The sequence below is a fragment of the Pseudophryne corroboree genome, unplaced genomic scaffold (genome assembly GCF_028390025.1).
Source record: "Pseudophryne corroboree isolate aPseCor3 unplaced genomic scaffold, aPseCor3.hap2 scaffold_745, whole genome shotgun sequence".
NCBI lineage: Eukaryota > Metazoa > Chordata > Amphibia > Anura > Myobatrachidae > Pseudophryne > Pseudophryne corroboree.
The window spans coordinates 250,867-316,277 of NW_026970325.1; the positions used below are offsets into that span (position 1 = coordinate 250,867).

The 65,411-nt window shown below is 42.5% G+C and overlaps 16 non-coding genes and 2 pseudogenes across 16 annotated transcripts; 4 read left to right on the plus strand and 14 right to left on the minus strand.

The window, feature by feature from the left end:
* Nucleotides 1–8,747: 8,747 nt before the first annotated feature.
* On the plus strand, nt 8,748–8,821 carry TRNAN-AUU (transfer RNA asparagine (anticodon AUU)). Its single transcript has one exon. It is a non-coding gene; the product is annotated as a tRNA-Asn (tRNA).
* Nucleotides 8,822–9,915: 1,094 nt separating this feature from the next.
* TRNAN-AUU (transfer RNA asparagine (anticodon AUU)) lies at nt 9,916–9,989 on the plus strand. The gene has a single exon. It is a non-coding gene; the product is annotated as a tRNA-Asn (tRNA).
* Nucleotides 9,990–27,250: 17,261 nt separating this feature from the next.
* TRNAN-AUU (transfer RNA asparagine (anticodon AUU)) lies at nt 27,251–27,324 on the minus strand. The gene has a single exon. It is a non-coding gene; the product is annotated as a tRNA-Asn (tRNA).
* A 3,428-nt stretch (nt 27,325–30,752) lies between these two features.
* TRNAN-AUU (transfer RNA asparagine (anticodon AUU)) lies at nt 30,753–30,826 on the minus strand. Its single transcript has one exon. It is a non-coding gene; the product is annotated as a tRNA-Asn (tRNA).
* Nucleotides 30,827–36,087: 5,261 nt separating this feature from the next.
* On the plus strand, nt 36,088–36,251 carry LOC135040549 (U1 spliceosomal RNA). The gene has a single exon (XR_010234440.1). It is a non-coding gene; the product is annotated as a U1 spliceosomal RNA (small nuclear RNA).
* Nucleotides 36,252–36,403: 152 nt separating this feature from the next.
* LOC135040572 (U1 spliceosomal RNA) lies at nt 36,404–36,545 on the plus strand (annotated as a pseudogene).
* A 2,612-nt stretch (nt 36,546–39,157) lies between these two features.
* LOC135040569 (U1 spliceosomal RNA) lies at nt 39,158–39,299 on the minus strand (annotated as a pseudogene).
* A 152-nt stretch (nt 39,300–39,451) lies between these two features.
* On the minus strand, nt 39,452–39,615 carry LOC135040538 (U1 spliceosomal RNA). The gene has a single exon (XR_010234430.1). It is a non-coding gene; the product is annotated as a U1 spliceosomal RNA (small nuclear RNA).
* A 662-nt stretch (nt 39,616–40,277) lies between these two features.
* LOC135040558 (U1 spliceosomal RNA) lies at nt 40,278–40,440 on the minus strand. Its single transcript, XR_010234449.1, has one exon. It is a non-coding gene; the product is annotated as a U1 spliceosomal RNA (small nuclear RNA).
* A 152-nt stretch (nt 40,441–40,592) lies between these two features.
* Nucleotides 40,593–40,756, minus strand: LOC135040535 (U1 spliceosomal RNA). Its single transcript, XR_010234427.1, has one exon. It is a non-coding gene; the product is annotated as a U1 spliceosomal RNA (small nuclear RNA).
* A 671-nt stretch (nt 40,757–41,427) lies between these two features.
* LOC135040555 (U1 spliceosomal RNA) lies at nt 41,428–41,590 on the minus strand. The gene has a single exon (XR_010234446.1). It is a non-coding gene; the product is annotated as a U1 spliceosomal RNA (small nuclear RNA).
* Nucleotides 41,591–41,742: 152 nt separating this feature from the next.
* On the minus strand, nt 41,743–41,906 carry LOC135040546 (U1 spliceosomal RNA). The gene has a single exon (XR_010234437.1). It is a non-coding gene; the product is annotated as a U1 spliceosomal RNA (small nuclear RNA).
* Nucleotides 41,907–42,577: 671 nt separating this feature from the next.
* LOC135040566 (U1 spliceosomal RNA) lies at nt 42,578–42,740 on the minus strand. The gene has a single exon (XR_010234456.1). It is a non-coding gene; the product is annotated as a U1 spliceosomal RNA (small nuclear RNA).
* A 152-nt stretch (nt 42,741–42,892) lies between these two features.
* LOC135040533 (U1 spliceosomal RNA) lies at nt 42,893–43,056 on the minus strand. Its single transcript, XR_010234425.1, has one exon. It is a non-coding gene; the product is annotated as a U1 spliceosomal RNA (small nuclear RNA).
* A 671-nt stretch (nt 43,057–43,727) lies between these two features.
* On the minus strand, nt 43,728–43,890 carry LOC135040577 (U1 spliceosomal RNA). Its single transcript, XR_010234460.1, has one exon. It is a non-coding gene; the product is annotated as a U1 spliceosomal RNA (small nuclear RNA).
* Nucleotides 43,891–44,042: 152 nt separating this feature from the next.
* Nucleotides 44,043–44,206, minus strand: LOC135040542 (U1 spliceosomal RNA). Its single transcript, XR_010234434.1, has one exon. It is a non-coding gene; the product is annotated as a U1 spliceosomal RNA (small nuclear RNA).
* Nucleotides 44,207–44,878: 672 nt separating this feature from the next.
* Nucleotides 44,879–45,041, minus strand: LOC135040562 (U1 spliceosomal RNA). Its single transcript, XR_010234452.1, has one exon. It is a non-coding gene; the product is annotated as a U1 spliceosomal RNA (small nuclear RNA).
* Nucleotides 45,042–45,193: 152 nt separating this feature from the next.
* On the minus strand, nt 45,194–45,357 carry LOC135040574 (U1 spliceosomal RNA). Its single transcript, XR_010234458.1, has one exon. It is a non-coding gene; the product is annotated as a U1 spliceosomal RNA (small nuclear RNA).
* Nucleotides 45,358–65,411: the final 20,054 nt, after the last annotated feature.

Consider the following 65,411-nt stretch of genomic DNA (forward strand, 5'->3'; position numbering starts at 1 on the left):
TTACACGCAAGGATGCATCGGAGGAATCCCAGGCAGGAGAGGACTCGTCAGACTTGCCAGTGACATGGCCTGCAGGACTATTGGCATTCCTGGGGAAGGAGGAAATTGACACTGAGGGAGTTGGTGGGGTGGTTTGCGTGAGCTTGGTTACAAGAGGAAGGGATTTACTGGTCAGTGGACTGCTTCCGCTGTCACCCAAAGTTTTTGAACTTGTCACTGACTTATTATGAATGCGCTGCAGGTGACGTATAAGGGAGGATGTTCCGAGGTGGTTAACGTCCTTACCCCTACTTATTACAGCTTGACAAAGGGAACACACGGCTTGACACCTGTTGTCCGCATTTCTGGTGAAATACCTCCACACCGAAGAGCTGATTTTTTTGGTATTTTCACCTGGCATGTCAACGGCCATATTCCTCCCACGGACAACAGGTGTCTCCCCGGGTGCCTGACTTAAACAAACCACCTCACCATCAGAATCCTTCTGGTCAATTTCCTCCCCAGCGCCAGCAACACCCATATCCTCCTCATCCTGGTGTACTTCAACACTGACATCTTCAATCTGACTATCAGGAACTGGACTGCGGGTGCTCCTTCCAGCACTTGGGGGCATGCAAATAGTGGAAGGCGCATGCTCTTCACGTCCAGTGTTGGGAAGATCAGGCATCGCAAACGACACAATTGGACTCTCCTTGTGGATTTGGGATTTCAAAGAACGCACAGTTCTTTGCGGTGCTTTTGCCAGCTTGAGTCTTTTCAGTTTTCTAGCGAGAGGCTGAGTGCTTCCATCCTCATGTGAAGCTGAACCACTAGCCATGAACATAGGCCAGGGCCTCAGCCGTTCCTTGCCACTCCGTGTGGTAAATGGCATATTGGCAAGTTTACGCTTCTCCTCCGACAATTTTATTTTAGGTTTTGGAGTCCTTTTTTTTCTGATATTTGGTGTTTTGGATTTGACATGCTCTGTACTATGACATTGGGCATCGGCCTTGGCAGACGACGTTGCTGGCATTTCATCGTCTCGGCCATGACTAGTGGCAGCAGCTTCAGCACGAGGTGGAAGTGGATCTTGATCTTTCCCTAATTTTGGAACCTCAACTTTTTTGTTCTCCATATTTTATAGGCAGAACTAAAAGGCACCTCAGGTAAACAATGGAGATGGATGGATTGGATACTAGTATACAATTATGGACGGACTGCCACGGTTAGGTGGTATAAAAAAACCACGGTTAGGTGGTATATATTGTAATACAATTATGGATGGACGGACTGCCTGCCGTGTGCCGACACAGAGGTAGCCACAGCCGTGAACTACCGCACTGTACACTGGTTGATAAAGAGATAGTAGTATACTCGTAACAACTAGTATGACTGACTATGACGGTATAAAGAATGAAAAAAAAACCACGGTTAGGTGGTATATATTATAATACAATTATGGATGGACGGACTGCCTGCCGACTGCCGACACAGAGGTAGCCACAGCCGTGAACTACCGCACTGTACACTGGTTGATAAAGAGATAGTAGTATACTCGTAACAACTAGTATGACACTATGACGGTATAAAGAATGAAAAAAAAACCACGGTTAGGTGGTATATATTATAATAATACAATTATGGATGGACGGACTGCCTGCCGAGTTCCGACACAGAGGTAGCCACAGCCGTGAACTACCGCACTGTACACTGGTTGATAAAGAGATAGTAGTATACTCGTAACAACTAGTATGACTGACTATGACGGTATAAAGAATGAAAAAAAAACCACGGTTAGGTGGTATATATTGTAATACAATTATGGATGGATTGACTGCCTGCCGAGTTCCGACACAGAGGTAGCCACAGCCGTGAACTACCGCACTGTACACTGGTTGATAAAGAGATAGTAGTATACTCGTAACAACTAGTATGACTGACTATGACGGTATAAAGAATGAAAAAAAAACCACGGTTAGGTGGTTTATATTGTAATACAATTATGGATGGACGGACTGCCTGCCGAGTTCCGACACAGAGGTAGCCACAGCCGTGAACTACCGCACTGTACACTGGTTGATAAAGAGATAGTAGTATACTCGTAACAACTAGTATGACTGACTATGACGGTATAAAGAATGAAAAAAAAACCACGGTTAGGTGGTATATATTATAATACAATTATGGATGGACGGACTGCCTGCCGACTGCCGACACAGAGGTAGCCACAGCCGTGAACTACCGCACTGTACACTGGTTGATAAAGAGATAGTAGTATACTCGTAACAACTAGTATGACACTATGACGGTATAAAGAATGAAAAAAAAACCACGGTTAGGTGGTATATATTATAATACAATTATGGATGGACGGACTGCCTGCCGACTGCCGACACAGAGGTAGCCACAGCCGTGAACTACCGCACTGTACACTGGTTGATAAAGAGATAGTAGTATACTCGTAACAACTAGTATGACACTATGACGGTATAAAGAATGAAAAAAAAACCACGGTTAGGTGGTATATATTATAATACAATTATGGATGGACGGACTGCCTGCCGAGTGCCGACACAGAGGTAGCCACAGCCGTGAACTACCGCACTGTACACTGGTTGATAAAGAGATAGTAGTATACTCGTAACAACTAGTATGACTGACTATGACGGTATAAAGAATGAAAAAAAAACCACGGTTAGGTGGTATATATTATAATACAATTATGGATGGACGGACTGCCTGCCGACTGCCGACACAGAGGTAGCCACAGCCGTGAACTACCGCACTGTACACTGGTTGATAAAGAGATAGTAGTATACTCGTAACAACTAGTATGACACTATGACGGTATAAAGAATGAAAAAAAAACCACGGTTAGGTGGTATATATTATAATACAATTATGGATGGACGGACTGCCTGCCGACTGCCGACACAGAGGTAGCCACAGCCGTGAACTACCGCACTGTACACTGGTTGATAAAGAGATAGTAGTATACTCGTAACAACTAGTATGACACTATGACGGTATAAAGAATGAAAAAAAAACCACGGTTAGGTGGTATATATTATAATAATACAATTATGGATGGACGGACTGCCTGCCGACTGCCGACACAGAGGTAGCCACAGCCGTGAACTACCGCACTGTACACTGGTTGATAAAGAGATAGTAGTATACTCGTAACAACTAGTATGACTATGACGACGGTATAAAGAAAGAAAAAAAAATACCACGGTTAGGTGGTATATAATTATACAATTATGGATGGACGGACTGCCTGCCGAGTGCCGACTGCCGACACAGAGGTAGCCACAGCCGTGAACTACCGCACTGTACTGTGTCTGCTGCTAATATAGACTGGTTGATAAAGAGATAGTATACAACAATATACTACTATACTGGTGGTCAGGCACTGGTCACCACTAGTCACACTGGCAGTGGCACTCCTGCAGCAAAAGTGTGCACTGTTTAATTTTAAATTAATATAATATTATGTACTCCTGGCTCCTGCTATAACAACCTGCAGTGCTCCCCAGTCTCCCCCACAATTATTATAAGCTTTTATACATTGATGTGCAGCACACTGGGCTGAGCTGAGTGCACACAGACTGAGTCACACTGTGTGACTGCTGTGTATCGTTTTTTTCAGGCAGAGAACGGATATAGCAGAGAACGGATATATTAAATAAAAGTTAACTTAACAACAACTGCACTGGTCACTGTGGTAAACTCTGTCTGCACAATCTCTCTCTCTCTCTCTCTCTTCTAATCTATTCTAATGGAGAGGACGCCAGCCACGTCCTCTCCCTATCAATCTCAATGCACGTGTGAAAATGGCGGCGACGCGCGGCTCCTTATATAGAATCCGAGTCTCGCGAGAATCCGACAGCGTCATGATGACGTTCGGGCGCGCTCGGGTTAACCGAGCAAGGCGGGAAGATCCGAGTCGCTCGGACCCGTGAAAAAAAAGTGAAGTTCGTGCGGGTTCGGATTCAAAGAAACCGAACCCGCTCATCTCTACTTAGAACACTTCTTGAATTAAGACACAACCTGCAAGAAAAAGTATGCAATATGGGTGAAAAGGCAAATGTCAAAGGTCTGATACAAGTGACCAGCTCCACACCTTGCACCACATAGCGTTATGTTAAACTGGGATATGTTCTTTTTTGGTGTGTGTGTGTGTGTGTGTGTGTGTGTGTGTGTATGTGTGTGTGTGTGTGGGGGGGGGGGGGGGGTGCCAAAGGAAATTTTTGCCATTGGCTCCTTTGGTCTAGAACCAGCCCTGATCACAAAATATTTTTGTCTGAGCAGACTGGACACTGATCAGCGTTGGCTCATTCTCAGCCCCCCGCCCAGCCTCTGCTGCCAACAGACTGCTATTAGCTAGTTAACCTTCTGCCTTCCCTATCTATGACACAGACTGCTGCTAATGCTACCAGAATGTTCCCAGTGGCTTCACACCAACAGTGAATCCCAGCCGATGATGTAGGGCAGCGTGTGGGGGAGGGGGTCAGTTGCTGTGGCTCCAACATGGTAACCGCCAATGGACTGCAATGCTTTATCGAAAGGGGGGGCGCCAGTCCCTTACTTTGCCAGGGGCGCTTGGACCCCTAGCTACACCTCTGTTGACCCTAACCGATACCCCTAAACTAACCATAATTCCTGCAGTAAAAATCCATGTTTCTATGTATATAGGGGGTCATTCCGAGTTGATCGCTTGCTGCCGTTGTTCGCTGCGTAGCAATCAGTTGAAAAAAAATGGCTAATCTGTGCATGCGCATGCTCCGTAATGTGCATGCGCATCGTACGGGTACAAAGTCCATTGTGGTTTTGCACTAGTTCTAGCGATTATTCCAATCACAGAACAGGCCACAAGGAGATTGACAGAAAGAGGGCGTTTCTGGGTGTCAACTGACCGTTTTCAGGGAGTGCTTGGAAAAATGCAGGCGTGGCAGAAGAAATGCAGACGTGGCTGGGCATTCGCTGGATGGGTGTGTGACATCAAAAGCCGTCCCTCGGTTGTTAGAATCAACGCACACGAAGTGTAACTACAGTGCTGGTCTTATTTTGAAACGATTTTGCAGGCGCTCTGCTACTCAAGTATTCGCACTTCTCCAAAGTGAATATACACTCTCCAGTGGGCAGCGACAATGCGTTTGCATGGCTGCTAAAAACTGCTAGCGAGCAATCAACTCAGAATGACCCCCATAGTGTATTGCAAGAAAATATCTGTAAATCCAATGGTACCGTAAGTGCGGTATATACTCGCACTTCTTTGCGGGGTGAGAACATCTCCCCTAAGTGAAGTCAGCCCTATGAATAGAGTTTGTGTGATCCCTGTGCAGCAGTCACAGAAAGGGTTCATCTCTGCAGTTTATCACTCAAATTACATTGCTGCATTTTTTCTAGAAGTGGATCTGAGAGCTGTTACCCGCAGACCAGCTACAATAATTATCCTGGGTACTCACTAGACCAGTGGTTCTCAAACTGCACCCTGGGGTGCCTCAGGACACTTGCAGGGGTGCCTTGGATTGGTGGTCCAGGACCAATTCAAAATATTTATAGTTAGTGTTATAGGCAAAACCAGTGCTGTTGGCTGGCAATCATAACATATGTGCACAAGCAGAAGCAAATCCTGTCCCCTACCAAAGGGCCAGTGCTAGGGTATTTGGCGCCTCCCTGCAAACTATTAATTTGGGCCCTCTCTCCAATACTTAATAAAGGGACAGTGCGCTCCTTAAAAAAAGAAGGTGTGGTATCACAAGGAAGGGGCATGGCCACACAATAGCACCCCAAATCAAAATACGCCACACAGTAGCACTATCTTATTGTCATTACACCGCATGTAATAATAATAATAATAATAATACCCACAGTCGCAGTGCCCTTTATACACATAACCACCATATCAGTGCAGTTTACACACATAATGCCAACAGTAGCAGTGCCCCTTCTACACATGCCCACGGTGGCAATCCTTTACATGGCAAATATCAACCTGGTTTTGCCATGTAAAGGATTGCCACTTTAAAAACAAACAATCAAACAAACAAAAAAAAAAACAACAGGAAAAAACACAAAATCTCTCACTTTCTGATTCTCACACCCTATTACATTCCTCCCTATATATTTAAATGTTTCTATTACTGTATGTTCCCTCTTCCCTTCTCCAAACTATACACATCAACATTTTTTAGTATTTCCAGGTAAGTTTTGTGATGTAGGCCATGCACAATTTTAGTTGCCCTAATGTATTTACAGCCTTCTGGAGATATGGCTTCTGGAACTGAACACAGGATTCTAAATGTGGCTGTACCAAGGACCTATACAGTGGCATTACAGGTTGAGTATCCCTTATCCAAAATGCTTGGGACCAGAGGAATTTTGGATATCGGATTTTTCTGTATTTTGGAATAATTGCATACCATAACGAGATATTATGGTGATGGGACCTAAATCTAAGCACAGAAGGCATTTATGTTTCATATACACCTTATACACACAGCCTGAAGGTCATTTTAGCCAATATTTTTTATAACTTTGTGCATTAAACAAAGTGTGTGTACATTCACAGAATTCATTTATGTTTCATATACACCTTATACACACAGTCTGAAGTTCATTTAATACAATATTTTTAATAACTTTGAGTATTAAACAAAGTTTGTGTACACTGAGCCATCAAAACACAAAGGTTTCACTATCTCAGTCTCACTCAAAAAAGTCCGTATTTCGGAATATTCCATATTTCGGAATATTTGGATATGGGATACTCAACCTGTATTACTTTTTTCTGCTACTGGTTCTTTAACCTATGCAAACAAGCATCTGACTTGCCTTTCCTATTGCTTTGTTACATTGCTCACCTGAAATAGTAATACTTAGATAGCTTTCCTCTTGCCATTATAATGCCCTTAATATTATAGTTAGCCTTTGCATTTTTGAGACGTGTATGATTTTGCATTTTTTGGCATTAAATGTTGCCATGTTCTTGACCATTCCTCTAGTCCAGGGGCGGAACTGCTCTGGCAGTCAACGGAGTCAGTTGCCGCCGGGCTCCAGCCCTAAAGGGGCTTCCTCCATTGCCCCCCGGCTGTTACGTGCCCTTCCTACTAAATAGACAAAGGCGCTACCAGCAGGGTCTCGCAGTTTGTACATTCCATGCCGTAACACCCTTCTTTCCACCTTCACAATGAAGCTATTGGTACTTTGCAAAAAAAAAATTATTAGCATTGCAACTCAGCAGATCTATGCAGTGTGCAGCCACACACTCCATATATCTGCTCAGCCACAAAGCTGATTATTTCTTCACAAAGTACAAGGTGAGCTCCAAATAGAATTCTCTAGCTTAGATTATACCTTTCTATGCAAGGGTAAATAGTAGAGATGAGCGCCTGAAATTTTTCGGGTTTTGTGTTTTGGTTTTGGGTTCGGTTCCGCGGCCGTGTTTTGGGTTCGAACGCGTTTTGGCAAAACCTCACCGAATTTTTTTTGTCGGATTCGGGTGTGTTTTGGATTCGGGTGTTTTTTTCAAAAAACACTAAAAAACAGCTTAAATCATAGAATTTGGGGGTCATTTTGATCCCAAAGTATTATTAACCTCAAAAACCATAATTTACACTCATTTTCAGTCTATTCTGAATACCTCACACCTCACAATATTATTTTTAGTCCTAAAATTTGCACCGAGGTCGCTGTGTGAGTAAGATAAGCGACCCTAGTGGCCGACACAAACACCGGGCCCATCTAGGAGTGGCACTGCAGTGTCACGCAGGATGTCCCTTCCAAAAAACCCTCCCCAAACAGCACATGACGCAAAGAAAAAAAGAGGCGCAATGAGGTAGCTGTGTGAGTAAGATTAGCGACCCTAGTGGCCGACACAAACACCGGGCCCATCTAGGAGTGGCACTGCAGTGTCACGCAGGATGGCCCTTCCAAAAAACCCTCCCCAAACAGCACATGACGCAAAGAAAAAAAGAGGCGCAATGAGGTAGCTGTGTGAGTAAGATTAGCGACCCTAGTGGCCGACACAAACACCGGGCCCATCTAGGAGTGGCACTGCAGTGTCACGCAGGATGTCCCTTCCAAAAAACCCTCCCCAAACAGCACATGACGCAAAGAAAAAAAGAGGCGCAATGAGGTAGCTGACTGTGTGAGTAAGATTAGCGACCCTAGTGGCCGACACAAACACCGGGCCCATCTAGGAGTGGCACTGCAGTGTCACGCAGGATGTCCCTTCCAAAAAACCCTCCCCAATCAGCACATGATGCAAAGAAAAAGAAAAGAAAAAAGAGGTGCAAGATGGAATTGTCCTTGGGCCCTCCCACCCACCCTTATGTTGTATAAACAAAACAGGACATGCACACTTTAACCAACCCATCATTTCAGTGACAGGGTCTGCCACACGACTGTGACTGATATGACGGGTTGGTTTGGACCCCCCCCAAAAAAGAAGCAATTAATCTCTCCTTGCACAAACTGGCTCTACAGAGGCAAGATGTCCACCTCATCTTCACCCTCCGATATATCACCGTGTACATCCCCCTCCTCACAGATTATCAATTCGTCCCCACTGGCTGCACATGTAAGTGCAAGAGATCCTGAAGCACTCACTCATCATGGGAAAGTACCAATGTGTTTCTTCGTTGGTTGATGGAAGAAACATCTTACAAAAACTCTCCAGATTATTGACTTTTTAAAGTTTTTCTAGGAAACGTTTTAGATGAATGCTTATTAGCCTTTGTCAGTATGGACTTTTGCAAAGTGTCTCTGTGGCGCAATCGGTTAGTGTGTTTGGCTATTAACCAAAATGTTGGTGGTTCAATCCCACCCAGGGACGTAATTAACCTTGTGATCAGATTTTGGTGATATTTAAGGAGACAAGTCAAAATTTCAAACCTCCTCTTATGGTGTAGGGTACATGGCCTTCTCTGATGTAATCAGAGTTAGATTTGATTCAGTGATTTTATAAAAAACAGCTAGGAAGCACAATTTAGCAGTGGGTTGCAGAGAAAAAAAATATGCTGGCAGAAAAATCCAATCGAGTGATTAAACAGCTCTTCATTTTCTGGCTTTATTTTTATGCTAACAAATTTGTTCTCTGAAAAGTGTCCACAAAGCCAAGTCTCTGATTAACACCTTTGTAAGGATGGTTTTTCACCTATTACTAAATTAAACTTGCTTCATTGGAAAGGCAGCAAGATGCATCCTCATTTCAATGTCTACTGAAATAATACAAGTTGACACCAGGAAACATTAACGCCACTGCATCCTTGCTGCTTTCTCATGTGGAAGTCTGTTTAATGTGAAAACAAGGTGATATCTAATTAGCACACAGGTAAGGAATTAAGAAAATCTTTATTTAAGGGTGAAGATGTTTCTCACAAAAATGTTGACCCAATGCAACATTGAAATTCAAGCTGGAAAGATGATTTTAATATATCACTTGTACATTTTGTATTGCTCTTCTGGTGACAATGTAGTTTGTTTTTGTCAATTACCATTTTAATAATAGGGTAAAGAAAATGAAGTGGATTTTTGAAAGAAAACAATACTGTCAATATACTATTAAAACAAATTAAAATGGTAAAAGTTATTGTACTTTAAGTAAAAATAAAAGAGACAAAATATCAATCCCAGTTTTGGATTACTTTAATTAACAAAAAAAATGCATATAGCAGAGGATAGTTTCAATCTGCCTACCTCTGGGTTATGGGCCCAGCATGCTTCCATTGCAGTACTCTGCTGCACATGTAAGTGCAAGAGATCCTGAAGCACTCACTCATCATGGGAAAGTACCAATGTGTTTCTTCGTTGGTTGATGGAAGAAACATCTTACAAAAACTCTCCAGATTATTGACTTTTTAAAGTTTTTCTAGGAAACGTTTTAGATGAATGCTTATTAGCCTTTGTCAGTATGGACTTTTGCAAAGTGTCTCTGTGGCGCAATCGGTTAGTGTGTTTGGCTATTAACCAAAATGTTGGTGGTTCAATCCCACCCAGGGACGTAATTAACCTTGTGATCAGATTTTGGTGATATTTAAGGAGACAAGTCAAAATTTCAAACCTCCTCTTATGGTGTAGGGTACATGGCCTTCTCTGATGTAATCAGAGTTAGATTTGATTCAGTGATTTTATAAAAAACAGCTAGGAAGCACAATTTAGCAGTGGGTTGCAGAGAAAAAAAATATGCTGGCAGAAAAATCCAATCGAGTGATTAAACAGCTCTTCATTTTCTGGCTTTATTTTTATGCTAACAAATTTGTTCTCTGAAAAGTGTCCACAAAGCCAAGTCTCTGATTAACACCTTTGTAAGGATGGTTTTTCACCTATTACTAAATTAAACTTGCTTCATTGGAAAGGCAGCAAGATGCATCCTCATTTCAATGTCTACTGAAATAATACAAGTTGACACCAGGAAACATTAACGCCACTGCATCCTTGCTGCTTTCTCATGTGGAAGTCTGTTTAATGTGAAAACAAGGTGATATCTAATTAGCACACAGGTAAGGAATTAAGAAAATCTTTATTTAAGGGTGAAGATGTTTCTCACAAAAATGTTGACCCAATGCAACATTGAAATTCAAGCTGGAAAGATGATTTTAATATATCACTTGTACATTTTGTATTGCTCTTCTGGTGACAATGTAGTTTGTTTTTGTCAATTACCATTTTAATAATAGGGTAAAGAAAATGAAGTGGATTTTTGAAAGAAAACAATACTGTCAATATACTATTAAAACAAATTAAAATGGTAAAAGTTATTGTACTTTAAGTAAAAATAAAAGAGACAAAATATCAATCCCAGTTTTGGATTACTTTAATTAACAAAAAAAAAATGCATATAGCAGAGGATAGTTTCAATCTGCCTACCTCTCGGTTATGAGCCCAGCATGCTTCCATTGCAGTACTCTGCTGCACATGTAAGTTCAAGAGATCCTGAAGCACTCACTCATCATGGGAAAGTACCAATGTGTTTCTTCGTTGGTTGATGGAAGAAACATCTTACAAAAACTCTCCAGATTATTGACTTTTTAAAGTTTTTCTAGGAAACGTTTTAGATGAATGCTTATTAGCCTTTGTCAGTATGGACTTTTTGCAAAGTGTCTCTGTGGCGCAATCAGTTAGTGTGTACGGCTATTAACCAAAAGGTTGGTGGTTCAATCCCACCCAGGGACCTAATTGACCTTGTTATCAGATTTTGGTGATCTTTAAGTAGACAAGTCAAAATTTCAAACCCCCTGTTATGGTGTAGGGTACCTGGCCTTCTCTGATGTAATCAGAGTTAGATTTGATTCAGTGATTTTATAAAAACAGCTAGGAAGCACAATTTAGCAGTGGGTTGCAGAGAAAAAAAATATGCTGGCAGAAAAATCCAATTGAGTGATTAAACAGCTCTTTATTTTCTGGCTTTATTTTTATGCTAACAAATTTGTTCTCTGAAAAGTGTCCACAAAGCCAAGTCTCTGATTAACACCTTTGTAAGGATGGTTTTTCACCTATTACTAAATTAAACTTGCTTCATTGGAAAGGCAGCAAGATGCATCCTCATTTCAATGTCTACTGAAATAATACAGGTTGACACCAGGAAACATTAACGCCACTGCATCCTTGCTGCTTTCTCATGTGGAAGTCTGTTTAATGTGAAAACAAGGTGATATCTAATTAGCACACAGGTAAGGAATTAAGAAAATCTTTATTTAAGGGTGAAGATGTTTCTCACAAAATCGTTGCCCCAATGCATCATTGAAATTCAAGCTGGAAAGATGATTTTAATATATCACTTGTACATTTTGTATTGCTCTTCTGGTGACAATGTAGTTTGTTTTTGTCAATTACCATTTTAATAATAGGGTAAAGAAAATTAAGTGGATTTTTGAAAGAAAACAATACTGTCAATATACTATTAAAACAAATTAAAATGGTAAAAGTTATTGTACTTTAAGTAAAAATAAAAGAGCCAAAATATCAATCCCAGTTTTGGATTACTTTAATTAACAAACAAAAAAATGCATATAGCAGAGGATAGTTTCAATCTGCCTACCTCTGGGTAATGGGCCCAGCATGCTTCCATTGCTGTACTCTGCTGCACATGTAAGTGCAAGAGATCCTGAAGCACTCACTCATCATGGGAAAGTACCAATGTGTTTCTTCGTTGGTTGATAGAAGAAACATCTTACAAAAACTCTCCAGATTATTGACTTTTTAAAGTTTTTCTAGGAAACGTTTTAGATGAATGCTTATTAGCATTTGTCAGTATGTAGTTTTGCAAAGTGTCTCTGTGGCGCAATCAGTTAGTGTGTACGGCTATTAACCAAAAGGTTGGTGGTTCAATCCCACCCAGGGACGTAATTGACCTTGTTATCAGATTTTTGTGATCTTTAAGTAGACAAGTCAAATTTCATACCCCCTGTTATGGTGTAGGGTACCTGGCCTTCTCTGATGTAATCAGAGTTAGATTTGATTCAGTGATTTTATAAAAACATCTAGGAAGCACAATTTAGCAGTGGGTTGCAGAGAAAAAGAAATATGCTGGCAAAAAAATCAAATTGCGTGATTAAACAGCTCTTCATTTTCTGGCTTTATTTTTATGCTAACAAATTTGTTCTCTGAAAAGTGTCCACAAAGCCAAGTCTCTGATTAACACCTTTGTAGGGATGGTTTTTCACCTATTACTAAATTAAACTTGCTTCATTGGAAAGGCAGCAAGATGTATCCTCATTTCAATGTCTACTGAAATAATACAGGTTGACACCAGGAAACATTAACGCCACTGCATCCTTGCTGCTTTCTCATGTGGAAGTCTGTTTAATGTGAAAACAAGGTGATATCTAATTAGCACACAGGTAAGGAATTAAGAAAATCTTTATTTAAGGGTGAAGATGTTTCTCACAAAATTGTTGACCCAATGCATCGTTGAAATTCAAGCTGGAAAGATGATTTTAATATATCACTTGTACATTTTGTATTGCTCTTCTGGTGACAATGTAGTTTGTTTTTGTCAATTACCATTTTAATAATAGGGTAAAGAAAATGAAGTGGATTTTTGAAAGAAAACAATACTGTCAATATACTATTAAAACAAATTAAAATGGTAAAAGTTATTGTACTTTAAGTAAAAATAAAAGAGACAAAATATCAATCCCAGTTTTGGATTACTTTAATTAACAAAAAAAAAATGCATATAGCAGAGGATAGTTTCAATCTGCCTACCTCTGGGTTATGGGCCCAGCATGCTTCCATTGCAGTACTCTGCTGCACATGTAAGTTCAAGAGATCCTGAAGCACTCACTCATCATGGGAAAGTACCAATGTGTTTCTTCGTTGGTTGATGGAAGAAACATCTTACAAAAACTCTCCAGATTATTGACTTTTTAAAGTTTTTCTAGGAAACGTTTTAGATGAATGCTTATTAGCCTTTGTCAGTATGGACTTTCGCAAAGTGTCTCTGTGGCGCAATCAGTTAGTATGTACGGCTATTAACCATAAGGTTGGTGGTTCAATCCCATCCAGGGACCTAATTGACCTTGTTATCAGATTTTGGTGATCTTTAAGTAGACAAGTCAAAATTTCAAACCCCCTGTTATGGTGTAGGGTACCTGGCCTTCTCTGATGTAATCAGAGTTAGATTTGATTCAGTGATTTTATAAAAACAGCTAGGAAGCACAATTTAGCAGTGGGTTGCAGAGAAAAAAAATATGCTGGCAGAAAAATCCAATTGAGTGATTAAACAGCTCTTCATTTTCTGGCTTTATTTTTATGCTAACAAATTTGTTCTCTGAAAAGTGTCCACAAAGCCAAGTCTCTGATTAACACCTTTGTAAGGATGGTTTTTCACCTATTACTAAATTAAACTTGCTTCATTGGAAAGGCAGCAAGATGCATCCTCATTTCAATGTCTACTAAAATAATACAAGTTGACACCAGGAAACATTAACGAAACTGCATCCTTGCTGCTTTCTCATGTGGAAGTCTGTTTTATATGAAAACAAGGTGATATCTAATTAGCACACAGGTAAGGAATTAAGAAAATCTTTATTTAAGGGTGAAGATGTTTCTCACAAAATCGTTGCCACAATGCATCATTGAAATTCAAGCTGGAAATATGATTTTAATATATCACTTGTACATTTTGTATTGCTCTTCTGGTGACAATGTAGTTTGTTTTTGTCAATTACCATTTTAATAATAGGGTAAAGAAAATTAAGTGGATTTTTGAAAGAAAACAATACTGTCAATATACTATTAAAACAAATTAAAATGGTAAAAGTTATTGTACTTTAAGTAAAAATAAAAGAGCCAAAATATCAATCCCAGTTTTGGATTACTTTAATTAACAAACAAAAAAATGCATATAGCAGAGGATAGTTTCAACCTGCCTACCTCTGGGTTATGGGCCCAGCATGCTTCCATTGCTGTACTCTGCTGCACATGTAAGTGCAAGAGATCCTGAAGCACTCACTCATCATGGGAAAGTACCAATGTGTTTCTTCGTTGGTTGATAGAAGAAACATCTTACAAAAACTCTCCAGATTATTGACTTTTTTAAGTTTTTCTAGGAAACGTTTTAGATGAATGCTTATTAGCATTTGTCAGTATGTACTTTTGCAAAGTGTCTCTGTGGCGCAATCAGTTAGTATGTACGGCTATTAACCAAAAGGTTGGTGGTTCAATCCCACCCAGGGACGTAATTGACCTTGTTATCAGATTTTGGTGATCTTTAAGTAGACAAGTCAAATTTCATACCCCCTGTTATGGTGTAGGGTACCTGGCCTTCTCTGATGTAATCAGAGTTAGATTTGATTCAGTGATTTTATAAAAACATCTAGGAAGCACAATTTAGCAGTGGGTTGCAGAGAAAAAGAAATATGCTGGCAAAAAAATCAAATTGCGTGATTAAACAGCTCTTCATTTTCTGGCTTTATTTTTATGCTAACAAATTTGTTCTCTGAAAAGTGTCCACAAAGCCAAGTCTCTGATTAACACCTTTGTAGGGATGGTTTTTCACCTATTACTAAATTAAACTTGCTTCATTGGAAAGGCAGCAAGATGTATCCTCATTTCAATGTCTACTGAAATAATACAGGTTGACACCAGGAAACATTAACGCCACTGCATCCTTGCTGCTTTCTCATGTGGAAGTCTGTTTAATGTGAAAACAAGGTGATATCTAATTAGCACACAGGTAAGGAATTAAGAAAATCTTTATTTAAGGGTGAAGATGTTTCTCACAAAATTGTTGACCCAATGCAACATTGAAATTCAAGCTGGAAAGATGATTTTAATATATCACTTGTACATTTTGTATTGCTCTTCTGGTGACAATGTAGTTTGTTTTTGTCAATTACCATTTTAATAATAGGGTAAAGAAAATGAAGTGGATTTTTGAAAGAAAACAATACTGTCAATATACTATTAAAACAAATTAAAATGGTAAAAGTTATTGTACTTTAAGTAAAAATAAAAGAGACAAAATATCAATCCCAGTTTTGGATTACTTTAATTAACAAAAAAAAAATGCATATAGCAGAGGATAGTTTCAATCTGCCTACCTCTCGGTTATGAGCCCAGCATGCTTCCATTGCAGTACTCTGCTGCACATGTAAGTTCAAGAGATCCTGAAGCACTCACTCATCATGGGAAAGTACCAATGTGTTTCTTCGTTGGTTGATGGAAGAAACATCTTACAAAAACTCTCCAGATTATTGACTTTTTAAAGTTTTTCTAGGAAACGTTTTAGATGAATGCTTATTAGCCTTTGTCAGTATGGACTTTTTGCAAAGTGTCTCTGTGGCGCAATCAGTTAGTGTGTACGGCTATTAACCAAAAGGTTGGTGGTTCAATCCCACCCAGGGACCTAATTGACCTTGTTATCAGATTTTGGTGATCTTTAAGTAGACAAGTCAAAATTTCAAACCCCCTGTTATGGTGTAGGGTACCTGGCCTTCTCTGATGTAATCAGAGTTAGATTTGATTCAGTGATTTTATAAAAACAGCTAGGAAGCACAATTTAGCAGTGGGTTGCAGAGAAAAAAAATATGCTGGCAGAAAAATCCAATTGAGTGATTAAACAGCTCTTTATTTTCTGGCTTTATCTTTATGCTAACAAATTTGTTCTCTGAAAAGTGTCCACAAAGCCAAGTCTCTGATTAACACCTTTGTAAGGATGGTTTTTCACCTATTACTAAATTAAACTTGCTTCATTGGAAAGGCAGCAAGATGCATCCTCATTTCAATGTCTACTGAAATAATACAGGTTGACACCAGGTAACATTAGCGCCACTGCATCCTTGCTGCTTTCTCATGTGGAAGTCTGTTTAATGTGAAAACAAGGTGATATCTAATTAGCACACAGGTAAGGAATTAAGAAAATCTTTATTTAAGGGTGAAGATGTTTCTCACAAAATCGTTGCCCCAATGCATCATTGAAATTCAAGCTGGAAAGATGATTTTAATATATCACTTGTACATTTTGTATTGCTCTTCTGGTGACAATGTAGTTTGTTTTTGTCAATTACCATTTTAATAATAGGGTAAAGAAAATTAAGTGGATTTTTGAAAGAAAACAATACTGTCAATATACTATTAAAACAAATTAAAATGGTAAAAGTTATTGTACTTTAAGTAAAAATAAAAGAGCCAAAATATCAATCCCAGTTTTGGATTACTTTAATTAACAAACAAAAAAATGCATATAGCAGAGGATAGTTTCAATCTGCCTACCTCTGGGTTATGGGCCCAGCATGCTTCCATTGCTGTACTCTGCTGCACATGTAAGTGCAAGAGATCCTGAAGCACTCACTCATCATGGGAAAGTACCAATGTGTTTCTTCGTTGGTTGATAGAAGAAACATCTTACAAAAACTCTCCAGATTATTGACTTTTTAAAGTTTTTCTAGGAAACGTTTTAGATGAATGCTTATTAGCATTTGTCAGTATGTAGTTTTGCAAAGTGTCTCTGTGGCGCAATCAGTTAGTGTGTACGGCTATTAACCAAAAGGTTGGTGGTTCAATCCCACCCAGGGACGTAATTGACCTTGTTATCAGATTTTGGTGATCTTTAAGTAGACAAGTCAAATTTCATACCCCCTGTTATGGTGTAGGGTACCTGGCCTTCTCTGATGTAATCAGAGTTAGATTTGATTCAGTGATTTTATAAAAACATCTAGGAAGCACAATTTAGCAGTGGGTTGCAGAGAAAAAGAAATATGCTGGCAAAAAAATCAAATTGCGTGATTAAACAGCTCTTCATTTTCTGGCTTTATTTTTATGCTAACAAATTTGTTCTCTGAAAAGTGTCCACAAAGCCAAGTCTCTGATTAACACCTTTGTAGGGATGGTTTTTCACCTATTACTAAATTAAACTTGCTTCATTGGAAAGGCAGCAAGATGTATCCTCATTTCAATGTCTACTGAAATAATACAGGTTGACACCAGGAAACATTAACGCCACTGCATCCTTGCTGCTTTCTCATGTGGAAGTCTGTTTAATGTGAAAACAAGGTGATATCTAATTAGCACACAGGTAAGGAATTAAGAAAATCTTTATTTAAGGGTGAAGATGTTTCTCACAAAATTGTTGACCCAATGCATCATTGAAATTCAAGCTGGAAAGATGATTTTAATATATCACTTGTACATTTTGTATTGCTCTTCTGGTGACAATGTAGTTTGTTTTTGTCAATTACCATTTTAATAATAGGGTAAAGAAAATGAAGTGGATTTTTGAAAGAAAACAATACTGTCAATATACTATTAAAACAAATTAAAATGGTAAAAGTTATTGTACTTTAAGTAAAAATAAAAGAGCCAAAATATCAATCCCAGTTTTGGATTACTTTAATTAACAAAAAAAAATGCATATAGCAGAGGATAGTTTCAATCTGCCTACCTCTGGGTTATGGGCCCAGCATGCTTCCATTGCAGTACTCTGCTGCACATGTAAGTTCAAGAGATCCTGAAGCACTCACTCATCATGGGAAAGTACCAATGTGTTTCTTCGTTGGTTGATGGAAGAAACATCTTACAAAAACTCTCCAGATTATTGACTTTTTAAAGTTTTTCTAGGAAACGTTTTAGATGAATGCTTATTAGCCTTTGTCAGTATGGACTTTTGCAAAGTGTCTCTGTGGCGCAATCAGTTAGTATGTGCGGCTATTAACCAAAAGGTTGGTGGTTCAATCCCACCCAGGGACCTAATTGACCTTGTTATCAGATTTTGGTGATCTTTAAGTAGACAAGTCAAAATTTCAAACCCCCTGTTATGGTGTAGGGTACCTGGCCTTCTCTGATGTAATCAGAGTTAGATTTGATTCAGTGATTTTATAAAAACAGCTAGCTGAATTTTCCAATGCGTAGCTCTTTGCAAAAGAGAGATATTGGCAAGGAAAAGCTGTCTTGTACCTTTGCATTTTTCTCCCAAACGAAGGACACTAGAAAGAAAATTTTAGAGCCTCCTGTTAGGCCATCATCTACACGACATAGTCCTGAATTTTCCAATGCGCAGCTCTTTGCAAAAGAGAGATATTGGCAAGGAAAAGCTGTCTTGTACCTTTGCATTTTTCTCCCAAACGAAGGACACTAGAAAGAAAATTTTAAAGCCTCCTGTTAGGCCATCATCTACACGACATAGTCCTGAATTTTCCAATGCGCAGCTCTTTGCAAAAAAGAGAGATATTGGCAAGGAAAAGCTGTATTGTACCTTTGCATTTTTCTCCCAAACGAAGGTCACTAGAAAGAAAATTTTAAAGCCTCCTGTTAGGCCATCATCTACACGACATAGCCCTGAATTTTCCAATGCGCAGCTCTTTGCAAAAGAGAGATATTGGCAAGGAAAAGCTGTCTTGTACCTTTGCATTTTTCTCCCAAACGAAGGACACTAGAAAGAAAATTTTAAAGCCTCCTGTTAGGCCATCATCTACACGACATAGCCCTGAATTTTCCAATGCGTAGCTCTTTGCAAAAGAGAGATATTGGCAAGGAAAAGCTGTCTTGTACCTTTGCATTTTTCTCCCAAACGAAGGACACTAGAAAGATAATTTTAAAGCCTCCTGTTAGGCCATCATCTACACGACATAGCCCTGAATTTTCCAATGCGCAGCTCTTTGCAAAAGAGAGATACTGGCAAGGAAAAGCTGTCTTGTACCTTTGCATTTTTCTCCCAAACTAAGGACACTAGAAAGAAAATTTTAAAGCCTCCTGTTAGGCCATCATCTACACGACATAGCCCTGAATTTTCCAATGCGCAGCTCTTTGCAAAAGAGAGATATTGGCAAGGAAAAGCTGTCTTGTACCTTTGCATGTTTCTCCCAAACGAAGGTCACTAAAAAGAAAATTTTAAAGCCTCCTGTTAGGCCATCATCTACACGACATAGCCCTGAATTTTCCAAAGCGTAGCTCTTTGCAAAAGAGAGATATTGGCAAGGAAAAGCTGTCTTGTACCTTTGCATTTTTCTTCCAAACGAAGGACACTAGAAAGATAATTTTAAAGCCTCCTGTTAGGCCATCATCTACACGACATAGCCCTGAATTTTCCAATGCGTAGCTCTTTGCAAAAGAGAGATATTGGCAAGGAAAAGCTGTCTTGTACCTTTGCATTTTTCTTCCAAACGAAGGACACTAGAAAGATAATTTTAAAGCCTCCTGTTAGGCCATCATCTACACGACATAGCCCTTAATTTTCCAATGTGTAGCTCTTTGCAAAAGAGAGATATTGGCAAGGAAAAACTGTCTTGTACCTTTGCATTTTTCTCCCAAACGAAAGACACTAGAAAGAAAATTGTAAAGCCTCCTGTTAGGCCATCATCTACACGACATAGCCCTGAATTTTCCAATGCGCAGCTCTTTGCAAAAGAGAGATATTGGCAAGGAAAAGCTGTCTTGTACCTTTGCATTTTTCTCCCAAACGAAGGACACTAGAAAGAAAATTTTAAAGCATCCTGTTAGGTCATCATCTACACGACATAGTCCTGAATTTTCCAATGCGCAGCTCTTTGCAAAAGAGAGATATTGGCAAGGAAAAGCTGTCTTGTACCTTTGCATTTTTCTCCCAAACGAAGGTCACTAGAAAGAAAATTTTAAAGCCTCCTGTTAGGCCATCATCTACACGACATAGCCCTGAATGTTCCAATGCGTAGCTCTTTGCAAAAGAGAGATATTGGCAAGGAAAAGCTGTCTTGTACCTTTGCATTTTTCTCCCAAACGAAGGACACTAGAAAGAAAATTTTAAAGCCACCTGTTAGGCCATCATCTACACGACATAGACCTGAATTTTCCAATGCGTAGCTCTTTGCAAAAGAGAGATATTGGCAAGGAAAAGCTGTCTTGTACCTTTGCATTTTTCTCCCAAACGAAGGACACTAGAATGAAAATTTTAAAGCCTCCTGTTAGTTCTTCATCTACACGGTATAGCCCTGAATTTTCCAATGCGTAGCTCTTTGCAAAAGAGAGATATTGGCAAGGAAAAGCTGTCTTGTACCTTTGCATTTTTCTCCCAAACGAAGGACACTAGAATGAAAATTTTAAAACCTCCTGTTAGTGCTTCATCTACACGGTATAGCCCTGAATTTTCCAATGCGTAGCTCTAAAAATCCAATTGAGTGATTAAACAGCTCTTCATTTCTGGCTTTATTTTTATGCTAACAAATTTGTTCTCTGAAAAGTGTCCACAAAGCCAAGTCTCTGATTAACACCTTTGTAGGGATGGTTTTTCACCTATTACTAAATTAAACTTGCTTCATTGGAAAGGCAGCAAGATGCATCCTCATTTCAATGTCTACTGAAATAATGCAAGTTGACACCAGGAAACATTAATGCCACTGCATCCTTGCTGCTTTCTCATGTGGAAGTCTGTTTAATGTGAAAACAAGGTGATATCTAATTAGCACACAGGTAAGGAATTAAGAAAATCTTTATTTAAGGGTGAAGATGTTTCTCACAAAATCGTTGCCCCAATGCATCATTGAAATTCAAGCTGGAAATATGATTTTAATATATCACTTGTACATTTTGTATTGCTCTTCTGGTGACAATGTAGTTTGTTTTTGTCAATTACCATTTTAATAATAGGGTAAAGAAAATAATTGAGGTGCAATTTAGTAATAGGTGAAAAACCATCCTTAAAAAGGTGTTAATCAGAGACTTGGCTTTGTGGACACTTTTCAGAGAACAAATTTGTTAGCATAAAAATAAAGCCAGAAAATGAAGAGCTGTTTAATCACTCAATTGGATTTTTCTGCCAGCATATTTTTTTTCTCTGCAACCCACTGCTAAATTGTGCTTCCTAGCTGTTTTTATAAAATCACTGAATCAAATCTAACTCTGATTACATCAGAGAAGGCCAGGTACCCTACACCATAACAGGGGGTTTGAAATTTTGACTTGTCTACTTAAAGATCACCAAAATCTGATAACAAGGTCAATTACGTCCCTGGGTGGGATTGAACCACCAACCTTTTGGTTAATAGCCGTACATACTAACTGATTGCGCCACAGAGACACTTTGCAAAAGTACATACTGACAAATGCTAATAAGCATTCATCTAAAACGTTTCCTAGAAAAACTTAAAAAAGTCAATAATCTGGAGAGTTTTTGTAAGATGTTTCTTCCATCAACCAACGAAGAAACACATTGGTACATTCCCATGATGAGTGAGTGCTTCAGGATCTCTTGCACTTACATGTGCAGCAGAGCACTGCAATGGAAGCATGCTGGGCCCATAACCCAGAGGTAGGCAGATTGAAACTATCCTCTGCTATATGCATTTTTTTTTGTTAATTAAAGTAATCCAAAACTGGGATTGATATTTTGTCTCTTTTATTTTTACTTAAAGTACAATAACTTTTACCATTTTAATTTGTTTGAATAGTATATTGACAGTATTGTTTTCTTTCAAAAATCCACTTAATTTTCTTTACCCTATTATTAAAATGGTAATTGACAAAAACAAACTACATTGTCACCAGAAGAGCAATACAAAATGTACAAGTGATATATTAAAATCATCTTTCCAGCTTGAATTTCAATGATGCATTGGGGCAACAATTTTGTGAGAAACATCTTCACCCTTAAATAAAGATTTTCGTAATTCCTTACCTGTGTGCTAATTAGATATCACCTTGTTTTCACATTAAACAGACTTCCACATGAGAAAGCAGCAAGGATGCAGTGGCGTTAATGTTTCCTGGTGTCAACCTGTATTATTTCAGTAGACATTGAAATGAGGATGCATCTTGCTGCCTTTCCAATGAAGCAAGTTTACTTTAGTAATAGGTGAAAAACCATCCCTACAAAGGTGTTAATCAGAGACTTGGCTTTGTGGACACTTTTCAGAGAACAAATTTGTTAGCATAAAAATAAAGCCAGAAAATGAAGAGCTGTTTAATCACGCAATTTGATTTTTTTGCCAGCATATTTCTTTTTCTCTGCAACCCACTGCTAAATTGTGCTTCCTAGCTGTTTTTATAAAATCACTGAATCAAATCTAACTCTGATTACATCAGAGAAGGCCAGGTACCCTACACCATAACAGGGGGTATGAAATTTGACTTGTCTACTTAAAGATCACCAAAATCTGAATACAAGGTCAATTACGTCCCTGGGTGGGATTGAACCACCAACCTTTTGGTTAATTGCCGTACACACTAACTGATTGCGCCACAGAGACACTTTCCAAAAGCACATACTGACAAATGCTAATAAGCATTCATCTAAAACGTTTCCTAGAAAAACTTAAAAAAGTCAATAATCTGGAGAGTTTTTGTAAGATGTTTCTTCTATCAACCAACGAAGAAACACATTGGTACTTTCCCATGATGAGTGAGTGCTTCAGGATCTCTTGCACTTATATGTGCAGCAGAGTACAGCAATGGAAGCATGCTGGGCCCATAACCCAGAGGTAGGCAGATTGAAACTATCCTCTGCTATATGCATTTTTTTGTTTGTTAATTAAAGTAATCCAAAACTGGGATTGATATTTTGGCTCTTTTATTTTTACTTAAAGTACAATAACTTTTACCATTTTAATTTGTTTTAATAGTATATTGACAGTATTGTTTTCTTTCAAAAATCCACTTAATTTTCTTTACCCTATTATTAAAATGGTAATTGACAAAAACAAACTACATTGTCACCAGAAGAGCAATACAAAATGTACAAGTGATATATTAAAATCATATTTCCAGCTTGAATTTCAATGATGCATTGGGGCAACGATTTTGTGAGAAACATCTTCACCCTTAAATAAAGATTTTCTTAATTCCTTACCTGTGTGCTAATTAGATATCACCTTGTTTTCACATTAAACAGACTTCCACATGAGAAAGCAGCAAGGATGCAGTGGCGTTAATGTTTCCTGGTGTCAACCTGTATTATTTCAGTAGACATTGAAATGAGGATGCATCTTGCTGCCTTTCCAATGAAGCAAGTTTAATTTAGTAATAGGTGAAAAACCATCCCTACAAAGGTGTTAATCAGAGACTTGGCTTTGTGGACACTTTTCAGAGAACAAATTTGTTAGCATAAAAATAAAGCCAGAAAATGAAGAGCTGTTTAATCACGCAATTTGATTTTTTTGCCAGCATATTTCTTTTTCTCTGCAACCCACTGCTAAATTGTGCTTCCTAGCTGTTTTTATAAAATCACTGAATCAAATCTAACTCTGATTACATCAGAGAAGGCCAGGTACCCTACACCATAACAGGGGGTATGAAATTTGACTTGTCTACTTAAAGATCACCAAAATCTGAATACAAGGTCAATTACGTCCCTGGGTGGGATTGAACCACCAACCTTTTGGTTAATAGCCGTACACACTAACTGATTGCGCCACAGAGACACTTTCCAAAAGTACATACTGACAAATACTAATAAGCATTCATCTAAAACGTTTCCTAGAAAAACTTAAAAAAGTCAATAATCTGGAGAGTTTTTGTAAGATGTTTCTTCTATCAACCAACGAAGAAACACATTGGTACTTTCCAATGATGAGTGAGTGCTTCAGGATCTCTTGCACTTATATGTGCAGCAGAGTACAGCAATGGAAGCATGCTGGGCCCATAACCCAGAGGTAGGCAGATTGAAACTATCCTCTGCTATATGCATTTTTTTGTTTGTTAATTAAAGTAATCCAAAACTGGGATTGATATTTTGGCTCTTTTATTTTTACTTAAAGTACAATAACTTTTACCATTTTAATTTGTTTTAATAGTATATTGACAGTATTGTTTTCTTTCAAAAATCCACTTAATTTTCTTTACCCTATTATTAAAATGGTAATTGACAAAAACAAACTACATTGTCACCAGAAGAGCAATACAAAATGTACAAGTGATATATTAAAATCATATTTCCAGCTTGAATTTCAATGATGCATTGGGGCAACGATTTTGTGAGAAACATCTTCACCCTTAAATAAAGATTTTCTTAATTCCTTACCTGTGTGCTAATTAGATATCACCTTGTTTTCATATTAAACAGACTTCCACATGAGAAAGCAGCAAGGATGCAGTGGCGTTAATGTTTCCTGGTGTCAACTTGTATTATTTCAGTAGACATTGAAATGAGGATGCATCTTGCTGCCTTTCCAATGAAGCAAGTTTAATTTAGTAATAGGTGAAAAACCATCCTTACAAAGGTGTTAATCAGAGACTTGGCTTTGTGGACACTTTTCAGAGAACAAATTTGTTAGCATAAAAATAAAGCCAGAAAATGAAGAGCTGTTTAATCACTCAATTGGATTTTTCTGCCAGCATATTTTTTTTCTCTGCAACCCACTGCTAAATTGTGCTTCCTAGCTGTTTTTTATAAAATCACTGAATCAAATCTAACTCTGATTACATCAGAGAAGGCCAGGTACCCTACACCATAAGAGGGGGCTTGAAATTTTGACTTGTCTACTTAAATATCACCAAAATCTGATCACAAGGTCAATTACGTCCCTGGGTAGGATTTAACCACCAACCTTTTGGTTAATAGCCGTACACACTAACCAATTGCGCCACAGAGACACTTTGCAAAAAGTACATACTGACAAAGGCTAATAAGCATTCATCTAGAACGTTTCCTAGAAAAACTTTAAAAAGTCAATAATCTGGAGAGTTTTTGTAAGATGTTTCTTCCATCAACCAACGAAGAAACACATTGGTACTTTCCCATGATGAGTGAGTGCTTCAGGATCTCTTGCACTTACATGTGCAGCAGAGTACAGCAACGGAAGCATGCTGGGCCCATAACCCAGAGGTAGGCAGATTGAAACTATCCTCTGCTATATGCAATTTTTTTTGTTAATTAAAGTAATTCAAAACTGGGATTGATATTTTGGCTCTTTTATTTTTACTTAAAGTACAATAACTTTTACCATTTTAATTTGTTTTAATAGTATATTGACAGTATTGTTTTCTTTCAAAAATCCACTTAATTTTCTTTACCCTATTATTAAAATGGTAATTGACAAAAACAAACTACATTGTCACCAGAAGAGCAATACAAAATGTACAAGTGATATATTAAAATCATCTTTCCAGCTTGAATTTCAATGATGCATTGGGGCAACGATTTTGTGAGAAACATCTTCACCCTTAAATAAAGATTTTCTTAATTCCTTACCTGTGTGCTAATTAGATATCACCTTGTTTTCGCATTAAACAGACTTCAACATGAGAAAGCAGCAAGGATGCAGTGGCGTTAATGTTTCCTGGTGTCAACCTGTATTATTTCAGTAGACATTGAAATGAGGATGCATCTTGCTGCCTTTCCAATGAAACAAGTTTAATTTAGTAATAGGTGAAAAACCATCCTTACAAAGGTGTTAATCAGAGACTTGGCTTTGTGGACACTTTTCAGAGAACAAATTTGTTAGCATAAAAATAAAGCCAGAAAATGAAGAGCTGTTTAATCACTCAATTGGATTTTTCTGCCAGCATATTTTTTTTCTCTGCAACCCACTGCTAAATTGTGCTTCCTAGCTGTTTTTATAAAATCACTGAATCAAATCTAACTCTGATTACATCAGGGAAGGCCAGGTACCCACACCATAACAGGGGGTTTGAAATTTTGACTTGTCGACTTAAATATCACCAAAATCTGATCACAAGGTCAATTACGTCCCTGGGTGGGATTGAACCACCAACCTTTTGGTTAATAGCCGAACACACTAACCGATTGCGCCACAGAGACACTTTGCAAAAAGTACATACTGACAAAGGCTAATAAGCATTCATCTAGAACTTTTCCTAGAAAAACTTTAAAAAGTCAATAATCTGGAGAGTTTTTGTAAAATGTTTCTTCCATCAACCAACGAAGAAACACATTGGTACTTTCCCATGATGAGTGAGTGCTTCAGGATCTCTTGCACTTACATGTGCAGCAGAGTACAGCAACGGAAGCATGCTGGGCCCATAACCCAGAGGTAGGCAGATTGAAACTATCCTCTGCTATATGCAATTTTTTTTTGTTAATTAAAGTAATTCAAAACTGGGATTGATATTTTGGCTCTTTTATTTTTACTTAAAGTACAATAACTTTTACCATTTTAATTTGTTTTAATAGTATATTGACAGTATTGTTTTCTTTCAAAAATCCACTTAATTTTCTTTACCCTATTATTAAAATGGTAATTGACAAAAACAAACTACATTGTCACCAGAAGAGCAATACAAAATGTACAAGTGATATATTAAAATCATCTTTCCAGCTTGAATTTCAATGATGCATTGGGGCAACGATTTTGTGAGAAACATCTTCACCCTTAAATAAAGATTTTCTTAATTCCTTACCTGTGTGCTAATTAGATATCACCTTGTTTTCGCATTAAACAGACTTCAACATGAGAAAGCAGCAAGGATGCAGTGGCGTTAATGTTTCCTGGTGTCAACCTGTATTATTTCAGTAGACATTGAAATGAGGATGCATCTTGCTGCCTTTCCAATGAAACAAGTTTAATTTAGTAATAGGTGAAAAACCATCCTTACAAAGGTGTTAATCAGAGACTTGGCTTTGTGGACACTTTTCAGAGAACAAATTTGTTAGCATAAAAATAAAGCCAGAAAATGAAGAGCTGTTTAATCACTCAATTGGATTTTTCTGCCAGCATATTTTTTTTCTCTGCAACCCACTGCTAAATTGTGCTTCCTAGCTGTTTTTATAAAATCACTGAATCAAATCTAACTCTGATTACATCAGGGAAGGCCAGGTACCCACACCATAACAGGGGGTTTGAAATTTTGACTTGTCGACTTAAATATCACCAAAATCTGATCACAAGGTCAATTACGTCCCTGGGTGGGATTGAACCACCAACCTTTTGGTTAATAGCCAAACACACTAACCGATTGCGCCACAGAGACACTTTGCAAAAAGTACATACTGACAAAGGCTAATAAGCATTCATCTAGAACGTTTCCTAGAAAAACTTAAAAAAGTCAATAATCTGGAGAGTTTTTGTAAAATGTTTCTTCCATCAACCAACGAAGAAACACATTGGTACTTTCCCATGATGAGTGAGTGCTTCAGGATCTCTTGCACTTACATGTGCAGCAGAGTACTGCAATGGAAGCATGCTGGGCCGATAACCCAGAGGTAGGCAGATAGAAACTATCCTCTGCTATATGCATTTTTTTTTAATTAAAGTAATCCAAAATTGGGATTGATATTTTAGCTCTTTTATTTTTACTTAAAGTACAATAACTTTTACCATTTTAATTTGTTTAATAGTATATTGACAGTATTGTTTTCTTTCAAAAATCCACTTAATTTTCTTTACCCTATTATTAAAATGGTAATTGACAAAAACAAACTACATTGTCACCAGAAGAGCAATACAAAATGTACAAGTGATATATTAAAATCATCTTTCCAGGTTGAATTTCAATGATGCATTGGGGCAACGATTTTGTGAGAAACATCTTCACCCTTAAATAAAGATTTTCTTAATTCCTTACCTGTGTGCTAATTAGATATCACCTTGTTTTCACATTAAACAGACTTCCACATGAGAAAGCAGCAAGGATGCAGTGGCGTTAATGTTTCCTGGTGTCAACCTGTATTATTTCAGTAGACATTGAAATGAGGATGCATCTTGCTGCCTTTCCAATGAAGCAAGTTTAATTTAGTAATAGGTGAAAAACCATCCTTACAAAGGTGTTAATCAGAGACTTGGCTTTGTGGACACTTTTCAGAGAACAAATTTGTTAGCATAAAAATAAAGCCAGAAAATGAAGAGCTGTTTAATCACTCAATTGGATTTTTCTGCCAGCATATTTTTTTTCTCTGCAACCCACTGCTAAATTGTGCTTCCTAGCTGTTTTTATAAAATCACGGAATCAGATCTAACTCTGATTACATCAGGGAAGGCCAGCTACCCACACCATAACAGGGGGTTTGAAATTTTGACTTGTCGACTTAAATATCACCAAAATCTGATCACAAGGTCAATTACGTCCCTGGGTGGGATTGAACTACCAACCTTTTGGTTAATAGCCGAACACACTAACCGATTGCGCCACAGATACACTTTGCAAAAAGTACGTACTGACAAAGGCTAATAAGCATTCATCTAGAACGTTTCCTAGAAAAACTTTAAAAAGTCAATAATCTGGAGAGTTTTTGTAAGATGTTTCTTCCATCAACCAACGAAGAAACACATTGGTACTTTCCCATGATGAGTGAGTGCTTCAGGATCTCTTGCACTTACATGTGCAGCAGAGTACTGCAATGGAAGCATGCTGGGCCCATAACCCAGAGGTAGGTAGATTGAAACTATCCTTTGCTATATGCATTTTTTTTGTTAATTAAAGTAATCCAAAACTGGGATTGATATTTTTGCTCTTTTATTTTTACTTAAAGTACAATAACTTTTACAATTTTAATTTGTTTTAATAGTATATTGACAGTATTGTTTTATTTCAAAAATCCACTTAATTTTCTTTACCCTATTATTAAAATGGTAATTGACAAAAACAAACTACATTGTCACCAGAAGAGCAATACAAAATGTACAAGTGATATATTAAAATCATCTTTCCAGGTTGAATTTCAATGATGCATTGGGGCAACGATTTTGTGAGAAACATCTTCACCCTTAAATAAAGATTTTCTTAATTCCTTACCTGTGTGCTAATTAGATATCACCTTGTTTTCACATTAAACAGACTTCCACATGAGAAAGCAGCAAGGATGCAGTGGCGTTAATGTTTCCTGGTGTCAACCTGTATTATTTCAGTAGACATTGAAATGAGGATGCATCTTGCTGCCTTTCCAATGAAGCAAGTTTAATTTAGTAATAGGTGAAAAACCATCCTTACAAAGGTGTTAATCAGAGACTTGGCTTTGTGGACACTTTTCAGAGAACAAATTTGTTAGCATAAAAATAAAGCCAGAAAATGAAGAGCTGTTTAATCACTCAATTGGATTTTTCTGCCAGCATATTTTTTTTCTCTGCAACCCACTGCTAAATTGTGCTTCCTAGCTGTTTTTATAAAATCACTGAATCAAATCTAACTCTGATTACATCAGGGAAGGCCAGGTACCCACACCATAACAGGGGGTTTGAAATTTTGACTTGTCGACTTAAATATCACCAAAATCTGATCACAAGGTCAATTACGTCCCTTGGTGGGATTGAAACACCAACCTTTTGGTTAATAGCCGAACACACTAACCGATTGCGCCACAGAGACACTTTGCAAAAAGTACATACTGACAAAGGCTAATAAGCATTCATCTAGAACGTTTCCTAGAAAAACTTAAAAAAGTCAATAATCTGGAGAGTTTTTGTAAGATGTTTCTTTCATCAACCAACGAAGAAACACATTGGTACTTTCCCATGATGAGTGAGTGCTTCAGGATCTCTTGCACTTACATGTGCAGCAGAGTACTGCAATGGAAGCATGCTGGGCCGATAACCCAGAGGTAGGCAGATTGAAACTATCCTCTGCTATATGCATTTTTTTTTAATTAAAGTAATCCAAAATTGGGATTGATATTTTAGCTCTTTTATTTTTACTTAAAGTACAATAACTTTTACCATTTTAATTTGTTTAATAGTATATTGACAGTATTGTTTTCTTTCAAAAATCCACTTAATTTTCTTTACCCTATTATTAAAATGGTAATTGACAAAAACAAACTACATTGTCACCAGAAGAGGAATACAAAATGTACAAGTGATATATTAAAATCATCTTTCCAGCTTGAATTTCTATGATGCATTGGGGCAACGATTTTGTGAGAAACATCTTCACCCTTAAATAAAGATTTTCTTAATTCCTTACCTGTGTGCTAATTAGATATCACCTTGTTTTCACATTAAACAGACTTCCACATGAGAAAGCAGCAAGGATGCAGTGGCGTTAATGTTTCCTGGTGTCAACCTGTATTATTTCAGTAGATATTGAAATGACGATGCATCTTGCTGCCTTTCCAATGAAGCAAGTTTAATTTAGTAATAGGTGAAAAACCATCCCTACAAAGGTGTTAATCAGATACTTGGCTTTGTGGACACTTTTCAGAGAACAAATTTGTTAGCTTAAAAATAAAGCCAGAAAATGAAGAGCTGTTTAATCACTCAATTGGATTTTTTTGCCAGCATATTTCTTTTTCTCTGCAACCCACTGCTAAATTGTGCTTCCTAGCTGTTTTTTTTTTATAAAATCACTTAATCAAATCTAACTCTGATTACATCAGAGAAGGCCAGGTACCCTACACCATAAGAGGGGGTTTGAAATTTTGACTTGTCTACTTAAAGATCACCAAAATCTGATAACAAGGTAAATTACGTCCCTGGGTGGGATTGAACCACCAACCTTTTGGTTAATAACCAAACACGCTAACTGATTGCGCCACAGAGACACTTTGCAAACGTATGTTCTGACAAACGCTAATAAGCATTCATCTAGAACGTTTCCTAGAAAAACTTTAAAAGTCAATAATCTGGAGAGTTTTTGTAAGATGTTTCTTCCATCAATCAACGAAGAAACACATTGGTACTTTCCCATGATGAGTGAGTGCTTCAGGATTTCTTGCACTTACATGTGCAGCAGAGTACTGCAATGAAAGCATTCTGGGCCCATAACCCAGAGGTAGGCAGATTGAAACTATCCTCTGCTATATGCATACTATATTATTGCATACTATGCAATAATGTTTCAATTTGCATTACCCAGCAGAATTAGCTTTGCATATATAGATATAGTGCAGCAGAATATATTGGTGGTTGTAGTCAATTGTAATTACCTGTAGGTGACAAGAAGAGAAGAAACGTAAATTCACAATCGACATCAGCTGAAGATAAATTGATACTGATTGAACGCTGCTGTTATGTGTCAATTTTATCACGCTTTGATAAAAATGCACGCTTAGATCAATAAATGCACAGCCAAATGGCTTTGCACAGCCTACACCATTGGACTTAAGTAGAAGACTATTACAAGTGAAACCAATAATTGAAATCTGTAACCACCCCCCACCCCCTCAAATGCCAGGCAATAAATTACCTTAAAAACAACAACCAGGCATTCCACAAAGATTAAACTGGGTCTATATCATTCAAAACTTTAAAAAAGTACTTCAAAATCACATACTATGCAATAATGTTTCAATTTGCATTACCCAGCAGAATTAGCATTGCATATATAGATATAGTGCAGCAGAATATAATGGTGGTTGTAGTCAATTGTAATTACTCAGCAGAATTAGCTTTGCATATATAGATATAGTGCAGCAGAATATATTGGTGGTTGTAGTCAATTGTAATTACCCAGCAGAATTAGCTTGCATATATAGATATAGTGCAGCAGAATATATTGGTGGTTGTATTCAATTGTAATTACCCAGCAGAATTAGCTTTGCATATATATAGTGCAGCAGAATATATTGGTGGTTGTAGTCAATTGTAATTACCCAGCAGCAGCTCTACTGCACTCAACATCACCAGTGCTCACAATATATATAATGCTATATACTATGCCATAGTGGTGCTTACTATATAACACCTCCTACTGCGTTCCCCCTGGCAATGAGCATGACACCCAGAGAGTGAAACCCCTGGCAATGAGCATGACACCCAGCACGTGAAACTCTTGGCATTGAGCAGTTTTTGTAAAAGTAATTAGAAGCTTTACTGTAGGGCATAGTGTATCACAGATATTGTGGTGAGTGACATAATATGTTCCAAAGGGCATTAATGTGTGGGGCTTAACATGGTGGAAATGACTGTACTTTTTTCCCTGTGGTGGCCGAGGTCTGTTGGTGCAGGGTCAAGAACTGGGGTGTAAGGTAGTCTTTGCCTGAAAGGCTACGCCCATTTTATGGAGACCATACCCATTTTTGCGAGGTCACGCCCCCCCATCCCGTCCGGAGCGCTCATGCAAATATAGTTTTTTTTATATATATATATATGGGGGAGGGGCACAATTTTTAATGCCAATGGTGGCGGGGGGCACGCATTTTTAAATCTCGCATTTGAAGCCAAATTGTTTAGAAACACCCCTGCAAGAAAATATCTGCAAATCCAATGTTACCATAAGTGTGGCATATACCTGCGCTTGCTCGCGGGGTGAGAACATCTCCCTAATTTAATTCAGCGATATGAATAGAGGTTGTGCAGCAGCCACAGAAAGGGTTAATCTCTGCAGCTTGTCACTAAATTACATTGTGGCAATTTTAGCTGGGAGCTGCAATAATTACTCTAATACATAACACAACCAACACTTCTATATTCACACAATATACTGCATGGTGAATATAGAAGTGGTGCTTGCTAAACAGCACCTCCTACTGCATTCCACATCACCGCTGGTCACACTCATATCAGGCCCATAATGCTGTATACTATGCCATAGTGGTGCTTACTATATAACACCAGGTGCTGTGCAGTGGTCAAAACACACTAACTGGTCCCATGCTGTTGTTGAACTAAAGGCCTATACACACGATGAGATTCGGTCTATGCTAATAGGTTTAAAAAGGTTACATAAAAGCTACTTTGGGGTATATGCAATTCACGGCGAATCGCGGCAAATTATGGCCGTTTTTAAATTCGACACAATTCGACATGTGAATTCCGGCAGGTGGCTGCCGGAATTCACCATATTCAATGAAAAACGGATTCGACAGTCCCGCGGGCGAAAAACGGACAATTTGACGTATTTTGCCGCGAATTAAAAAAACGGGAAAAAACGGAAAAAACACGGAAAAAAAAATGGCGTGGGGTCCCCCCTCCAAAGCATAACCAGCCTCGGGCTCTTCGAGCTGGTCCTGGTTCCAAAAATGCGGGGGGAAAATTGGGCAGGGATCCCCCGTATTTTTAAAACCAGCACCGGGCTCTGCGCCTGGTGCTGGTGCAAAAAATACGGGGGACAAAAAGAGTAGGGGTCCCCCGTATTTTTTACACCAGCATCGGGCTCCACTAGCTGGACAGATAATGCCACAGCCGGGGGTCACTTTTATGCAGTGCCCTGCGGCCGTGGCATTAAATATCCAACTAGTCACCCCTGGCCGGGGTACCCTGGGGGAGTGGGGACCCCTTCAATCAAGGGGTCCCCAGCCACCCAAGGGCAAGGGGTGAAGCCCGAGGCTGTCCCCCCCATCCAATGGCTGCGGATGGGAGGCTGATAGCCTAGAGTAAAATGACAAGAATATTGTTTTTTCCAGAAGAACTACAAGTCCCAGCAAGCCTCCCCCGCATACTGGTACTTGGAGAACCACAAGTACCAGCATGCGGGAGAAAAACGGGCCCGCTGGTACCTGTAGTTCTACTGGGGAAAAAATACCCAAATAAAAACAGGACACAGACACCGTGACAGTAAAACTTTATTACACACTGCCGACACATTCATACTTACCTATGTTGACACGCCGACTGCCACGGTCTCCGACGATCCGAGGGTACCTGTGAAAAAAATTATACTCACCTTCCAGCGTCCAGAGGTACATCCACGTCCAGAGATACATCCACGTACTTGGCAAAAAAAGAAAACGGACACACGGACCACCGGACTGAAAGGGGTCCCATGCTGACACATGAGACCCCTTACCCCGAATGCCGGGACACCACGTGACTCCTGTCACTGAAGTCCCTTCAGCCAATCAGGAAGCGCTACTTCCGTGGCGCTCACCTGATTGGCTGTGCGCTGTCTGTGCTGTGACAGCGCATCGCACAGCTCCGTCCATTATATTCAATGGTGGGAACTTAGCGGCTAGCGGTGAGGTCACCCGCCGGTCAGCGGCTGACCGCGGGTAACCCCACCGCTGACGGCAAAGTTCCCACCATTGAAACTAATGGACCGAGCTGTGCGATGCGCTGTCACAGCACAGACAGCGCACAGCCAATCAGGTGAGCGCCACGGAAGTAGGCGGCGGCTTAGCGTGTGTAACTCTGCTAAATTCGCCTTGCGACCGATCAACTCGGAATGAGGGCCTATATTTCTTTATATAATGGACACCTCAGTTTCTATTCATTCATGTCCTGCCCCCTACTCTGTCAGACCCCTTCCCCTCTACTTTTCTGACCCCAAACGCCACTCATTCTTGTTGAGTGCTGGTGGGCCCATTCAGAATTTTGCTATGGGGACCACAAAGGTCTAGTTACGTCACTGGGCAGGGTTATAGAGGAGGCGGTGCAAGGCATCCTGGGAACAGTCAAAGCTTTAGCCTGTTGGTGCCTTGGATCAAGATCCAACTCTACACCCCTATGTTAGTGTAGTGCCTTTTGGGGTTAAGGTTTTACAGAAAGTTACAGGTTTTTTTAATTTAGTAAAATATGCCCCATTTTAAAGATAGGGCATTTAAATTTGTTGCACCTGTGCAGTACATAGCAGCCTGCAGGGCATGTACAGTGGCTTCATTTGGGTGCACATACATTGCCGGCTCCTGGTCGCAAACTGAAATTATTGTGTGTAAGTGTAATTAGCGGTGTTTATGTCATACAGGGGGGTGGGGGAGGTTTGTGGTTGGTGGGGGGCACGCTGTGTGATTATTATCCTGCATCTATACATACATGCGCTGACACCTGGACATACACTGATGTACCCACACCTAATATCCATACATACACACCCTGACACCTGGACATACACTAACATTCCCACACCTGCATCTATACATACACACGCTGACACCTGGACATACACCAACATACAAGCACCTGCATCTATATATACACGCGCTGACAAATGGACATACACCGACGTACCCACACTTGCATCTATACATACATGCACTGACATCTGGACATACAAGCACCTGCATCTATACATACACGCGCTGACATCTGAACCTACACTGACGTTCCCACACCTGCATCTATACATACACATTCTGACACCTGGACATACACAGACGTACCCTCACCTGTATCTATACATACACGCGTTGACACCTGGACGCACACCGACGTACACACACCTACATCTATATATGCATGGATGCAAATGTGGGTACGTTGTAGCATACCGCTGTGTTTCACCAACCATCACAGCGCTCTCCCCCTGTTTTCTTTCATTACTCACGTGAGTTACATATGAACTTTAACTGCAGTAAATAAGAGGCGTTGGTTACAACTGTTGCTGTTCATCCACAAGAAGGAATTTAATGTATCAATTACAATTGGAAAGTAACGATTTAATTACAACAGCTGTATCCAGGAGGATTTTTTGGACACTTTAATAGACATTCCGTTGTCATCAAGGGCAATATGAAATAGATACTGATTACATTTAGATATGGATAGTGGTGCCTATATATGTTGACTCCATTGTATTTTGTTGAATGTGGGTTTCTTCTGTCTATATATATTTTTTTTAAAATAAAGAGCTTGTATATTCTATTTTTTGCGCTCCCTTGATAACAAGTGTGATTATCTTTAAAATTTGGTTTATTATTGGTAGAACAGTACTAACTATGGGAGCAGCATTTTATAATATATGGTAAAAATTAATAGATGTATAAAGATTAAATAAGCAACAAATTGGTGAAATAGATAAGTTTTGATAGGAGCGCTGGGTTCTATATATATATATATATTGACATTTGGTTATATATATGTATAGACTTTATAAATTCTTGACAGAGATGTGCCTGAGCAGCAGCCCTCCCCAGCCCTATCTCAAATCATACTTATTTTGCATAGGAGATACCATGGTCATGAAGATTGTTCTCCCAGGGTGAGGTTCATTCATTGCATTCTGGGTATGCTGATCCCTGTGATTTCCCCAAATGTGGGAAACTGGACTGCATTATTTGTGGTAGTGAGGTACTGTGTTTGTGCTTTCCTCTGGTCAGCTCTGGTAAAAGTCAGATTTCTTTATCTCAGATCTTCCTCTAGCCTTGTTCTTCTTTCGAGAGTTCCCTTGTGCTGCCTCAGTTGGATCTCCTTCACTTGACAGGGGGGTGCCCGAGCAGCGACCCTCCCCAGCTCTAGCCCAACTCCTACTTACCTGCCAGGTGAGATACTATGATCATGAAGGTGCTTCTCCCAGGGCAAGGCTCACCCATTGCACTCTGGGTGTGCTGCTCCTGCGGTTTCCCCAAATGTTGGACACTTGACTGCATAATTTGTGTTTCCCCTGGTCGGCTCTCGTATAATATAGATCTCTTTGTCTCAGGTCTCTCTCCAGCCTAGTTTGCTGTCTGTTTCCACTTCTCTTTTCTTGAGCCACTCCCTTCTATGCCCTTGCTCACTATCCTGACTTCTCCAGTCTGCTTACTTTGTGCCTTCCAACGCACAATACAAACTACAGGTAGTGCTGCAGGGCCCACGCCCTTTTACTTGCCTTACAGAGCAGCTCTGGAGCTGTTACAGTGCCCAGCTGCTGCAAGAAATCAGCTTGAATGCTTCAGGGGCTGGGGCATAGCCAACATGAGCCCCACACCGAAGGAGGGTGGAGGTGTTTAATGTGAACTAGGGGTCATCCAAGCGCCGCAAAAGGCCGCCATGCCCTGCACGCCCCTTTTCTCTTTTCATATGCAGACGAGGGTTGACGCCAACTTTGACCCACTGCTTGGATGACATCACCATATGCAAATCCATCTGCTGCAGGCCTTCCCCCAGGAATGCTTGCACTAGTTGTTGCATTTGGTTTGTTGTTTGGGGGTGCTTCAGTATTAGGCAGCCTTCTGCCCTCCCATGTTCATCTGAAAATATGTGTTCTCCCTGCAGTTGTTGTCCCCAGATGAGAGTTTCCTTATGCTGCCTCAGTCGTTAACCGTGGCTGGATCTTATTGGCACTCGCGGTCGGGATATTCCTCCCTGCCGTGGGGTAGAGACCTCCTTTTGCTCGGTCTCAAATTGCTTTTTCCCCTTCACCGCTGTCTTTACATCAGACGTCCGCCGTGATGTAGCTCGTTCATGAATGGGCTTATATCTCAGCAATCAGAGTGTCTGGTAGTCACCTTCCTTACGCGTTTCTCCGCTGTTATCCAAGAGCGGTTTCGTCAGAGGATACATCAGCAGCCTAGCAGGCTCTTTTTAAAATGCACCGGACCAATAGCATTACTAATTAGTTGATTGGATATATACATGTACTAATTGGATGCATACATGTAATGACTCACATATGGAACAACTTTCTAATTGCAATTGCACATATAAAGGCATTTCATAATATAAAAATAAGCAACATGGTGATTAAAAATAATAATAAAATAAGCAACAAGGTGGTTTAAAAAATAACAGAAAATATATAATCTATATACAGATTAACCTCTAATCTTTCAATCAATACCTCATCTCTATAATCACATACACATAATTCAGAGACCCAGCACTAAGGATCCCCATTTACTTATATAAAACCTTTTAGGGTAACATAAATCCAACACACTACTAAAGCAGCTCTTGTGGCGCAGGGGAAACATCACCTGCACTCTATGCAGCGAGTCCCATGTTCGAATCCAACCCGCTCAGCTTAACATCCATATTATTTATTTACTTTTAATGGGATCATTCTATCAATTCATTTTTACCTTTAATTTTTGTTAATATTATTTCTATATTTCATTATTTTAACCCCTGGAATAATTACATTGCTGCTTAAACAACAAAAAGAATTGAAGAAAGAATAATTATTAAACAGACAATTTAAGGATTCGAAGATTTAAAGATTTAAAGATGTAAAAATTTAAAACAGGGAGGGGGGGGGGGGGAGGGAGGGGGGCCTTTTGGGAGAAGGAGGGAAAAAAAATAAAAAAATAAAAAATATATATATATATAGAACCAAGAGAAAGTGTAAAAAGAGGATGGAGGAAGAAATCTGATGTTCATCATTACTAGTGGATTTTACTAAAGAACTTTAAAGGAACACACACAACAGGATTATACAGTTTCATACTAAGAGGAATGCTGTTCCCAAAATAGCTACTTCTAATAATTTTGTTTATTTATTAAACATACAATAAATGGATATTCAATAAATAATATATTAGGTAAATCAATAGATAAAATCTTCAGAGACTGCCAATGTTGTTCAGTTCGATGCTCTCAATCAGACCATCAGGTGTAGGGGTACCCAAAGAAAAAATCCAAAATGCCTCCCTTGTCAAGTAAAGGAGATTCAACTGAGGCAGCACAAGGGAACTCTCATCTGGGGACAACAACTGCAGGGAGAACACATATTTTCAGATGAACATGGGAGGGCAGAAGGCTGCCTAATACTGAAGCACCCCCAAACAACAAACCAAATGCAACAACTAGTACAAGCATTCCTTGGGGAAGGTCTGCAGAAGATGGAATTGCATACGGTGATGTCATCCAAGCAGTGGGCCAAAGTTGGCTGGAACCCTTATCTGCATATGAAAAGAGAAAAGGGGTATGCAGGGCATGGCGGCCTTTTGCTGCGCTTGGATGACCCCTAGTTCGCATTAAACACCCCCACCCTCCTTCGGTGTGGGGCTCATGTTGGCCATGCCCCAGCCCCTGAAGCATTCAAGCTGATTTCTTGCAGCAGCTGGGCACTGTAACAGCTCCAGAGCTGCTCTGTAAGGCAACTAAAAGGGTGTGGGCCCTGCAGCACTACCTGTAGTTCGCATTGTGCGTTGGAAGGCACAAAGTAAGCAGACGGGAGAAGTCAGGGTAGTGCGCAAGGGCATAGAAGGGAGCGGCTCAAGAAAAGAGAAGTGGAAACAGTCAGCAAACTAGGCAGGAGAGAGACCTGAGACAAAGAGATCTGAATTATATGAGAGCCGACCAGGGGAAACACAAATTATGCAGTCAAGTTTCCCACATTTGGGGAATTCAAAGGGGCAGCACACCCAGAGTGCAATGGGTGAGCCTTGCCCTGGGAGAAGCACCTACATGATCATAGTATCTCACCTGGCAGGTAAGTAGGAGTTGGGCTAGAGCTGGGGAGGGTCGCTGCTCGGGCACCCCCCTGTCAAGTGAAGGAGATCCAACTGAGGCAGCACAAGGGAACTCTCGAAAGAAGAACAAGGCTAGAGGAAGATCTGAGACAAAGAAATCTGACTTTTACCAGAGCTGACCAGAGGAAAGCACAAACACAGTCCCCCACTACCACAAATAATGCCGTCGAGTTTCCCACATTTGGGGAAATCACAGGGGTCAGCATACCCAGAATGCAATGAATGAACCTCACCCTGGGAGAACAATCTTCATGACCATGGTATCTCCTATGCAAAATAAGTATGATTTGGGATAGGGCTGGGGAGGGCCGCTGCTCAGGCATATCTCTGTCAAGTAAAGGAGATTCAACTGAGGCAGCACAAGGGAACTCTCATCTGGGGACAACAACTGCAGGGAGAATACATATTTTCAAATGAACATGGGAGGGCAGAAGGCTGCCTAATACTGAAGCACCCCCAAACAACAAACCAAATGCAACAACTAGTACAAGCATTCCTGGGGGAAGGTCTGCAGAAGACGGATTTGCATACAGTGATGTCATCCAAGCAGTGGGCCAAAGTTGGCTGGAACCCTCATCTGCATATGAAAAGAGAAAAGGGGTATGCAGGGCATGGCGGCCTTTTGCGGCGCTTGGATGACCCTTAGTTCGCATTAAACACCCCCACCCTCCTTCGGTGTGGGGCTCATGTTGGCAATGCCCCAGCATTCAAGCTGATTTCTTGCAGCAGCTTGGCACTGTAACAGCTCCAGAGCTGCTCTGTAAGGCAAGTAACAGGTTGTGGGCCATGCAGCACTACCTGTAGTTTGCATTGTGCATTGGAAGGCACAAAGTAAGCAGACAGGAGAAGTCAGGATAGTGCACAAGGGTATAGAAGGGAGGGGCTCAAAAAAAAAGAAGTGGAAACAGACAGCAAACTAGGCTGGAGAGAGACCTTAGACAAAGAGATCTGAATTATATGAAAGCCGACCAGTGGAAACACAAATTATGCAGTCAAGTTTCCCACATTTGGGGAAATCACAGGGGCAGCACACCCAGAGTGCAATGGGTGAGCCTTGCCCTGGGAGAAGCACCTTCATGATCATAGTATCTCACCTGGCAGGTAAGTAGGAGTTGGGCTAGAGCTGGGGAGGGTCGCTGCTCGGGCACCCCCCTGTCAAGTGAAGGAGATCCAACTGAGGCAGCACAAGGGAACTCTCGAAAGAAGAACAAGGCTAGAGGAAGATCTGAGACAAAGAAATCTGACTTTTACCAGAGCTGACCAGAGGAAAGCACAAACACAGTCCCCCACTACCACAAATAATGCAGTCGAGTTTCCCACATTTGGGGAAATCACAGGGGTCAGCATACCCAGAATGCAATGAATGAACCTCACCCTGGGAGAACAATTTTCATGACCATGGTATCTCCTATGCAAAATAAGTATGATTTGGGATAGGGCTGGGGAGGGCCGCTGCTCAGGCACATCTCTGTCAAGTAAAGGAGATTCAACTGAGGCAACACAAGGGAACTCTCATCTGGGGACAACAACTGCAGGGAGAACACATATTTTCAAATGAACATGGGAGGGCAGAAGGCTGCCTAATACTGAAGCACCCCCAAACAACAAACCAAATGCAACAACTAGTACAAGCATTCCTGGGGGAAGGTCTGCAGAAGACGGATTTGCATACAGTGATGTCATCCAAGCAGTGGGCCAAAGTTGGCTGGAACCCTCATCTGCATATGAAAAGAGAAAAGGGGTATGCAGGGCATGGCGGCCTTTTGCGGCGCTTGGATGACCCTTAGTTCGCATTAAACACCCCCACCCTCCTTCGGTGTGGGGCTCATGTTGGCAATGCCCCAGCCCCTGAAGCATTCAAGCTGATTTCTTGCAGCATCTGGGCACTGTAACAGCTCCATAGCTGCTCTGTAAGGCAAGTTAAAGGGTGTGGGTCCTGCAGCACTACCTGTAGTTCGCATTGTGCATTGGAAGGCACAAAGTAAGCAGACGGGAGAAGTCAGGATAGTGCGCAAGGGCATAGAAGGGAGCGGCTCAAGAAAAGAGAAGTGGAAACAGACAGCAAACTAGGCTGGAGAGAGACCTGAGACAAAGAGATCTGAATTATACGAGAGCCGACCAGGGGAAACACAAATTATGCAGTCAAGTGTCCCACATTTGGGGAAATCGCAGGAGCAGCACACCCAGAGTGCAATGGGTGAGCCTTGCCCTGGGAGAAGCACCTTCATGATCATAGTATCTCACCTGGCAGGTAAGTAGGAGTTGGGCTATAGCTGGGGAGGGTCGCTGCTCAAGCACCCCTCTGTCAAGTGAAGGAGATCCAACTGAGGCAGCACAAGGGAACTCTCAAAAGAAGAATAAGGCTAGAGGAAGAAATGAGACAAAGAAATCTGACTTTTACCAGAGCTGACCAGAGGAAAGCACAAACACAGTCCCCCACTACTACAAATAATGCAGTCAAGTTTCCCACATTTGGGGAAATCACAGGGGTCAGCATACCCAGAATGCAATGAATGACCCTCACCCTGGGGGAACAATCTTCTTGACCATGGTATCTCCTATGCAAAATAAGTATGATTTGAGATAGGGCTAGGGAGGTCCGCTGCTCAGGCACATCTCTGTCAAGTAAAGGAGATTCAACTGAGGCAGCACAAGGGAACTCTCATCTGGGGACAACAACTGCAGGGAGAACACATATTTTCAGATGAACATGGGAGGGCAGAAGGCTGCCTAATACTGAAGCACCCCCAAACAACAAACCAAATGCAACAACTAGTGCAAGCATTCCTGGGGGAAGGCCTGCAGCAGATTGATTTGCATATGGTAATGCCATCCAAGCAGTGGGTCAAAGTTGGCTTCAACCCTCGTCTGCATATGAAAAGAGAAAAGGTGCGTGCAGGGCATGGCGGCCTTTTGCGGCGCTTGGATGACCCCTAGTTCGCATTAAACACCTCCACCCTCCTTCGGTGTGGGGCTCATGTTGGCTATGCCCCAGCCCCTGAAGCATTCAAGCTGATTTCTTGCAGCAGCTGGGCACTGTAACATCCCCAGAGCTGCTCTGTAAGGCAAGTAAAAGGGTGTGGGCCCTGCAGCACTACCTGTAGTTTGCATTGTGCATTGGAAAGCACAAAGTAAGCAGACGGGAGAAGTCAGGATAGTGCGCAAGGGCATAGAAGGGAGCGGCTCAAGAAAAGAGAAGTGGAAACAGACAGCAAACTAGGCTGGAGAGAGACCTGAGACAAAGAGATCTGAATTATACGAGAGCCGACCAGGGGAAACACAAATTATGCAGTCAAGTTTCCCACATTTGGGGAAATCGCAGGAGCAGCACACCCAGAGTGCAATGGGTGAGCCTTGCACTGGGAGTAGCAACTTCCTGATCATAGTATCTCACCTGGCAGGTAAGTAGGAGTTGGGCTAGAGCTGGGGAGGGTCGCTGCTCGGGCACCCCCCAGTCAAGTGAAGGAGATCCAACTGAGGCAGCACAAGGGAACTCTCGAAAGAAGAACAAGGCTAGAGGAAGATCTGAGACAAAGAAATCTGACTTTTACCAGAGCTGACCAGAGGAAAGCACAAACACAGTCCCCCACTATCACAAATAATGCAGTCGAGTTTCCCACATTTGGGGAAATCACAGGGGTCAGCATACCCAGAATGCAATGAATGAACCTCACCCTGGGAGAACAATCTTCATGACCATGGTATCTCCTATGCAAAATAAGTATGATTTGGGATAGGGCTGGGGAGGGCCGCTGCTCAGGCATATATCTGTCAAGTAAAGAAGATTCAACTGAGGCAGCACAAGGGAACTCTCATCTGGGGACAACAACTGCAGGGAGAACACATATTTTCAAATGAACATGGGAGGGCAGAAGGCTGCCTAATACTGAAGCACCCCCAAACAACAAACCAAATGCAACAACTAGTACAAGCATTCCTGGGGGAAGGTCTGCAGAAGACGGATTTGCATACAGTGATGTCATCCAAGCAGTGGGCCAAAGTTGGCTGGAACCCTCATCTGCATATGAAAAGAGAAAAGGGGTATGCAGGGCATGGCGGCCTTTTGCTGCGCTTGGATGACCCTTAGTTCGCATTAAACACCCCCACCCTCCTTCGGTGTGGGGCTCATGTTGGCAATGCCCCAGCCCCTGAAGCATTCCAGCTGATTTCTTGCAGCAGCTGGGCACTGTAACAGCTCCAGAGCTGCTCTGTAAGGCAACTAAAAGGGTGTGGGCCCTGCAGCACTACCTGTAGTTCGCATTGTGCGTTGGAAGGCACAAAGTAAGCAGACGGGAGAAGTCAGGATAGTGCGCAAGGGCATAGAAGGGAGCGGCTCAAGAAAAGAGAAGTGGAAACAGACAGCAAACTAGGCTGGAGAGAGACCTGAGACAAAGAGATCTGAATTATACGAGAGCCGACCAGGGGAAACACAAATTATGCAGTCAAGTGTCCCACATTTGGGGAAATCGCAGGAGCAGCACACCCAGAGTGCAATGGGTGAGCCTTGCCCTGGGAGAAGCAGCTTCATGATCATAGTATCTAACCTGGCAGGTAAGTAGGAGTTGGGCTATAGCTGGGGAGGGTCGCTGCTCAAGCACCCTTCTGTCAAGTGAAGGAGATCCAACTGAGGCAGCACAAGGGAACTCTCAAAAGAAGAATAAGGCTAGAGGAAGAAATGAGACAAAAAAATCTGACTTTTACCAGAGCTGACCAGAGGAAAGCACAAACACAGTCCCCCACTACTACAAATAATGCAGCCAAGTTTCCCACATTTGGGGAAATCACAGGGGTCAGCATACCCAGAATGCAATGAATGACCCTCACCCTGGGAGAACAATCTTCTTGACCATGGTATCTCCTATGCAAAATAAGTATGATTTGAGATAGGGCTGGGGAGGGCCGCTGCTCAGGCACATCTCTGTCAAGTAAAGGAGATTCAACTGAGGCAGCACAAGGGAACTCTCATCTGGGGACAACAACTGCAGGGAGAACACATATTTTCAGATGAACATGGGAGGGCAGAAGGCTGCCTAATACTGAAGCACCCCCAAACAACAAACCAAATGCAACAACTAGTGCAAGCATTCCTGGGGGAAGGCCTACAGCAGATGGATTTGCATATGGTGATGTCATCCAAGCAGTGGGCCAAAGTTGGCTGGAACCCTCATCTGCATATGAAAAGAGAAAAGGGGTATGCAGGGCATGGCGGCCTTTTGCAGCGCTTGGATGACCCTTAGTTCGCATTAAACACCCCCACCCTCCTTCGGTGTGGGGCTCATGTTGGCAATGCCCCAGCCCCTGAAGCATTCAAGCTGATTTCTCTGCAGCAGCTGGGCACTGTAACAGCTCCAGAGCTGCTCTGTGAGGCAGTTAAAAGGGTGAGGGCCCTGCAGCACTACCTGAAGTTTGCATTGTGTGTTGGAAGGCACAAAGTAAGCAGACGGGAGAAGTTAGGATAGTGCGCAAGGGCATAGAAGGGAGCGGCTCAAGAAAAGAGAAGTGGAAACAGACAGCAAACTAGGCTGGAGAGAGACCTGAGACAAAGAGATCTGAATTATACGAGAGCCGACCAGGGGAAACACAAATTATGCAGTCAAGTTTCCAACATTTGGGGAAATCACAGGGGCAGCACACCCAGAGTGCAATGGGTGAGCCTTGCCCTGGGAGAAGCACCTACATGATCATAGTATCTCACCTGGCAGGTAAGTAGGAGTTGGGCTAGAGCTGGGGAGGGTCGCTGCTCGGGTACCCCCCTGTCAAGTGAAGGAGATCCAACTGAGGCAGCACAAGGGAACTCTCGAAAGAGGAACAAGGCTAGAGGAAGATCTGAGACAAAGAAATCTGATTTTTACCAGAGTTGACCAGAAGAAAGCACAAACACTGTCCCCCACTACCACAAATAATGCAATTGAGTTTCCCACATTTGGGGAAATCACAGGGGTCAGCATACCCAGAATGCAATGAATGAACCTCACCCTGGGAGAACAATCTTCATGACCATGGTATCTCCTATGCAAAATAAGTATGATTTGGGATAGGGCTGGGGAGGGCCGCTGCTCAGGCACATCTCTGTCAAGTAAAGGAGATTCAACTGAGGCAGCACAAGGGAGGACATCTTGCCTCTGTAGAGCCAGTTTGTGCAAGGAGAGATTGATTGATTCTTTTTTGGTGGGGGCCCAAACCAACCAGTCATTTCAGTCAGTCGTGTGGCAGACCCTGTCGCTGAAATGATGGGTTCGTCAATGTTTTTCTTTTCAATCTAAGCACCAGCAGTTTTCTGTAAGCATCTGCTTCGCTATGATGATCAACACGTCACAAGGGAAAACACTCAGGGCTGGAGGCGTAGATCTTAGGACCAGCTGCTACAAGCATGGCAGAGGTGTCACTATCACTGGTGACACCCAGAGAGGCGGCGAGGGAGATTGTAATGCAGTGCGCGCAGATAAGCAGGGCAATGGTAAAAAGGAGGCATGGTCTCATAGGTAGGGGCGTGGCCTGAATCACCATTTTGTTGCTGCGGGTATCCCGGGGGTTGGGGGCTGCACCCGGGGACTAGTGTGTGAGTAGTGCTGGCTCCTGCACAGTGACAGAAACTGGGTGTTGCACGTAATGTCACAGTGAAACACCCATATTCTGTCACTGAAGAAGAGCCGGCACTTTGGTGTCACCCCCCTTGGCGGGTGACACTCGGGTGTGTGCCGCAACCCCGTTGTGATGCCACTGACCCATGGGAAGCTTTACGTGGCTTACCCATGTGTTAGTAGCCCCAAGCATCTTTTGTGTTAGTCCCTGAAGAAAAACTTCAAATATTGTTTATAATTTTGTAATCAATGGGCCTAATTCAGTAAGGATTGCACATTCTGCTAAGTAACAGAATTTGCAATCCTTTGGTTCGCATGCTGGGGCCACCCATCACAGGGCATGGCCACCCAGTATGCCGCCTCCCTTCTTGACCACGCTGAAATTGCAGTCTCAGTGCAGTTCAGCGTGATCATAAAAAATGGTTTAGCCTCCTGTTGGTGCAGACTGTACGTGTGCGCAGGAAGCCGCCACCATTTTTGTGATCGCAGCGGCTGCATGTGATGTCATGCAGCCGCTCTGACCACGCCTCCTGTTTCTCCGTTGAAGCCCTGCCCCCGCACCGCTCCATCTCCGACTTTGAAATGGAGTGTTGCTGACCCCCCCCCCCGCACCGATTGAAAGTCAGAGGCGATCGCATTATCTGCGGGGTGCCACAGAAAATGCAGGCGCATGCGTATGCTCTTAGCAATTTTTGCAGTTGGATTGCTTATTGCAGGCGGGTGGGCTCGGAATTCTTAGCCTTTTCCTCGCACCCCCAGTTGCGGGAGAATGTGAAGGAGGAGCTGTTGACGGGTCACGTTCCGCTTGACTTGACAATTTTCTCACCAGCAGGTCTTTGAACCTCTGCAGACTTGTGTCTGCCGGAAAGAGAGATACAATGTAGGTTTTAAATCTAGGATCGAGCACGGTGGCCAAAATGTAGTGCTCTGATTTCAACAGATTGAATCCTGGTTAAGCGAATTAAGGGCTCCATCCACAAGTTCCACATGCCTAGTGGAATCGCTCTGTTTTAGCTCCTCCTTCAATGTCTCCAGCTTCTTCTGCAAAAGCCTGATGAGGGGAATGACCTGACTAGGGCTGGCAGTGTCTGAACTGACTTCACGTGTGGCAAGTTCAAAGGGTTGCAGAACCTTGCACAACGTTGAAATCATTCTCCACTGCGCTTGAGTCAGGTGCATTCCCCCTCCTTTGCCTATATCGTGGGCAGATGTATAGGCTTGAATGGCCTTTTGCTGCTCCTCCATCCTCTGAAGCATATAGAGGGTTGAATTCCACCTCGTTACCACCTCTTGCTTCAGATGATGGCAGGGCAGGTTCAGGAATGTTTGGTGGTGCTCCAGTCTTCGGCATGCGGTGGCTGAATGCAGAAAGTGGCCCGCAATTCTTCGGGCCACCGACAGCATCTCTTGCACGCCCCTGTCGTTTTTTAAATAATTCTGCACCACAAAGTTCAATGTATGTGCAAAACATGGGACGTGCTGGAATTTGCCCAGATGTAATGCACGCACAATATTGGTGGCGTTGTCCGATGTCACAAATCCCCAGGAGAGTTCAATTGGGGTAAGCCATTTTGCGATGATGTTCCTCAGTTTCCGTAAGAGGTTGTCAGCTGTGTGCCTCTTATGGAAAGCGGTGATACAAAGCGTAGCCTGCCTAGGAACGAGTTGGCAATTGCGAGATGCTGCTACTGGTGCCGCCGCTGCTGTTCTTGCTGCGGGAGGCAATACATCTACCCAGTGGGCTGTCACAGTCATATAGTCCTGAGTCTGCCCTGCTCCACTTAACCACAGACAAGTGGACATTGGGTACAACTGCATTTTTTAGGACACTGGTGACTCTTTTTCTGAGGTCTGTGTACATTTTCGGTATCGCCTGCCTAGAGAAATGGAACCTAGAGGGTATTTGGTACCGGGGACACAGTACCTCAATCAAGTCTCTAGTTGCCTCTAAATTAACGATGGATACCGGAACCACGTTTCTCACCACCCAGACCTGAGTTATCCGCTTTGCAGCAGGATGACTGCTGTGATATTTCATCTTCCTCGCAAAGGACTGTTGGACAGTCAATTGCTTACTGGAAGTAGTACAAGTGGTCTTCCGACTTCCCCTCTGGGATGACGATCGACTCCCAGCAGCAACAACAGCAGCGCCAGCAGCAGTAGGCGTTACACTCAAGGATGCATCGGAGGAATCCCAGGCAGGAGAGGACTCGTCAGACTTGCCAGTGACATGGCCTGCAGGACTATTGGCTCTCCTGTCTAAGGAGGAAATTGACACTGAGGGAGTTGGTGGTGTGGTTTGCAGGAGCTTGGTTACAAGAGGAAGGTGGTCAGTGGACTGCTTCCGCTGTCATCCAAAGTTTTTGAACTTGTCACTGACTTATGATTAATGCGCTGCAGGTGACGTATAAGGGAGGATGTTCCGAGGTGATTAACGTCCTTATCCCTACTTATTACAGCTTGACAAAGGCAACACACGGCTTGACACCTGTTGTCCGCATTTGTGTACAGGATGCATACCTTCATGTCCCCATTTATCCACCTCATCAGGCGTACCTCAGATTTGCGGTACAGGACTGTCATTGCCAATTTCAGACGTTGCTGTTTGGTCTCTCCATGGCCCTGAGAATTTTCACCAAGGTAATGACGGAAATGATGGTGCTCCTGTGCAAGCAAGGTGTCACAATTATCCCGTACTTGGGCGATCTCATAAAAGCGAGATCAAGAGAGCAGTTGCTGAACAGCGTATCACTTTCACTGAAAGTGTTACAGCAACACGGCTGGATTCTCAATATCCCGAAGTCGCAGTTGATTCCTACTACTCGTCTGTCTTTCTTGGGCATGATTCTGGACACGGACGAGAAGAGGGTTTATCTCCTGATAGAAAAGGCCCAGGAACACATGACTCTTGTCAGGAACCTATTGAAACCAAAACAGGTGTCAGTGCATCACTGCACTCGAGTCCTGGGAAAGATGGTGGCATCATACAAGGCCATTCCATTCGGCAGGATCCATGCGAGGACTTTCCAATGGGGGGTGGGATTGTATCTGCACACACACAATTGTATTATATCAGATTTGGAACTATATACAGCTCCAAAATAACCCCTATTGCATTCAAGTATTCACAATTATTTGTGGGGGTGCTATCGACTACAGCTAAGGTTAGTCAGCAAAAAGAAAAAGAGAAAAGGACTGTATTTGTCGATGCACAGGAAGAAGGGTGACCTGATTATCACAATCTTCTGGAGAATTATTAAAATTTAACTTTTATTAGTGTCAAATTAAAATAGTGTGAGATATTATAATACTCCAGATATTATAAATACTGACAAATGGTCATGTGAACATATGAAGACCAATTGCTGACAACTATTATCAGACTGAGTAAATATTGTGAGCAATATTATATAATTGGATATAAGAACAGACACGCGGACACATATTTTAATCTTTAATCACACTTATTATTTCATTGCACTTGTGGTATATGTTGTATACGTCTTGATTTTAACCTTTATGTTTCGTCTATACTCGTAGTTTGTTGTCAGTTATCATCACACTATTTTAATTTGACACTAATAAAAGTTAAATTTTAATAATTCTCCAGAAGATTGTGATAATCAGGTCACCCTTCTTCCTGTGCATCGACAAATACAGTCCTTTTCTCTTTTTCTTTTTGCTGACTTTCCAATGGGACCTACTGGACAAGTGGTCCGGGTCACATTTACAGATGCATTGGTTGATCACCCTGTCCCCCAGGGTCAGGGTATCACTCCTGTGGTGGCTGCAGAGTGCTCACCTTCTCGAGGGACGCAGATTCAGCATTCAGGGCTGGATCCTGGTGACCACAGACGCAAGCCTCCAAGGTTGGGGAGCAGTCACACAGGGAAGAAATTTCCAAGGTATTTGGTCAAGTCAAGAGACTTGTCTTCACATCAACATCCTGGATCTAAGGGCCATATACAATGCCCTACGTCAAGCGGAGACCTTACTTTGCGACCAACCGGTTCTGATCCAGTCAGACAACGTCACCGCAGTGGCTCATGTAAACCGCCAAGGCGGCACAAGGAGCAGAGTGGCGATGGCACAAGCCACCAGAATTCTTCGCTGGGTGGAGAATCACGCAAGCGCACTGTCAGCAGTGTTCATTCCGGGAGTGGACAACTGGGAAGCAGACTTCCTCAGCAGACACGACCTACATCCGGGAGAGTGGGGACTTCATCAGGAAGTCTTTGCACAGATTACAAGTCAGTGGGAACTGCCACAGATAGACATGATGTTGTCCCGGCTCAATAAAAAGCTACAGAGGTATTGCGCAAGGTCAAGAGACCCTCAGGCAGTAGCTGTAGACGCCCTAGTGACACCGTGGGTGTTCCGGTCGGTCTATGTATTTCCTCCTCTTCCTCTCATACCCAAGGTGTTGAGGATAATAAGACAAAGAGGAGTGAGAACAATCCTCATTGTTCCAGATTGGCCACGGAGTATCCGGAGTATTGGCCATCTGGTATCCGGATCTGCAGGAAATGCTCACAGAAGATCTGTGGCCTCTCCCTCTAAGACAGGACCTGTTGCATCAGGGGCCCTGTCTGTTCCAAGACTTACCGCGGCTGCGTTTGACGGCATGGCGGTTGAATGCCGGATCCTAGCATTCCGGTTGAGGTCATCCCTACGCTGATAAAGGCTAGGAAGGATGTAACGTTAAAACATTACACCGTATATGGCGAAATTATGTTTCTTGGTGTGAGGCCAGGAATGCTCCTACGGAAGAATTCCATCTGGGCCGTTTCCTTCACTTCCTACAAACTGGAGTGAATTTGGGCCTAAAATTAGGCTCTATTAAGGTCCAGATTTCGGCCTTATCCATTTTCTTTCAAAAAGAATTGGCTTCTCTTCCAGAAGTTCAGACTTTTGTAAAAGGAGTGCTGCATATTCAGCCTCCTTTTGTGCCTCCGGTGGCACCTTGGGACCTTAACGTGGTGTTAAGTTTTCTAAAATCACACTGGTTTGAACCACTTAAAACAGTGGAGTTAAAATATCTCACATGGAAGGTGGTCATGTTATTAGCCTTGGCTTCGGCTAGGCGAGTGTCGGAATTAGCGGCTTTGTCACATAAAAGCCCATATTTGGTATTCCATGTGGATAGAGCGGAATTGCGGACCCGTCCTCAATTCCTACCAAAAGTGGTCTCATCTTTTCATATGAACCAACCTATTGTGGTGCCTGTGGCTACGCGTGACTTGGAGGATTCCGAGTTACTTGATGTGGTCAGGGCTTTGAAAATTTACATGGCCAGGACGGCTAGAGTCAGGAAAACTGAAGCGCTGTTTGTCCTGTATGCAACCAACAAGATTGGTGCCCCTGCTTCAAAACAGGCTATTGCTCGCCGGATTTGTAACACGATTCAGCAAGCGCATTCTATGGCTGGATTGCAGTTACTGAAATCGGTCAAGGCCCATTCCACGAGGAAAGTGGGCTCTTCTTGGGCGGCTGCCCGAGGGGTCTCGGCACTACAGCTTTGTCAAGCTGCTACTTGGTCGGGTTCAAACACCTTTGCAAAATACTATAAGTTTGATACCCTGGCTGAGGAGGAACTCATGTTTGCTCAATCGGTGCTGCAGAGTCATCCGCACTCTCCCGCCCGTTTTGGAGCATTGGTATAATCCCCATGGTCCTTACGGAGTCCCCAGCATCCTCTAGGACGTTAGAGAAAATAAGATTTTAAACCTACCGGTAAATCTTTTTCTCGTAGTCCGTAGAGGATGCTGGGCGCCCATCCCAAGTGCGGACTACTTCTGCAATACTTGTATATAGTTATTGCTTCAATAAGGGTTATGTTATAGTTGCATCGGTCCTGCACTGATGCTATGTTGTTTTTTCATACTGATAACTGGGTAGTTTATCACAAGTTATATGGTGTGATTGGTGTGGCTGGTATGAATCTTGCCCTGGATTAACAAAATCCTTTCCTCATACTGTCCGTCTCCTCTGGGCACAGTTTCTCTAACTGTGGCATAGAGGGAGGAGCCAGTGCACACCCAGAACTAAAGTCTTTCTTAAAGTGCCCGTGTCTCCTGTGGAGCCTGTCTATCCCCATGGTCCTTACGGAGTCCCCAGCATCCTCTACGGACTACGAGAAAAAGATTTACCGGTAGGTTTAAAATCTTATTTTCTACTTTATTCTTTTCTATCCTAGTTTATTACGACCATGCATGTATACCAGGTGGAATTCAACCCTATATATGCTTCAGAGGTTGGAGGAGCAGCAAAAGGCCATTCAAGCCTATACAATTGAGCACGATATAGGAGGTGGAATGCACCTGTCTCAAGCGCAGTGGAGAATGATTTCAACGTTGTGCAAGGTTCTGCTGCTCTTTGAACTTGCCACACGTGAAGTCAGTTCAGACACTGCCAGCCTGAGTCAGGTCATTCCCCTCATCAGGCTTTTGCAGAAGAAGCTGGAGACATTGAAGGAGGAGCTAACACAGAGCGATTCCGCTAGGCATGTGGGACTTGTGGATGGAGCCCTTAATTCGCTTAACAAGGATTCACGGGTGGTCAATCCGTTGAAATCAGAGCACTACATTTTGGCCACCGTGCTCGATCCTAGATTTAAAACCTACCTTGGATCTCTCTTTCTGGCACACACAAGTCTGCTGGGGTTCAAAGACCTGCTGGTGAGAAAATTGTCAAGTCAAGCGGAACGCGACCTGTCAACATCTCCTCCTTCACATTCTCCCGCAACTGGGGGTGCGAGGAAAAGGCTCAGAATTCCGAGCCCACCCGCTGGCGGTGATGCAGGGCAGTCTGGAGCGACTGCTGATGCTGACATCTGGTCCGGACTGAAGGACCTGACAACGATTACGGAGTCGGACATGTCGTCTACTGGCACTGCATATGATTCTCTCCCCATTGAAAGAATGGTGGAGGATTATATGAGTGACCGCATCCAAGTAGGCACGTCAGACAGTCCGTACTTATACTGGCAGGAAAAAGAGGCAATTTGGAGGCCCTTGCACAAACTGGCTTTATTCTGCCTAAGTTGCCCTCCCACAAGTGTGTACTCCGAAAGAGTGTTTAGTGCCGCCGCTCACCTTGTCAGCAATCGGCGTACGAGGTTACTTCCAGAAAATGTGGAGAAGATGATGTTCATTAAAATGAATTATAATCAATTCCTCCGTGGAGACATTGACCAGCAGCAATTGCCTCCACAAAGTACACAGGGAGCTGAGATGGTGGATTCCAGTGGGGACGAATTGATAATCTGTGAGGAGGGGGATGTACACGGTGATATATCGGAGGATGATGATGAGGTGGACATCTTGCCTCTGTAGAGCCAGTTTGTGCAAGGAGAGATTAATTGCTTCTTTTTTGGTGGGGGTCCAAACCAACCCGTCATTTCAGTCACAGTCGTGTGGCAGACCCTGTCACTGAAATGATGGGTTGGTTAAAGTGTGCATGTCCTGTTTATACAACATAAGGGTGGGTGGGAGGGCCCAAGGACAATTCCATCTTGCACCTCTTTTTTCTTTCATTTTTCTTTGCGTCATGTGCTGTTTGGGGAGTATTTTTTTGAAGGGCCATCCTGCGTGACACTGCAGTGCCTCTCCTAGATGGGCCAGGTGTTTGTGTCGGCCACTAGGGTCGCTTATCTTACTCACACAGCTACCTCATTGCGCCTCTTTTTTTCTTTGCGTCATGTGCTGTTTGGGGAGTGTTTTTTGGAAGGGCCATCCTGCGTGACACTGCAGTGCCACTCCTAGATGGGCCAGGTGTTTGTGTCGGCCACTAGGGTCGCTTATCTTACTCACACGGCTACCTCATTGCGCCTCTTTTTTTCTTTGCGTCATGTGCTGTTTGGGGAGTGTTTTTTGGAAGGGCCATCCTGCGTGACACTGCAGTGACACTCCTAGATGGGCCAGGTGTTTGTGTCGGCCGCTGGGGTCGCTTAGCTTACTCACACAGCTACCTCATTGCGCCTCTTTTTTTCTTTGTGTCATGTGCTGTTTGGGGAGTGTTTTTTGGAAGGGCCATCCTGCGTGACACTGCAGTGCCACTCCTAGATGGGCCAGGTGTTTGTGTCGGCCACTAGGGTCGCTTAGCTTAGTCATCCAGCGACCTCGGTGCAAATTTTAGGACTAAAAATAATATTGTGAGGTGTGAGGCATTCAGAATAGACTGAAAATGAGTGGAAATTATGGTTTTTGAGGTTAATAATACTTTGGGATCAAAATGACCCCCAAATTCTATGATTTAAGCTGTTTTTTAGTGTTTTTTGAAAAAAACACCCGAATCCAAAACACACCCGAATCCGACAAAAAAAATTCGGTGAGGTTTTGCCAAAACGCGGTCGAACCCAAAACACGGCCGCGGAACCGAACCCAAAACCAAAACACAAAACCCGAAAAATTTCAAGTGCAGATCTCTAATAGAGGGGTCAGTAATGCAGTGATGGTTATAGAAAGGTCAGTGATGTAGTGTAGGGTATAGAGGGGTCAGTTATGTAGTGTGGGGTAAAGAGGGGTCAGTAAAGATACTAAGCTGAAGTACTTAGAACACTTCTTGAATTAAGACACAACCTGCAAGAAAAAGTATGCAATATGGGTGAAAAGGCAAATGTCAGAGGTCTGATACAAGTGACCAGCTCCACACCTTGCACCACATAGCGTTATGTTAAACTGGGATATGTTCTTTTTGGTGTGTGTGTGTGTGTGTGTGTGTGTGTGTGTGTGTGTGTGTGTGTATGTGTGTGTGTGTGTGGGGGGGGGGGGGGGGGGGTGCCAAAGGAAATTTTTGCCATTGGCTCCTTTGGTCTAGAACCAGCCCTGATCACAAAATATTTTTGTCTGAGCAGACTGGACACTGATCAGCGTTGGCTCATTCTCAGCCCCCCGCCCAGCCTCTGCTGCCAACAGACTGCTATTAGCTAGTTAACCTTCTGCCTTCCCTATCTATGACACAGGCTGCTGCTAATGCTACCAGAATGTTCCCAGTGGCTTCACACCAACAGTGAATCCCAGCCGATGATGTAGGGCAGCGTGTGGGGGAGGGGGTCAGTTGCTGTGGCTCCAACATGGTAACCGCCAATGGACTGCAATGCTTTATCGAAAGGGGGGGCGCCAGTCCCTTACTTTGCCAGGGGCGCTTGGACCCCTAGCTACACCTCTGTTGACCCTAACCGATACCCCTAAACTAACCATAATTCCTGCAGTAAAAATCCATGTTTCTATGTATATAGGGGGTCATTCCGAGTTGATCGCTTGCTGCCGTTGTTCGCTGCGTAGCAATCAGTTGAAAAAAAATGGCTAATCTGTGCATGCGCATGCTCCGTAATGTGCATGCGCATCGTACGGGTACAAAGTCCATTGTGGTTTTGCACTAGTTCTAGCGATTATTCCAATCACAGAACAGGCCACAAGGAGATTGACAGAAAGAGGGCGTTTCTGGGTGTCAACTGACCGTTTTCAGGGAGTGCTTGGAAAAATGCAGGCGTGGCAGAAGAAATGCAGACGTGGCTGGGCATTCGCTGGATGGGTGTGTGACATCAAAAGCCGTCCCTCGGTTGTTAGAATCAACGCACACGAAGTGTAACTACAGTGCTGGTCTTATTTTGAAACGATTTTGCAGGCGCTCTGCTACTCAAGTATTCGCACTTCTCCAAAGTGAATATACACTCTCCAGTGGGCAGCGACAATGCGTTTGCATGGCTGCTAAAAACTGCTAGCGAGCAATCAACTCAGAATGACCCCCATAGTGTATTGCAAGAAAATATCTGTAAATCCAATGGTACCGTAAGTGCGGTATATACTCGCACTTCTTTGCGGGGTGAGAACATCTCCCCTAAGTGAAGTCAGCCCTATGAATAGAGTTTGTGTGATCCCTGTGCAGCAGTCACAGAAAGGGTTCATCTCTGCAGTTTGTCACTCAAATTACATTGCTGCATTTTTTCTAGAAGTGGATCTGAGAGCTGTTACCCGCAGACCAGCTACAATAATTATCCTGGGTACTCACTATACCAGTGGTTCTCAAACTGCACCCTGGGGTGCCTCAGGACACTTGCAGGGGTGCCTTGGATTGGTGGTCCAGGACCAATTCAAAATATTTATAGTTAGTGTTATAGGCAAAACCAGTGCTGTTGGCTGGCAATCATAACATATGTGCACAAGCAGAAGCAAATCCTGTCCCCTACCAAAGGGCCAGTGCTAGGGTGTTTGGCGCCTCCCTGCAAACTATTAATTTGGGCCCTCTCTCCAATACTTAATAAAGGGACAGTGCGCTCCTTAAAAAAAGAAGGTGTGGTATCACAAGGAAGGGGCATGGCCACACAATAGCACCCCAAATCAAAATACGCCACACAGTAGCACTATCTTATTGTCATTACACCGCATGTAATAATAATAATAATAATAATAATACCCACAGTCGCAGTGCCCTTTATACACATAACCACCATATCAGTGCAGCTTACACACATAATGCCAACAGTAGCAGTGCCCCTTCTACACATGCCCACGGTGGCAATCCTTTACATGGCAAATATCAACCTGGTTTTGCCATGTAAAGGATTGCCACTTTAAAAACAAACAATCAAACAAAAAAAACAAAAAACAACAGGAAAAAACACAAAATCTCTCACTTTCTGATTCTCACACCCTATTACATTCCTCCCTATATATTTAAATGTTTCTATTACTGTATGTTCCCTCTTCCCTTCTCCAAACTATACACATCAACATTTTTTAGTATTTCCAGGTAAGTTTTGTGATGTAGGGCATGCACAATTTTAGTTGCCCTAATGTATTTACAGCCTTCTGGAGATATGGCTTCTGGAACTGAACACAGGATTCTAAATGTGGCTGTACCAAGGACCTATACAGTGGCATTACAGGTTGAGTATCCCTTATCCAAAATGCTTGGGACCAGAGGAATTTTGGATATCGGATTTTTCTGTATTTTGGAATAATTGCATACCATAACGAGATATTATGGTGATGGGACCTAAATCTAAGCACAGAAGGCATTTATGTTTCATATACACCTTATACACACAGCCTGAAGGTCATTTTAGCCAATATTTTTTATAACTTTGTGCATTAAACAAAGTGTGTGTACATTCACAGAATTCATTTATGTTTCATATACACCTTATACACACAGTCTGAAGTTCATTTAATACAATATTTTTAATAACTTTGAGTATTAAACAAAGTTTGTGTACACTGAGCCATCAAAACACAAAGGTTTAACTATCTCAGTCTCACTCAAAAAAGTCCGTATTTCGGAATATTCCGTATTTCGGAATATTTGGATATGGGATACTCAACCTGTATTACTTTTTTCTGCTACTGGTTCTTTAACCTATGCAAACAAGCATCTGACTTGCCTTTCCTATTGCTTTGTTACATTGCTCACCTGAAATAGTAATACTTAGATAGCTTTCCTCTTGCCATTATAATGCCCTTAATATTATAGTTAGCCTTTGCATTTTTGAGACGTGTATGATTTTGCATTTTTTGGCATTAAATGTTGCCATGTTCTTGACCATTCCTCTAGTCCAGGGGCGGAACTGCCAGAGACAACGGAGTCAGTTTCCGCCGGGCTCCAGCCCTAAAGGGGCTTCCTCCATTGCCCCCCGGCTGTTACGTGCCCTTCCTACTAAATAGACAAAGGCGCTACCAGCAGGGTCTCGCAGTTTGTACATTCCATGCCGTAACACCCTTCTTTCCACCTTCACAATGAAGCTATTGGTACTTTGCAAAAAAAAAAAATTATTAGCATTGCAACTCAGCAGATCAATGCAGTGTGCAGCCACACACTCCATATATCTGCTCAGCCACAAAGCTGATTATTTCTTCACAAAGTACAAGGTGAGCTCCAAATAGAATTCTCTAGCTTAGATTATACCTTTCTATGCAAGGGTAAATAGCTCAATTGTTTGACTGCAATGCCACAGGAAATGGTTTGGATCCAAGACAGTGTGACTGAATAATAAAGAAACCTTAAGATGAGTTCATGAATGTTGTATAAGTATTAGTGAGAGAAGGGGTCAGGAGCATGCTAGGCTGCAAAAAATAAGGTAGGCTGCAAGTGAAAGTAATGATCTCCTATATATTTTCCCAGATCTGTCACTCTGTGTGGCTAACTCTGGGGGAAGTCACAGCAATGGGCGGAGACGGCATCTGCAGGACGATACACCAGTGCCAGCAGCAGACCGTAACAAAGTGACAGATCAGGGAGAATATATAGGAGGTAGGGAGGTGGCCATGGTACATGGCTGGCCAAGGGACACTAGCTCATGTACCCCTTTACCACTGAGGCTGGCCACCAAGGATGGACCTGTCACCAGTGCACATGCAATAACCTCTTCTGCTGCCCTCTTTGCAACTCAGATTGCCCAGTGCTCCCCTTTGCTAACAGTCCACAAAGTTTCCCCATCTCACGATCTGCCTCCTCACCCCCACTTTCATCTCTACAGCACACGCGCATATCATACAAGATCCCATCATGCGTACGTAGGTCTGAAATGCAAGAGGGAGGTTGGGGGGAGATTGGCATGCGCCAGCAACACCACACAGCTCACTGTGACCACAGTGGAGAGGCGCTGCAACAGGACAATACACCAACCTCGGAGCAAGGAACTGCGTCGGTCAGGAGGAGAACTATTTCAATAGCATAAAAAGGTTAATGCGTCCCACCCTATGGACACCAGACTCATCAAGTCACTGTTGCCAGAGTCTCATACAATGACTCTGAACCTCTAAGCACACTATTTGACTGTCCACACCCTGCTGTGCCTATTACCCATCTCCTCCACCACCCTCAACACTGACCCACACATCATTCACCCACAAAGATACAATAAAGGTAGTTTGGATAAATTAGCTAAATGAAATGGATTTAACCAATTTATCTAAATGACCATTTTTGGATGTTTTCCAGTGTTTGTGAGCAAATGGTCAATTGTCATTTGCTGCCACATATTAGCATAATTTTGTTTCAACTAGAAAAAAAAAATTGGACAGATAATCTAAGTGTGGATCCAGTTTAAAGGTCCGTATTCACGGCCCGATTTTGGGGAGAGATGTGTGCTGAGCGAACTGCTCAGCACACATCTCTGCCCCCGCTCAGCACAGCGTGATGTGTGCTGAGCGTACGGGGGGGGGGGGGGCGCTCATTTCACCCCCTGTGTAGGGCATTCTGTGTGTATCCAGTTTAACAGGTGTGAGCATCATACAACTACTGACTTGCGAGTAACTATACAGCAGCTCCATACCTTGTGACTTGAAGAAACACCAGTTAACCCCGGGAATGCTGCAGTCAAAGCAACAATTTCTCTTCTTACATTCCGCTGCACTTATTGTGGGGTAGCCGCAATCCCTTCTGCTGTACGGTTCCACATTACATTGTTTCTTGTCACTTCCTGTTGATGCAGTAAAGAAACATCCAGGAATTACAGCAGCTTAGTTTTTTTTTTTTTTTAACTGGGGCAATTTAGCTAGATCACAGGGCAATTTAGCGCCTTTGGTCCTTTTTTAGGACCAGTTAATCAGACAGTTGAGCAAACTGAAAAACAGCTAACAGGAAATTTCCACTTAAATGGTATTTTCTAATCTTATCTGACCATGACTAAGAATAAAGGATACACAAGATAAACTCTTAGAGCCATGGACCTTATCCATGTTTAAGCTCCATCAAAACTGTAATCAATAGCACTACATGCTCCCACTTTACCACTGTACTATATACTCTACCTGTGTTTTTAAGGTAAAAACACCATTTAACCCCAGTGACACTTGAATTAAAGCAGCAGCCTCTGGAATAGCATTCCTTAGCATTAATCCCAGGAAATCTGCAATCTTCACGCTCTTTGATAGCCATGCTACATTGCTGTTTACTTGGATGGAGCAGAGAGCACAACATCAGGACATAGGAAATATTACAATGCATGATAAGAAAGGTGTGAGCTCTACAGCAAGGCCTCTAACCCTTTGCCAGTGCCAAATACATAGGGCTTAACTCAGATCTGATCACAGCAGCAAATGTATTAGCTAAAACCATGTACACTGCAGGGGGGGGGGGTGTATAATATGTGCAGAGAGAGTTAGATTTTGGTGCGGTGTGTTCAAACTGAAATCTAAATTGCAGTGTAAAAACAAAACAGCCAGTATTTACCCTGCACACAAACAATATAACCCACCTAAATCTCTCTGCAAATGTTATATCTGCCCCCCCCCCCCAACCCTGCAGTGCACATGGTTTTGCCCACTAGCTAACAAATTTGCTGCATCTGGGAATTACAGCAGCTTAATATTTCTTTTTACAGAAGGTTCAGCAAATTAAATTATTTAGTGAAATACTGTAATCATAACAGTTACAGGGATATTGTAGGTAGATTTATTGTCAGTGGATAAATGTAAAAATTAAACCCTTAGGCATAGTTCCAAAATGCTGTCATTGCAATCCAGATTTTAAGGATATCATGCTTGAGCACAGGTGACTTAATTAGAACTTCGGTCAATGTGAATTAACCATTGGACTCAACCATGGTTATCCTTAAAACCCAGGGGTCTATTTAAGATCGATCTTAATCGATGTTGGGCTTCCAGGTTGAAAAAAAAAACACACATTTACTAACATTTTAAAATTTATATAAAAAATCATCTGTTCGTAAATGCAGTGCACATGGTTTTGCCCAACTGCTAACAAAAATCCTGCTGCGATCAACTCAGAATTACCCCCCATGGCCCTCATTCCGAGTTGTTCGCTCGCAAGCTGCTTTTAGCAGCATTGCACACGCTAAGCTGCCGCCTACTGGGAGTGAATCTTAGCATCTTAAAATTGCGAACGAAAGATTTGCAATATTGCGATAAGACATCTCTGTGCAGTTTCTGAGTAGCTCGAGACTTACTCTGCCAGTGCGATCAGTTCAGTGCTTGTCGTTCCTGGTTTGACGTCACAAACACACCCAGCGTTCGCCCAGACACTCCTCCGTTTCTCCAGCCACTCCCGCGTTTTTCCCAGAAACGGTAGCATTTTTTCCCACACGCCCCTAAAACGGCCTGTTTCCGCCCAGAAACACCCACTTCCTGTCAATCACATTACGATCACCAGAACGATGAAAAAACCGTGAGTAATATTCCTAACTGCATAGCAAATTTACTTGGCGCAGTCGCAGTGTGAACATTGCGCATGCGCATTAAGCGGAAAATCGCTGCGATGCGAAGAAAATTACCGAGCGAACAACTCGGAATGACCACCTATGTGCACTGCAGGGAAGGCAGATTTAACATGTGCAGAGAAAGTTAGATTTGGGTGTGGTGTGTTCAATCTGCAATCTAATTTGCAGTGTAAAAATAAAGCAGTCAGTATTTACCCTGCACAGAAACAAAATAACTCACCCAAATCTAACTCTTTCTGCACATGTTATATCTGCCTCCCCTGCAGTACACATGGTTTTGCCCAACTGCTAACAAAATTCCTGCTGCGATCAACTTGGAATTACCCCCATCGATTGATGTTTTCACACTGCTCGTGTATATAAGACATAGGGCCTAATTCAGTTTGGATCGTAATACGCGTTCCAACCGCAAAAACTATGAAGAGGATGGGGGCATATACGCAGGGTCCATCCTGTGCGTGTGCCTACATTTTCTCCGGGTGCCCCGCAGAAAATGCGAATGCCTCTGCCTGTCAATCAGTAGAGGGCGTACCTTCGCAGGTATATCGCGATCATGAGCCATGTCTCCCATTTTTGTCATTATAGGTGCTCTGTGAGCTGCTGGCCATGCCCCAGCCCCTCTGTCTCCCGTGAATAGAGATTGAGGCTTATTCAGACCAGATCGCTTCAATTTATTTTCACCCAGCGGGCAATTTGGTTTGCACTGCACATGCGTATGCGCCACAATGCGTAAGTGCGACGGTCCGGAGATCACAAGAAGATTGACAAGAAGAGGGTGTTTGTGTGGGTGGCAACTGAATGTTTCTAGGGAGTGTCCGGAAAAACACTGGAGGGACCCGGCGTTTTGTGGGAGGATTTGTGACGTCACCTCAATGGCTGAGTAAGTGCTGAGCTGTGCAGCTCTTGTGCACATGTGATCACACACCTGCACAGCAAATTTTCCCTTCCGCTGTAGGCGACAACTACCTGATTACAGGGATGCAAAAAACACACCCTAGCGATCAGGTCTGAATTACCCACAATGTGCATATTTGCAGAGCAACAAGCTACAGGGAGCCTTCCACCCCCCCACCCCTTTCCCATGGGAAGGGGGGGGGGGTTGTTTGGGTTAGCTGGACATTCCCCAAAAAAGTGACTGTCCTGCAAAAATTGGGATAGTTGGGAGGTATGTTCAAATACATTTATTGTTTTGCATGCAGGGTAAATACTGGCTTCTTTGACATTTAGCCACAAATGCTGCACAGCTGAATTACAGTATTACACTGCAATTAACAGTTATGCTAGGACATTCCCCCTCCCAAATCTACCTCTCTCTGCATGTTACATCTGTCCCACAGTGGCGTGCGGTGAGGTCAGTGGCTAGTGAGGCACTACAGCCATAATGTCCGCCGAATCCTGCCGATGACCCTTAGCCAATGCCCGCTACTGCCTCTGAGCCGATACCCGCTGCCACCGCCAATGGCTTACAAACTCGCCCACAATCAACTGACCCAGCCCTCCACCACTAATTTCTATCTCAGTCCGATGCCGCCAATGCCCGCTGCCTGCCTGCTCATTGTTCTCGTTATATATTATAAATTTTTAAAGAAAAAAAAAATGAGTGTTTGGGACTGGGAAGGGTGAGGGAGGAGGACATGAATGCAATTTTGTTGTCCAGGGCTTCCATTAACTTAAAGGAGAAGGGTCTGAATGGGTTAAAAAAATGCGTGAGGTCCCCCCTCCTTAGTATAACCAGCCTCGGGCTCTTTGAGCCGGTCCTGGTTATTTAAATACTGGGGGAAAAATTGGACAGGGGTTCCCCGTATTTAGACAACCAGCACCGGGCTCTTAGACCGGTCCAGGTTCCAAAAATACGTGGGACAATAGATGTAGGGGTCCCCCATATTTTTAAAACCAGCACCGGGCTCCACTAGCCAGAGAGATAATGCCACAGCCGGGGGACACTTTTATGTAGGTCCCTGCGGCCCTGGCATTACCCCTCCAACTAGTCACCCCTGGCCGGGGTTCCCTGGAGGAGTGGGGACCCCTTAAATCAAGAGGTTCCTCCCCTCGAGGCACCCAAGGGCCAGGGGTGAAGCCCGAGGCTGTCCCCAGCACCCCTGGGTGGTGGGTGCCGGGCTGATAGCCATGTGTGTAAAAAAAGAATATTGTTTTTTCGTTGTGGAACTACAAGGCCCAGCAAGCCTCCCCCGCTTGCTGGTACTTGGAGAACCTCAAGTACCAGCAGGCGGGGAAATAACGGGCTTGCTGGTACCTGTAGTTCTACAACAACACAAAATACCCAAATAAAAACACAAACACACACAGCGTGACAGTAAAATTATTGAGACAGGCTGTAGCATGTGGGTGCATGTAACCCTATAAAAGTGATGGATTGGGTGACTATTACAATACCCACTGTTGCTGTCTGAAAAATGATGGATTTATAGATTGCTCTGCCGAGACATGTTTTTTTCTAAAATGCACCACAGGTATGGATGGATAGTATACTTGACGACACAGAGGTAGGTAGAGCAGTGGCCTACTGTACCGTACTGCTATATATTATATTATTTATTATTATTATTATCCTTTATTTATATGGCGCCACAAGGGTTCCGCAGTGCCCAATTACAGAGTACATAAACAAATAATCAAACAGGAAAACAGCAACTTACAGTTGACGACAATATAGGACAAGTACAGGGTAAATAAACATAGCTACATCAGCAGATGACACTGGAATAAGTATCAGGTGGCAGAAGACTGCTGGATTTGGTGCAGCTGAAGATTATTAAAGTAAGAAAAGAGTAAGCACATGAGGGAAGAGGGCCCTGCTCGTGAGAGCTTACATTCTAAAAGGGAGGGGTAGACATACAGGGGTGAGACAGATGGGGTACATAGAGAGCATGGAACAGAGGTTTAGGATGAGATTTGGCTGGGTTTGGTGAAGAAGTGGGTCTTGAGAGCCCGTTTGAAGTTTTGTAGAGAGGTGGAGAGTCTGAGGGGGAGAGGTAGGGAATTCCAGAGAAGTGGTGCAGCACGTGAAAAATCTTGGAGGTAGGAGTGGGAGGAAGTAATCCGTAGGCAGGAGAGTCGGTGTGCATTAGCAGAGCGAAGAGGACGGGTGGGAGTGTAAAGCGAGATAAGATCAGAGATGTAGATGGGAGAGGAGTGGGTGAGGGCTTTGTAAGCAAGTGTGAGAAGCTTGAAATGGATTCTGAAAGGGAAGGGGAGCCAGTGAAGGACTAGTAAGAGAGGAGAGGTGGACGTAGTGCGTTTGGTGAGGAAAATGAGCCGGGCAGCAGCATTGAGGATAGATTGGAGTGGAGAGAGGTATTTGTCAGGAATGCCAGTCAGGAAGAGATTACAGCAGTCCAGTCTGGAGATGACCAGTGAGTGGATAAGAGTCTTAGTAGCATCCTGGGTCAGAAAAAGTCTGATCCTGGAAATATTTTTTAGATGAAAACGGCAGGTTTGTGAGAGGTGCTGAATGTGTGGTTTGAAGGAGAGGGAGGAGTCAAGGATTACTCCAAGACAGCGCGCTTGGGGGGTAGAGGAGATAGTAGTGCCATCAATAGATAATGAGATTGTAGGAGGTGAGATTATGCGGGAGGGAGGGAAGATGATCAGCTCGGTCTTAGACATGTTAAGTTTAAGAAAGCGCTGGGACATCCAGGAAGAGATAGCAGAGAGACAGTTGAAGATACGAGTGAGGAGAGTAGGGGAGAGGTCTGGAGAGGAAAGATAGATTTGAGTGTCATCAGCATAGAGATGATATTGGAAACCAAAAGAACTAATGAGCTTACCTAGTGAGGACGTATAGAGAGAGAAGAGAAGAGGACCAAGGACAGAACCTTGGGGTACCCCTACAGTTAGTGGAAGTGAGGGGGAGGTGGAGTCATGAGAGGAGACAGAGAATGAACGGTCAGAAAGGTAGGACGACAACCAAGAGAGGGCAGTGTTACGCAGACCAATGGAGTGAAGGATTTGCAGTAGGAGAGGATGGTCCACAGTGTCAAAAGCAGCAGAGAGATCAAGTAGAATAAGTAGAGAGTAGTGTCCCTTAGATTTAGCAGCATGGAGGTCATTGCATACTTTTGTAAGGGCAGTTTCAGTGGAGTGGAGAGGACGGAAGCCAGACTGGAATGGGTCAAGCAGTGAGTGTGAGGAAAGAAAGGAAGTAAGGCGGTTGTAGACAATACGCTCAAGGAGTTTGGAGGCAAAAGGGAGGAGAGAGATGGGTCGGTAGTTGGAGAGAGTGTTTGGATCAAGGGTAGGTTTTTTAAGAATAGGAGAGATGAGAGCGTGCTTGAAGGCAGAGGGGACAGTGCCTGATGAG